The sequence below is a fragment of the Rutilus rutilus genome (assembly GCF_951802725.1).
Source record: "Rutilus rutilus genome assembly, chromosome: 15".
In the NCBI taxonomy this organism is placed as follows: Eukaryota; Metazoa; Chordata; class Actinopteri; order Cypriniformes; family Leuciscidae; genus Rutilus; species Rutilus rutilus.
Window position 1 is genome coordinate 14699563 of NC_140220.1, and position 72089 is coordinate 14771651.

General features: G+C 40.8%; 1 protein-coding gene across 2 annotated transcripts; it reads right to left on the bottom strand.

Annotated features, from left to right (window-relative positions):
• Nucleotides 1-14040: 14040 nt before the first annotated feature.
• On the bottom strand, nucleotides 14041-38934 carry ndufaf7 (NADH:ubiquinone oxidoreductase complex assembly factor 7). 2 transcript variants are annotated; one of them, XM_084432045.1, is made up of 11 exons: nucleotides 38771-38929; nucleotides 35597-35757; nucleotides 32757-32837; nucleotides 31487-31571; nucleotides 31270-31380; nucleotides 30278-30488; nucleotides 30132-30190; nucleotides 29947-30060; nucleotides 27127-27270; nucleotides 16067-16240; nucleotides 14041-15211 (listed from the first exon to the last, which is right to left on the bottom strand). In XM_084432045.1, the coding sequence occupies exons 3-11, from the start codon at nucleotides 32819-32821 to the stop codon at nucleotides 15008-15010; spliced, it is 1167 nt and encodes a 388-aa protein (XP_084288171.1). In that variant the 5' UTR covers nucleotides 32822-32837; nucleotides 35597-35757; nucleotides 38771-38929; the 3' UTR covers nucleotides 14041-15007. The 2 variants fall into 2 exon arrangements, with proteins under 2 accessions (XP_084288171.1, XP_084288170.1); XM_084432044.1 differs by lacking the exon at nucleotides 31487-31571 and having other exon boundaries at nucleotides 38771-38934.
• Nucleotides 38935-72089: the final 33155 nt, after the last annotated feature.

Sequence of the window (72089 nt, forward strand, 5' to 3'; positions counted from 1 at the left end):
CCTACAAATGATGATCAAAACTCGGAAAAACTCCCATTGACTTACAATGGGGAGTTCTAAAAAATTCAAATTTAGATTCAAACTCACCAACCGACAAAAATTTAAATCTAAACACCTTGAAGACTAAACCAAACTGCCGTTCTATATACTATATGAGTCATTGAGGCTCATTTAAACTAATAAACTCTAAACTCATACACTTATAAACTAATTAACTTATAAACTCATGAATTCATAGACTTATGAACTCTTAAACTCATAAATTAATAAACTCTGAACTCTTAAACTCATTTAAACTTATAAACTCTAAACTCATTAAAACTTATACACTCTAAACTCATTTAAAACTTATAAACTCTAAACTCAAAAACTCTTACACTTATAAACTCATCAATTTATACACTTATAAACTCTAAACTCATAAACTCTGAGTGTGTGTGTGTGTGTGTGTGAACACACACACACACACACACACACACACACACACTCTAAACTCATTTAAACTTAAACTCTAAACTCATTTAAACTTGTAAACTCAAAACTCGTAAACTACTTTAAACTACAAACCACTTTAAACTTCTTAAGTTTAAAGCTTCCAGCTCCCAAGCAATTCCATAGCAACCAAACTTGAGTACCCTAGCAACCGTTTTGCAAGACCTATATCTCTGTATCAGAACATCGTATAGAGATGAGGTTTGGCTCTTTTGACTCATGCTAGCAAACAGCAATTCCAACATGCTACACATGCTAGCAGTGAATAGCTACATGCTAATAGCGATTAGTTAAGTGCTATATCATGCCAAGATCATGCTAAGAACTCTATAAAGACTCCATAGTAACCATCTGAGACAACTACCAACCACCTAGTAACACCATAGCAACCACCCAGAACACCCTAGCAACCACCTAGCAACCACCCAGAATACCCTAGCAACACCATAGCAACCACCAAAACACCCTAGCAACCACCTAGCAACATGATAGCAGCCACCCAGAACACCCTAGCAACCGCCTAGCAACCACCCAGAACAACCTAGTAACCGCCTAGCAACATCCTAGCAACCACCAAAACACCCTAGCAACATCCTAGCAACCACCCAGAATACCCTAGCAACCGCCTAGCAACACCATAGCAACCACCAAAACACCCTAGCAACCGCCTAGCAACATCATAGCAATCACCCAGAACACCCTAGCAACCACCCAAAACACCCTAGCAACCGCCTAACAACCACCCAGAATACCCTAGCAACCGCCTAGCAACAGCATAGCAACCACCCAGAACACCCTAGCAACCGCCTAGCAACCACCCAGAATACCCTAGCAACCGCCTAGCAACAGCATAGCAACCACCCAGAACACCCTAGCAACCGCCTAGCAACCACCCAGAATACCCTAGCAACCGCCTAGTAACACCATAGCAACCACCCAGAACACCCTAGCAACCGCCTAGCAACCACCCAGAATACCCTAGAAACCACCTAGCAACACCATAGCAACCACCCAGAACACCCTAGCAACCGCCTAGCAACCACCCAAAACACCCTAGCAACCACCCAGAATACCCTAGCAACCGCCTAGTAACACCATAGCAACCACCTAGTAACACCATAGCAACCACCCAGAACACCCTAGCAACCACCTAGCAACCACCCAGAACACCCTAGCAACCGCCTAGCAACCACGAGAATACCCTAGCAACCAACCAGAATACCCTAGCAACCGCCTAGCAACACCCTAGCAACCACCCAGAACACCCTAGCAACCACCCAGAATACCCTAGCAACCGCCTAGCAACACCATAGCAACCACCCAGAAGACCCTAGCAACCACCCAGAATACCCTAGCAACTGCCTAGCAACACCATAGCAACCACCCAGAACACCCTAGCAACCCACTAGAAAACCCCAACAACTTTTTAACTGTAAACTACTTTAAACTTTAAACTACTTTTAACTTCAAACCGATTTAAACTTTAAACTAAATTAAACCTCAAACTACTTTAAACTTTAAACTAAATTAAACTTCAAACTTCTTTAAACTTTAAACTAAATTAAACTTCAAACTACTTTAATCTTCAAACTACTTTAAACTTTAAACTTTCCAGTCCAAACTTTCTCAAGCCAACTTAAAGTTTGTCTCGACGATCTTTCGCATCTAGTTATTATTATTATTCTTCTGTGAAAAACTGTTGACTCAAACTCGTCCTAGAGCTTTAACTCTACATACTCCAAACTCGGCTCAGACACTCAAACTGATCTGAAGTTAGTTGCTTTATCTTTTCAGACTGATCGGACTTATGGTTTTCCTACAAATGACGATCAAAACTCGGAAAAACTCCCATTGACTTACATTGGGGAGTTCTAAAAAATTCAAATCCAGATTCAAACTCACCAACCGACAAAAATTCAAATCTAAACACCTTGAAGACTAAACCAAACTGCCGTTCTATATATATATTAGCCAATGAAACTCATTTAAACTAATAAACTCTAATCTCATACACTTATAAACTAATTAACTTAAATTTAATAACTAATTAACTAATAAACTCATGAATTCATAGACTTATGAACTCTTAAACTCATAAATTAATAAACTCTGAACTCTAAACTCATTTAAACTTATAAACTCTAAACTCAAAAACTCGTACACTTATAAACTCTAAACTCATAAACTGAGTGTGTGTGTGTGTGTCTGAGTGAGTGTGTGAGCGAGGTAGGGTTGTAACGGTATACCGGTATGGCGATTTATCACGATATTGGCATGTACGATTATCATATCGTAAACATTTGCTAATCCACGGTTTTGAAAAAAAAAAAAATTTAAAAAATTAAACCAGATCTCATCTGCGCATATGCAACTTCTTTTCACTTGACTGCTTAGACTCCACCCAATACATGTGCAGCAGACAGAGGCTGCGAATTCGAATCTCCTTTTCCCCCGCCGAAAACAAACACTTTTGTCATCTGAAAAACGAACGCGGGATTTTCCTCGAAGATGGATATCCAGTTTAGAGTGCTGATCGGGAATTTTTCTGTCCGAGCCCGGCCCGCGTCCGACAGAGCAGTAACCGAACCCGACCCGCGAGTCCGACAGGCATAAAGATATGTCCGAGCTCGACCCGAGACCGACAGTTAAAATCTGTTTTTTTTTTTTTCTCTCATACTAATGAGACATGTACGTTTGTTTGTGTGGGAAGCCCGCTTTTATTAAGCAACTGTAGGAAGGCATTCGGAAACTTCAACAGGTCAGTTGTGTCTAGAAATATGGACGAAGAGTGGTTGCAAAAGGAGGAAATATGTCGAACATATTTAAATTTCTAAATGGTAAATTAATCCAAATCGCTATGAGTGTGTCTATTAATATACAGCGGAAAACAATGCTATACTGTAAAACTATATTCTGCTTGTTCTGTGTGAATGAGCAGCGCCATTTCGCCTAGTATGTGTGACGCTCATGGTGTTTAAAGCGTCTGCCGTCTCACTCATATGAGGACGTGAACACATGAACATATCCAGAGCTGCTCTGCTTTTATTTAAAAGAATTATCATCAAATACACTCTGACTGAAACTCATAGGTGTTTAGTACAACCTGTCAAAATAAAAGTTCGATTTAGCTTAAAGAAATGTTACTATTGTACAATAGAATATAGCTTAGTTATAACAACAACAATAATAAAGTTTATTTAAACATTAAGAAATATATTTTTTTGTCTGTTTTAATTTAGTAAACCTATCCAGACAAACAAAAGTTGTTACATTTCATCTGATTGCATTTTCAATAATATATTTGTATTAAATCATAGAATCCAGACAAATTATATCAGACAAGTTACCCAGAATTTCTGAGGAAATACATTTTATAAGACTCTACTATCTTATAATTATCTGAAATAATAATTAATAAATTAAGAATAAAAATAAGTTAAGGTTTTATGAATTCAATTGATTAGATATGTTTGTTCAATTGGGAATTAATTTTTTCTTTCTTATTTTTTCAAAAGGTAGACTCATACAAAAAAGTTTGTTTTAATAAACCATATGTTCAACCAAAAAACCCTATCTGTTTTCATTCATTTAAGAGCCATTGTAGCAGATGATTAAAATAATAATAATGATTGTTTAATACCGTATATCATGAAACCGTGATATTTTCTGAGACGATTATCATACCGTGAAAATCTCATACCGTTACAACCCTAGAGCGAGGTAGTCTGAGTGAGTGTGTGTGTGTGTGTGTGTGTGTGTGTGTGTGTGTGTGTGTGTGTGTGTGTGTGTGTTTGTGTGTTTGTGTGTATCTATCTAACTTATTTATATATCTATCATAAACTTCAAACTACTTTAAACTACTTTAAACTTCAAACCACTTTAAACTTCTTAAGTTTAATGCTTCCAGCTCCCAAGCAACTCCATAGCAACCAAACTTGAGTACCCTAGCAACCGTTTTGCAAGACCTATATCTCTGTATCAGAACATCGTATAGAGATGAGTTTTGGCTCTTTTGACTCATGCTAGCAAACAGCACTTCCAACATGCTACACATGCTAGCAGTGAATAGCTACATGCTAATAGCAATTAGTTAAGTGTTAAATCATGCCAAGATCATGCTAAGAACTCTATAAAAACTCCATAGTAACCATCTGTGACAACTACCAGCCACCTAGTAACACCATATCAACCGCCCTGAATACCATAGCAACCACCCAGAACACCCTAGCAACCGCCTAGCAACCACCCAGAACACCCTAGCAACCACCCAAAATACCCTAGCAACCACCCAAAATATCCTAGCAACCACCCAAAACACCCTAGCAACCGCCTAGCAACCACCCAAAAGACCCTAGCAACCACCTAGCAACCACCCAAAATATACTAGCAACCACCCAAAACACCCTAGCAACCGCCTAGCAACCACCCAAAAGACCCTAGCAACCACCCAAAATATCCTAGTTTCACCCAGAACACCCTAGCAACCGCCTAGCAACCACCCAGAACACCCTAACAACCACCCAAAATACATTAGCAACACCCTAGCAACCACACAGAATACCTTAGCAACCGCCTAGCAACACCATAGCAACCACCCAGAACACCCTAGCAACCACCTAACAACACCATAGCAACCACCAAGAACACCCTAGCAACCGCCTAGCAACCACCCAGAATACCTTAGCAACTGCCTAGCAACACCATAGCAACCACCCAGGACACCCTAGAAACCACCTAGCAACACAATAGCAACCACCCAGAACACCCTAGCAACCGCCTAGCAACCACCCAGAATACCCTAGCAACACCATAGCAACCGCCTAGCAACCACCCAGAATACCCTAGCAACACCATAGCAACCGCCTAGCAACCAACCAGAATACCCTAGCAACTGCCTAGCAACAACATAGCAACGACCCAGAACACCCTAGCAACAGCCTAGCAACTTTTTTAACTTTAAACTACTTGAAACTGCTTTAAACTTCAAACTAATTTAAATTTTAAACTACTTTGAACTTCAAACTACTTTAAACGTTGAAGTACTTTAAACTTCAAACTACTTACAACTACTTTAAACTTAAAACTACTTTAAACTTTAAACTACTTTAACCTTTAAACTAAATTAAACTTCAAACTACTTTAAACTTTAAACTAAATTAAACTTCAAACTTCTTTAAACTTTAAACTAAATTAAACTTCAAACTACTTTAATCTTCAAACTACTTTAACCTTTAAACTTTCCAGTCCAAACTTTCTCAAGCCAACTTAAAGTTTGTCTCGACGAACTTTTTAATCTAGTTAGATGTGCAAGGCAAGCAGGCAAGTTTTCGGGTTGTTATGGACAAGTAAAAATTACATTATTGTATATTATATGAAATACAATTATAATAAAATTCTAAGTTATGACTACTGTATACTGTAGGCTACTGTTTTTATTTTTAAAAGGATGTGATGCATACCTGTCAACATTTGGATACCAAAATACGGGAAATCTGAACGGGGGGGGGGGGGGGGGGGGGTTCTTTATTTATTTTATTTTTTTTTAATTTATATCATGTTTCTTTATTTATTTTTATCAATTGCAACAATTAACTGCATTAATTAATCACGATTAATTGCCATTAAAAAAAACTTACTTTTTAACATTTTATAATGTAATAATTTCACAATTAATCTCCAAATTAAGGTAGAAAAACATAAAACAGTATATTTTAAATATTTGTCTAACAGGTAGGAAAAATATACAGAAATTGAAGTTATCAAACAGTTTGCACTGCATACAATTTAAATTGTACATAGATTAATCCTTATTAAAGTAAAAAAAAGATCTTTAGTCAAGAGCAGTGAGTGCTTTTCTCTGTTACCTTTGTTCTTTGATTAACTTTACTGACAGAAAGCTTTATTGGCTACTGTCTCTTTAAAAACAGCCGCTGACGGATCTCACTCGCGTCTCATTCTCTCACAACTCTTTGCTTTCATTTACGACTTTTTTTAAACTAATTTAAGACTGCTCAGACTGCTCTTATGAGGATACTCGACAAAACGGACATTTTGACATAATTGCGTGTGTTAATGCCATCTCTCTCATGTTCGTCCATCCTCGGATGCTGCTGTTCTTCTTCGCGCGATTTTTTCCCCCTAACTACTTCAGTGGAAATCCCGCCCTGCAGCCGATTCTAAAGATTTTATTGGTCATGTGAATCACAGTACTGATTGCCTACACCAAACACTGATCCCTAAACCTACCCGTCATTGTAACCTTAACCAATGAAATTAGCTGCAGGGCGGGATTTTCGCTTAACTGGTTTGCGCCCATTGGGATTTAAAAAAAAAAAAATTTATAGAAAGATTAAAAATACGGGAGAAATACGGGAAAATATTTAAACGGGATGATAGCGGGATAGCAATGTAAAATACGGGAGAATCCCGGGAAAAACGGGAGGGTATTGTGATGTTGTTGTGAGATTGTCTTTTGTCCATGTTAACATGACAGATGTGAAAAACATTTTGGCTCGTTTGACTCAGCTCACTGAAAAGAGCCGGTTCTTTTGACTCACGGCTCTTTAGAAAATAAATTCTTATCTCCTTCTTATCAAGCTCGAAACACTCAGTTTCTAAAAAGTTTGAAATCTTCTTTGAATTGTTAAAACAACCAACAACTGCACATGAGGAGCTTGAACTCATTCTCTCGCTGCTAGTACAGGTCAAGCTACGAACCGGAAGTAGGCAACCGGAATCGTCGTCATGGCAGCGCGCATTGTTTAGACTGAGCAGAAAAAGGTGGATACTTTTATAATGGCTAATATTGATAAAAACTGAAATTTAACAAAAAGAGACTGGGTTGAGTTTTGTCATTTTAAATTGTAATAATTGTATGTAAAAAATTTAAAAACTGTAATGTTGTTTACTGCAAAATCTGTTGTTTAGTACAAATGCACATATTGCCTGGACCATATTAAAATGTTTAATGTTTTTATATTATATTTATGTAACCCCTAGGGGGCGCTCACACCGAAATTTGTAAAGGTAGACTAGAAACCCCAAAAACCCACGCTCCCTTCTTAGATATTGAGGAAGGTGGTATCCAATGAAGGAAAGGACATGGGACTGATGTACTCAATTATAAATTTATTAAACAATCAATATAATAATTGGGAGTAAAAATAGACAAATATTCCCTCCAGGTAACAGTAAGCAACTTCACAATAAATAGATCACAGTGAGTTAAAGCATCATAGTGCATGGATACAAGATATAAAGTCTAACAATATCAAATCTACAGTGCATAAAGTCTACTAAATAAGTACTGCTCCCAAAACACTCAAACACTGCAAGAAATACTCCAAACCAATACTACCATACAGACACACACAACACAGCATTTCACACTTCACTAGTGAACATTACATTACAAAATGGATACTGTTTCCAAGTGGAATATTGCACAATGCCCATAGGCCGAATGTTAGAATGGCTTAAGCCCAACTAGATCCAAGTCATCACTGGTAGTAGCCGCTCCTCAGGACGCACACATGCACACACAAAAAAATAAAATAAAACAATGATTAAGCTCAGGAAAAACAGTGGCTAGTGACCAACGTGGGCAATCCTCCTATAAATCACAAGTAAAGATGGTTTATGATGCTATAACAATTTAAAATAACTGATTAGAAAATTAAGGCAAAAAGCTGGATAAAACTTACATTTTTCTTTGCATCAAAGTCGTATGCCCCATAGCAATTTAATTAAACGATGTGGATGACTGAAAGCTGTGCACACTCTCTATTGTTGCTTCTATTCATACATATTAACAAAACAGGAAACAATCAGCACTAACAATTATACATTTTATCTAAAAGTAAAAAAAAAGGTCAGCGTTACTTACGTTGCTGCAACACCTGCGTAAGATCACTACGCTAGTTCTGTAAGCTCTTTACTGCTGGTACCATTTACTGGACACCATAAACACAGACCCCAGACCGAGCTACAAAACAAACAAACAATGAGCTGTGGTAAGCGGCTCAATGACTTTAATATCACGCAACGAACTGGCGTGAACTTCCACAAAGACTTGCGCCACTTACGTTGAGCGCAACACCTGTGTAAGATCACTCCTTACTATGATGACAGCAAGTTTCTGTACGTGCTCTACTGCTGGTACCATTTACTGGACACCATAAATGCAGACACCAGCCCGAGCTACAAAACAAACAAAGAGCTGTGTTAAGCGGCTCAATGAATTAAATATCAACAACAAACCGGCATGAACTTCCAGCAAGACTTGCGTTACTTACATTGCTGCAACACCTGCGTCCAATCACTTGCTATTGTGAAAGCAAGTCTCTATAAGATAGTCACTGCTGGTTCCATTTACTGAACACCATAAAAGCAGCTGTCAGACCGAGCTCCTCCCGTTTGCACAACTGATACACAATAAGACTCACCCTTCAACTCACACCGCATGTTTTTCCTGTTCATATCTCCCCACATTTAAAGGGACACGTCACTTACGCCACCTGATCCCAATAATCAGCAAACCTTAAAGGTACACTTCCCAAACTCACCACCTGACCCACTACATTTAAAACGAAAAGAGGCAGGTTTGTGTTTTATATATATATTTTTTTTTATAAATAGGCAATGTGCAGTGAATATAATCAATACGCGTTGCCTGAACCACATTTGTGTGGCTATCATGTTTAAGATTTCTTTAAATGAAAACGAAAAGAGTTAGTATGGTGTTTTATCACATATTTCGTTGTCTAAAATATACAGAGATAGCCGGAGTAGCAGAGCGAGCTGAGTGACGCGCGCTGCGTCAGAAGGTGGGCGGGGTTAGGATTTTCCAAGATTTTCCATGATGAAAGTGACCAATCATAAGAGGGTCAGTGCCCTCCTGGGTTTCCGCCCCCAAATTGTCAAAAGTCATGTAGACTCGAGCGAGCAGAAATCAGCTGAGCGAGCAGAAATCCACTGCGCGAGCAAAACAGCACTCCGCGAGCAGAAGCCCGCTGCGCGCGAGCAGGATTCCAGTGTACAAGCAGAGTTAACCTATGAGAGTATGCCAGGCGCTCGCTCGCAGCTACTTGTACACCTCTCGGTTGTTGAATTTGTGCGCGAGTACTTTTATCATGCCAGCTGAAGGTTCATTTTTGCGCGTGTGAAATAACATAATGTGCTCGTGAGCATGTCTTACACGCTCATGACATTTGACTAAAAAATAACGCCATAGCCTCAACACTTATTGCCACTCACAAAAACAACTGTATCGTCTGCATACATTTGGAAACCAGCGCCCGGACAGATGTTTGGTAAATCATTTATGTACAATGTGAAAAGCAGAGGCCCAAGAATTGATCCCTGGGGGACACCTGTTTTCAGTGTTGTGAAGGATGATTTTTCATTGTTAATTATTACACATTGTTGTCTATGTTCCAAATATGTCTTGAACCACTGTAAAGTTGTTTTGTCAAAGTTCAACTGGGATAATTTCTGTAAAAGTACATTATGATTAAGTACGTCAAAGGCTTTTTTTATATCCATGAAAACTGCTCCAACTATTTGGCCTTTGTCAATTGCTAGTTTAAGCTGTTCACTAAAATAGCAATTGGCCGTTTCCGTCGAATATTGGGGCCGGAATCCAAATTGTAGAGGATGCAGTATGTCATTGAACTGTAAGAAAGACATTAGCTGATTGGCTACAATCTTTTCCAGTACCTTAGAAAAAATAGGTAAAATGCTAATTGGTCTATAATTGCATGCTAGATCTACCTTTCCGGATTTATATATAGGTATAACCCTAGATTGTTTCCAATCATTTGGAAATTCTCCATTTTTAAAAGAGAGATTTACCAGTTGAGTTAAAGGTTTTACCAGTATTTCTTTATTTCTTTTTAGAAAGGAAGTGTCAATGTTGAAAAGTACGGTGACGCATTGCTGCCACATACATATTATTTTTTCCCATCAATTATGTCGTAATAACGAGATCTTATGTCGTTTTAACGACATCTTTTCTCGTAATAACGAGATCTTATGTCGTTTTAACGACATCTTTTCTCGTAATAACGAGATCTTATGTCGTTAAAACGACATCTTTTTCTCGTAATAACGAGATCTTATGTCGTTAAAACGACATCTTTTTCTCGTAATAACGAGATGTTATGTCGTTAAAACGACATATTTTTTGCCCTTATAAGGACATGTGTAGTCATGTACAAAATATGCCTTTATCCACATAAAATTGACAGCCTATCGCGCCTTTATCACACGTTCAAAAAGCTTAAGCAAATATAGCAGCCCCCAATCATGCAAAATTAATCAATGAGGCCCATTTTGGAAAATATTTTAAATAGGCCTATAAGTTTTTTTTTTATATATATATATAATATATTATATATAAGATTTATTTTTGTTAATAGGCTATATCTTCATTCATTACCTAGAGATATAATTAACCAAAAAGTAGTCAAAACACAAAACAGAAAATTTTACAACATTGTGTTCTTATTTTGTTTAATTAACGAAATGTCGTCTTTATAACAGAAGATACAATACAATAAATACAAAAATCTTCAATATACAGCCTACAATATTCACATGTCATCTTATAAACAGTCCTTTGTGTGGTGGAATAAGCAATGCTATATAGAAATATATGGTTAGTATCTTAATTAAAATTAAAATTTTCTTTTATTATTTTATTAGTTCATTAATTATGCTAGCTCAACTAATTAAATGTGAAGAGCTGGATACTAATTACTAATGAAATAATGTCAAATATTAACTGTAGGCTATTGATTAGAGTTGCCATAGACTAAATGATTTTTCTAGACTAGTAGTCATTCATTTAAGCAATTAGGACTAATCGCACGTTTATAAACGTTAAATAAATATTTTTATATAAATTTTATAATTCCTGCAGGACTGCTGTGCAGTACAAGTGAAAAATCCTGCAGGACTTTATAATTCCTGCAGGACTGATGTGCAGTACAAGTGAAAAATCCTGCAGGATTTTATAATTCCTGCAGGATACCTGCAGAAAAAATGAAAATCCTGCAGGATTCCTGTAGGTTATTTTTGTAAGGGTATATTCAATGCTGGGTGCATGTAGGTTATAGGCTATATTCCGCGCTCAAGCGCAAGCATTAAACTTGCCGCAAAGCGCCGGCAAAAGTAGGCTAATGATATAATAAATGTAACCTATCTGAAAAAAATAACGAAGCATTTTAATTGTTTATTAATGAACTAGTCTTTTCAGTGTAGGCTGCCTGCCATCTCCGCTGTAATGTAGCCTAGATGCGCCTTTCATACAGACAGGATTACATTATCAGATGGTAGGCTACCGTATTTGCTCCAATTCAGAGATCATGAAAGCGCGCCCTGTTTGTTTTATTTTATTTTACAAAAGCACACCGTTTTCTTGTTGTTGTGAGTTTACACAAATAAAAGTAGTTGCGACTGATGTATTATTATTTTCTGTATGACCAGAAATGATGGAGTATTTTAAGTTGTTTCCACTGTTGATAGGAAAATGCGAGTGATGGCACCGGCGCCTCTATCCATGTCATAGTGCGCGCTCCATACTCTGCACAAACACTCGGATATGCGCTTCATAATAGCAAACATTTATCTAGGTTAACGTTAGAGCGAGCGGCCATGCCAGACGGATAATCCTCTTCATGTTTAACTAATCAAATTCTGTTGCATTTTATTGCGGCAGTTTGAAAAGGGCGGCTGAAACTAGCCTATACAGATAAACGCCCAACGCTGGTGTTTTTCTTTAAACAAATTCATTTAGGCTTTAAAATAAATATTGTTTATGGGCTAATTAATGCCACAATAATTTGTTTATTTTATTGGCTACTTGTATTTTTCATTTTTGTTTTGCATTGAATAGCCTACCATTGAATATTTGCATTGAATGCATTGAATATTTGCTATGCACCGCTATGCCATCCTCCCATAGAAAGACACGTTAAGAGCCACCTATTTTCTTTATAATAAAGGGTTTCTATGGAAGGAAAACGCTTAACGTATAATTAAATGCATTGCGTTCATATTCTTTATCACTGAAGCTTTTTCTTTATTATAAGGGTGTATTATTCCATTAAAAAATGACTGTTTATAAGGTGACAATCCGTTATCTTGAAGATTTTTGTATTGTATTGTATCTTCTGTTATAAAGACGAAGATTGACATTTCGTTAATTAAACAAAATAAGAACACAATGTTGTAAAAAATAAACAACTTAGGCTATGTTCTGTTAGATGTGTTTTGACTACTTTTTAATTATATCTCTAGGTAATGAAGATATAGCATATTAACAAAAATAAATCTTATTAGGCCTATATAATATATCATATTAAAAAAAACTTATATATAAAATATAAAACATCCTAGCCTATATAAAATATATTTTCAAAAAAGGGCCTCATTGATTAATTTTGCATGATTGGGGGCTTCTATATTTGCTTAAGCTTTTTGAACGTGTGATAAAGGCGCAATAGGCTGTCAATTTTATGTGGATAAAGGCATATTTTGTACATGACTACACATGTCCTTATAAGGGCAAAAAAAGATGTTGTTTTAACGACATAACATCTCGTTATTACGAGAAAAAGATGTCGTTTTAACGACATAAGATCTCGTTATTACGAGAAAAAGATGTCGTTTTAACGACATAAGATCTCGTTATTACGACATAAGATCTCGTTATTACGAGAAAAAGATGTCGTTTTAACGACATAAGATCTCGTTATTACGAGAAAAGATGTCGTTAAAACGACATAAGATCTCGTTATTACGACATAAGATCTCGTTATTACGACATAATTGGGAGGAAAAAATAATATGTATGTGGCAGCAATGCGTCACCGTAGAAAAGATCTTTGGCATGACTATTTTTTACTTTTTCAATGACAGCTAGCACCTCTTGCTCAGTTGTTTGTTCAAGGAAAAATGCGTCAATTAAATTATTTGGTTGGTGATGCTCTACCCTGTTGTTCAAATCATAGCAATCCGACACTTCCTGAACCGACAAAATAAAGTAATCATTAAGTTCCTGGGCGATACGCTTACTATCATTTACAAACTCGTCCCCGATTTTAAGTTCACACAGGTGGGGTTGCTTTCCTTTAGGTTTCACAATGTTGTTCATTGTTTTCCACATTACTGATGGATTTCCTCTTGCCTCAGTAATTGCTGTGATATAGAAATTGCTTTTAGCAAGTCTCATATCCTTTATCACGCGATTTCTTAGGCTTTTATATAAAACCATGTCAGTGTTAAGCTTGCTTTTAATTGCTTGTTTTAGGATTTGGTCTCGCTGCTTCATAAGTTTTTTTAATAGATTCATTTATCCAGGGTAGGGATCTCTGTTTACCACTTTTCCTCTTTTTTAGGTATTTAGACACAATTCCATCTATTTTATTCATGACTTGCCTACAGCTACTGTCCACCTCATCCCACACCATGTTAGTCCAATTTATTTCTTTTAACTCATTGTCCAATTTGGGAACATCATTTTTAGGAATTATTAGTTAGGCTTTTTGAGTTTTACAAAGCGTTTATTAGATAATTTTCTCACCATCAGGGTCATATTATGATCTGACATTCCAGTCAAAAGGTTATAAGACTTCAGCATGCGTTCTTCTTTGTTTGTAAAAATTAAGTCAATTTGCGTCTTACTAGATTTTGTAATTCTTGTAGCCCCTTTCACATGCTGCGTAAAATCAAATTTGGTCATTAACATTTTTAATTTTCTCTTTTTACTTTTGTTAAACCAGTCAATGTTAAAATCGCCCATGACAATAATTTCGGATTTATGTGATATTACTTTCAACAGTTTCTCTAATTCATTACAAAATTGCTCATCATTAGAACTGGGCATATTTACAGAGGAAAAAAAATGTCAGTGTCACCCTTAATTCTACATTATAGTTGCCCTTATGAAAGTTTACCATAGTTTATGCATGTATCCAGAACTCAAACGTGGTATTAGTAAGATCATGGTATATGATACCATATGCTTTGTTTAGAGTGGTGCAAGTTTCGTCAAACCTTTGGAGTATCAGGCTTTTGGCGTTTCATAATCTCCAGATGTCGCCCACATGTCATTGAAGCTGTCTTTGTTTAGAGAAGCAATTTTATAGAATTGACTGTTATTTCTTGTAAGGCATAAATTACTGTAATTTATTTCGTACTATGGAATAAAATGGTGGCTTATCTGAAATGAGACAGCCTCGATAATGTATGCGACTGGCAAGTCCGAGGATGCAGCCTTTGATTTCGAACTTTGATTTTGCTCATGTTTATTCACTCCTTTAGGTGGACTTTAAGTGGGCTAAAGTAGAGAACAGTAAATGTGGGTTTAGGGGGTGATTTCAGACACAAAGGGAGAAATGTGCTTGATACTATAAAAACGAGTGCAGTCCAATGTACATCTGTAGCCCAAGCTCTACATCTAGTTGTGTAGTTATTCAGAACACGTGGATGTTGCTGTCCTTTTACAGTCTTTTCATTGCGTAGTCAGCTCAGTAAAGCCCGCCACGGGCACCGGCGTCGAGTTCTTCTGACTCCCTTGACTTTGAGCCAACCGACCTCGGCCGAGCACAGAGAAGAACTGAAACCTGTGCCCCATCTTCTCAGGGTTGATCAGCATGTTGTAGCTGTTGATGAGCTGCGCTCTGGTGGACGGGTCATGACAGCTCCTCAGGAGGACCTGAAACACAACATGAAAATACAAAGGTCATGAGACAAAGCAATTCTCCCTGAAAAAGTTTCATTGTTTTGGGTCAGTTATCAAAATACTACACACTTACACTTCTATTAGTGTAAGTCGATAGTTGTATTCAGATAGTTGTAAACACTATATCCTAACCCTAACCCATGCCCTAACAGAAAACTGTTTTTTTGTAACATTGTCTTTACTGTCATTTTTGATCATTCTAAATAAAAGTATTCATTTCTTTAAAAAAAAATCTTGCTGATCCCAAACTTCTGAATGGTACCCGACAGTAATTTAAAATGGTTCTATTAGCCTTTAACTCATGCACTCTCAGGGTCCTATTTTAACGATCTAAGCGTATGGTCTAAAGCGCACGACGCAAGTGCACTTATGGCGTGACCGAATCCACTTTTGATAAAATAACCATGGGAAAAATTGTCGGGGCATCCATCGCATGCTCTAAAAGGGTTGTCCCTATTCTCTTAATGAGTAATGGGTGTGTTTAGAGCATAACGTACAATAAACCAATCAGAGTCTCATCTCCCATTCCCTTTAAAAGGCAGTTGTGCTCATGCTATGGCAGATTCGCTTTTTAAATGAAGGAAAACTGCTTCTCTAGTGAGGAATCTGATCTGCTTGTGCTGGTTAAAACGTGCAGACGATCTACGGGACAAAGTGTACGCGTGTTGTGGACTATAGGCACCTATTACTACCGCAAAAAAAAATTGTGCCATTGACTTTAGACCAAGTTTCAGTTGGTCAATGGCCAAAAAATAATAATAATTGTGTGTCACATTGCTCAGGATGCTTTTGAAAGAAGTATACAGACATTAATTCAGTCATTCTCACCTGCAGGCGTGAGTCAATGCCCATGTTCTTCAGGAAGGATCTTTGTGTGACGGGTCCCAAGCAGGTCACCTGATTCCCTGTCATTCTCCTCAGGTAACTGAAGTCCACGTCTGCTGTCAAGTCTGCCATGCCAGGTGCTTCCAAGACATTGTGGAGGTGATGGCCTTTAAAGCCCTGCCACAAACATAAACTTTAACAACAAATTCATGCAGAAAAAAACATGTAAATAATAAATTATCTTGTAGACAGTTGTAGGCACTTGCTAAATGTAACCAATGACGTACATCCAGATTTGGCGAGGGAGGGACATATACATTAACCCTAATGTCATTACAAATCCATACTTACTCATACCAAGATCAATAAGTACTTGAGGAAATTTGAGAGAAAAAATGTGAGCAAATAATAAGTATGCAGCATAGTGGTGACAAAGTGCATGAAGCACCTTGGTTTCCGGATGAACACCGAACATCCTAAACTTTTATACAGTTGCAATTTACCTCCCCTGTTGTAAGAGCCATGATCTTTATGTTAATAAAGTACAGACACCCCATTGATTTGAGATGGTTCTCACTGTCCCATTCTACAGTTCATTTGCTCATGATTTGATCACACCAAATAGTGCAGAAACAATTAAAGGGTTTACTTAGATCTTCTTCTCAAAGATAAATCAAGTTTATTAGGTTAATTTAAGTATTCTACTGTTTTCCTTTTCCTTTAGTGTGTAATGTATCGGTTTGTGCATGTATAAGATTTGCAAAGTTACACAGCTCATAGTCTCTGTTGTATTACAAATTTATTAAATGTTTAATTTAGGTGTAGCGTCTGAACCAATCAGACACACACAAATTATTCATTTATTTAATGAATAATCCGGCAAGCTCACTCTCCCAACAAATGCCTGTGAAACTTCCCAAAAAACTAACATCCCAAATGAAGCTAACACACTGGCAGAACGCGGTGTCTTGTTACAGGACACACAGAGACTGATTAGAGGATTTTACGATCCAAAAGAATGTCCAGAAAGCTGCGACTCACTGAGAAGGAGAAATTAACCCTGTTAATTCTATATATTCTATATATAACCATTTGAGAAATGTGTAAACATGTATCTAATTTTTCCGATCTCATGATTTTCCTTTAATGTGGTTGTCTTTTGTATTCTTGTAAACTCTATTGGGTTAATATTTCAGACTTTGGATAATATGGTTAACCAAATCAAATGTGTGGCATTTTTGGTATCTATAAACTCCAATCTTCATCCCCGTTTTGTTAATTTACATTACATTCTGCTAACTTTGTGACGCATTAGTATTATAAGCATCTTAAATATTCTTGTGTAACACATTCAATCAAATTGCATGTTCAAAGGGACAATGGGTCGTAAAATTTCCCTCCAAAGGGAAATCTTCTCATTGGCTCACACAGCTCCAGAGGTTGTCCCATCTTCACGCTTTAAAGTCACTGATCAGCTCTTAGCTCTCGCTTAGTCCCTTTCTGAAATGCTGACGTGAAAATGATGCTGAACTAGAAGCCTCGAAGGACCCACCAAGCTTGTGCCAGGCTGCAGCCTTGTCTTTCCATTCACCAAAGATACTCTGAAAACCACTGGTTCTCTCTCACCAAGATCACATCAGCAAAGATAAACTGGAGCCTCAACAGATTGCATCAGGACAGTTTAATTCAAATGGGTGAGACATGCAAGTATCAAACTTAGTCTCATTATTTGATACATTAAGTATCCTTACCCCTTTAAAGAAGGGCGTGTTAGAACTAAACTGATGGTTTGCTCAAGGCTGTTGATCTGCTGAATTTCAAACAATGCTATCATTTCTTGCTTTCCTGTATTCTGCTTCAGATCTCTTTCCCTTGGTAAACTGTATGCATGTATGTGTGTGTATGTTAGAGTAGTTTAAGTGTTTAGACTAGTTAATAAAATCTTGTTCATGTCACACGTAAAGTTGTCCGTGTCTCAAGCTCATAACTGGAGTCACTAATCATTTAAGATTTTTGCTACTGCTCTTAGTAGTACTGTAAATTAAGAAAGACATTTCCCATGCCCCGGAAATGTACATTTCTTAGAGTTAATAAACAATTAATCCTGAGTGTTCACGAGACAAACAGGTTAATTGATTGTAATATTAATTTACGACAGTAAGTTAATTATACTAACTGATCCAAATATTCATAATCAATTATAACCAGTTATTATTGATTATTAATATTTCATAGAGCTAATTTGCTACATAGGTTACTTTGAATTTAGTAGGATAATGACATCAGAGTTTCTAGCAAGAGACTCCGGCCAGTCCTGTTTTCTCTATTGTGAGTTAAATGAGTCAGATCACTGAGACTCTCACCTTTTGTTCTGCAAATGGCTTTCGGAGCCCAAATGGCTTTCGGAGACCCTGGCCCAGACGTTGAATCGTTAGGCTGATTGGATTAGCAATGCAATAGACTGTTATGCTGACTGAATTAGGATTGGCCAGACCCTCAGTCAAGGGTGTGTTACCTAAACCTGTATACTCATTTACATGCTTTATTCAGAGTCTCCACCTCTATGTAATTCCTCCCCTCTTTGAAAAGTATAATTACAATGAATACTATATTATGATCAGACTTGAGTCTGTTTCCAAGTTTCCAACATCTCCCACAAAGTGATTTATTCTAACAGAGAACACTGATCCAGACCTGCCTAAAACACCTCGATCGAAGTCCAGAAATTACTGTCACAATGTGAAATATTAGCATAATACCCACCCAAAGGCATACACAACGAGAGAAGACAAGGTGAACTGTAGTGTTGTCATCATGTTGTGTGTTTGGATGTGAAAGCCCCTTTGTTTGCCATCTGAATTGATGAAATTAGGAATCAGTGGTTAAGATTTAGTTATAATGATGTGCCTCGAAGGATCACCACCTTATCGTGGTGGGGCACTTTGCGTGTCTCCGTGACCCCTAGAGCTATGTCGGCGGGAGTCTTGTACTCCTGGTAGGGCCACCCATGCCGAACAGGTCAAAGGGTAGAGGCCAGACCAAGAGTGATCCCAAATGCCTCAACGATGGAGTCGCCGGAAAATGGTGGGTGTGAGAGAACCACCAAAATGACGGCAAAGTCTGAAGAAGGCAGCCCCACCGCCACGTGGGTAAACCCGGAGGGGTACAGTGGCTAGGGGAGTAAACCCTGACGACAAATCTGCCTTTGGGGACAGGCATAGGCGGAACCCAGCAGACCGGGTTACCGGCAGCCCCCTGCAACTCCTTTCAGACGAAGGTCGTCATGGGTTCTCTCATGCCACCGGAGATCCTTCTGGAAGGAGCCAAGATGGTGGGAGTGTGGAATGCACACCTGCACCTTCACCTTAATCCTTACCTATGTGCAAGCTTCTTGCTTCCCCCCTGATCCCCCCCCCCCAAAAGTCCTGTGGCGATGTGGAATGGTGGCAGGCACAGGCCAAGGATGTGGCTAGAAGTGCCTAGCCAAACCATGCACACAGGCGGCAATGGAGTGATGGTCGTTGCAATTGTGGGATGGAGCAGCACATTGCCTCGGCAGCTTCCATCGCGACTGAGCAGTTCCACGCTGCTCACCCCTGAGATGGGGAAGGACCTGGAAAAGGTGGTTCAATAAATGTCTGCCCCATACACTCTGGGCGGTATACCGCAACCGCCGGAGCATCCCACCATGCGGTCGAAAAACGAAAGAAAGAAATAGACACCTGAGTATTGCTTCATGGAATGTCCGCACCTTGTTGGACCTGGCTGAGACACCTGACAAGCCTCATCGTAGAACAGCACTTGTGGCCCTAGAGCTAGCAAGGTACAACATCGATGTTGCAGCCCTCAGTGAGACCAGACTTCATGGAGAGGACTCCCTGACGGAGGTTGGTGCAGGGTACACTTTCTTCTGGAAAGGGGTCCCCGAAGGCACTCGTCGGACCCATGGAGTTGGTTTTGCAGTGAAGTCCAAACTGCTGCAGCTTATCCCTGAATCCCCTGTCGGCATCAATGAGAGGCTGATGACCTGGCGCATCCCCCTTGCAAAAGGATGCTTTGCCACCCTCATTAGTGCCTATGCACCAACGCTTGCTGCCGAGTCTAACATCAAAGAGGACTTTTACCTTGCCCTCGACTCTGCCATAAGAAAAACACCAGCCACAGACAAACTCATTCTCATGGGAGATTTCAATGCCAGAGTGGGCATAGAGCACCTGGTATGGGATAAGGTAATTGGCCGGCACGGAGTTGGGAAGATGAACGACAACGGCCTCCGGCTCCTTTCTCTCTGTGCAGAACACCAACTGGTCATCACCAACACCATATTTCAGATGAAGAACAGATTCAAAACCACCTGGCAGCACCCACGCTCAAAACATTGGCACCTCCTTGATTACGTAATAGTCCGCCAAAATGACCGGAAAGATGTCCTCTCCACTCGAGTCATGCGCGGAGCAGAGTGTTGGACTGACCACCGCATGGTCAGATCCAAACTCCTCATGAGTATTAGACCCCGTGGTCAGAGGACAGCTCCAAAACAAAAAATCAACTGCTCAGCACTCAGTAGCTCCACTTCACGAGACCTCCTTCGACAGCTCCTCGCTGATAACCTCAAAAAGATCCCGGAGGAATCAGCCGACTGGCCAACGCTGCGCCAAGCCATCCACAGTGCAGCTTCAGAGGCACTGGGCCAGTCGAGGAAACATCACCAGGACTGGTTTGACAGCAATTCGGCTGAGATACAGACACTCCTCAAAATAAAACATGATGCCCATAAAGCTCTCCTGTCCTGCCCTAGATCTCCTACCTTGAAAGCCACCTTTAATGCAGCGAGATCTGCAACCCAACGTGCCCTCCGGATCATGGAGGACACTTGGTGGGTGAAGAAGGCAGAAGAGATACAGCGCATGGCAGAATGCAACAACTCGCAGGGCTTCTATGATGCCATCAAAACTCTCTACGGCCCCAGGAAGAGAGCGATTGCTCCAGTTCGTTCAGCTGATGGCTCGACTCTCCTCAAGGACCGCCATGAGATCCTCACCCGCTGGGCAAACCATTTTGAGACTCTCCTCAACCTCAATAACCCTGTTGACATTTCTATCCTGGATAACATCCCCGACCTACCACTAGTCACACACCTCAACAATCCCCCTCAGTTCCTGGAGACACGCCAAGCCATTGCGAGTCTTAAAAACAATAAAAGTGCTGGACCTGATGGCATTCCGGCAGAGGTCTTCAAGTATGGAGGGTACCTCCTTACACGCCGCCTGCACCTCCTCATCTGTCACATCTGGGAATGTGAGACCCTCCCACAAGACTGGAAGGATGCCGATATTGTGGTCATCTATAAACAAAAAGGGGACAGAGCTGTGTGTGGCAACAGCCGTGGAATCTCCCTCCTCTCCATCGCAGGGAAAGTTTTGGCAAAAATCATGCTCAATAGGCTAGTTAAGTACATCTCAGAAGCTGCACTCCCGGAAACGCAATGTGGTTTCCGGAAGACTAGATCTACCACTGACATGATTTTTGTCTTAAGGCAGTTGCTAGAAAAAAGCAGAGAGCAGCGCACAGACCTCCACATAGCCTTCATTGACCTCAGTAATGCATTTGATACTATCAACCGTGAGATGCTCTGGAAACAACTCTCCAAACTTGGGGTACCACCCAAGTTCCTCACCATTCTACAGCAGCTGCACAATGGGATGCAAGCCAGAGTCACCACAGGAGAACTTCAGTCAGAGTTCTTTAATGTAAATGTTGGGGTGAAGCAGGGCTGTGTCTCGGCTCCAGTCCTTTTCAACCTCCTTCTCTCTGCCGTCACTCACCTTTTTCATTGTGCTTTAGGACACAAGGATGGTGTTCTTCTTGAATACCGCCTTGATGGAAGCCTCTTTAACATCCGGAGGTTGCAGGCCTACACGAAGACCAAATCCTGCTGCATAGCTGAACTACAATATGCTGATGACTGTGCGATTCTAGCACATAGTCCTGAAACCATGCAACACGCCCTCAACACAATGACCAGTCTCTACCAATTCTTTGGTCTTCAGGTTAACATTAAAAAAACTGAAGTTATTTCCCAAATCTTCTCTCAAACCTCTTCACCCCCCAGCTTCCATATAAACGGCATTCCACTTAAAAATGTAGATCAGTTCACCTACCTCGGTTCAACTCTGTCCTCTTGCTGCTCCCTTGATATGGAAATACACACCCGTATCAAAAAAGCCTCTTCATCATTCGGTCACCTTCGTAGTAGGGTTTTTGAAAACCGAAACCTGAGGGTCAGCACCAAGGTTGCTGTTTATAATGCTGTGTGTGTCTCCACCCTGCTTTATGGGGCGGAAACATGGACTCCATACAGCCGACACATCCCACTCTTGCAATCCTTCCACATCCGCTGCCTCCAGAAGATCCTCGGCCTCTCCTGGATGGACCGAGTCCAACATGCGGAAATCCTACAGAGCACCAATTCTATCTGCATGGAAGCTGCTGTGGCTAAGAAACACCTACGATGGATAGGGCATACCATCCGTATGCCGGACCACCGCTTGCCTCGCCAAGTCCTCTATGGCCAACTACAAGGCGCCAAACGAGCAGCTGGTGGACAAAAGAAGCGCTATAAGGACTACACCAAGGGACTTTTAAAGCATTCCAACATCAATCCCATGCAGCTTGAAGCTCTGGCACAGGATAGATCAGCCTGGCAGGTTACCTGTGCCCGAGTAGTTTCACAAATCCACGACAAAGACCAACAGCGGAGAGCCGAGAGACGCAGACAAAGACACCAGAGGCCAGCTGGGGCTCCTCTGTCCTTTGGTTTCCCTTGCTCCACCTGTGGACGAGTGTGCGGCTCAAGGATCGGCCTCAACGCCCACGAGAAGTGGCACCAACGGCAATGTCGTTGATCCCCTCCCTAACCCCGAAGCAAGCGTCATCATCGGAAACGATGGACAGCTTTAAGATACACAAGTCATGCTTGCAATGTCAGTTCCAATTGATTTGCTTGATCGTCCACATTTTCAGAATGTGACTCGGGCTCTAACTAAGATGGTAAATTAGATGACATTATTTAGGGGTGCAATGATACACGTATTCGTACTGAACCGTTCGGTACGAGCAGAGCCATAGAGAGAAAGAGTTGCGACACTCCCATAGACCTCCGTTGTAAAAAATGGCTGCGCTTTTAACCGCCTACTTCCGGGATTTGAAGATCGGATTAGTTCCAAACACTGTCAAACGCATCGAGTTGTTCCAGAGGTAAGTTGCTGAAATATCGACCTCTTTTGAATTGTCAACTGTCTATATTGTATCAGAGGCCCTTTGCGATGCTTATACTGGTCTTCATTTGTATATGCACAGTGTAATTATTTATATTTTATCATGGTTGTTTCAACCAATTTTCTAGCATTGCCTGCTTGCTAGTGAATCGCTACCACCTTCATAGCAACTTTTATTTAATTTAATTTTTGGGATATACTAACTTTTCATTATGTGACGTGTTGGTTAAGTTTGAGTGGTGAATGCTGCGTGTCGAGTTGTTCCAGAGGTAACGTAAGTTTAATACAGCCCAGTTGTGCTAAAATAAATATCATGAGACGTCCATCATCAGATGAATGATATGGAAAAGTTAAGTTAGAGCCGCTAAAGCCAGTGCTACTACCCATGCGAACATGAACACTAAGCTTTTCCCTCCAAAAATATAGCCTAAAACTTATCTAAGTAATATACAGTATTTCGTTGTCACCCTGCCTCTCCAAATGCAAAACTGACATTAACAAAATGCAATAATGCAATAACAGCTGAAAAAGTACTTGGGTGTGTGTTTTATTTTATATTTACCGTTCAATAATGCAATCGCTGCTGTCTGTCCCATAGAAGAACATGACAGCCAGCGTATGTTTTGGAACTATTGGGGCTTACCTGAACCACGTGACAGCCATAGCGGCGACATCAAAGAGTGTCGCAACTCTTTCTCTCTATGGCTCTGGGTACAACGCTTTCGGTTCGGTTTTCGGTACGCATTTTCAAACCGAACGGTTGGACCATTTGTCCTGCCGACCAAAATTTAGTTATTTCAAATGTAGGCGCGTTGCTCGTGGCAAGCGCGCTCATAATGTAAGAGACGCCGGCGCGACCACAACATTGCCCAACATCAAATGGCAAACGTAATGCAAGCGGAACGAAACTGCTCGTTATTGTGCGGTTGAAGGACCGTTTATCAGTTTGGACCAGTGCAGCGCGAGCCGATCGTGATCATGCGACACTGTTACTACACTGTTACTACAAAGCGCTAATAAGAGATCCAGTAAAGAAAGCATTTGAATTCGCCACAGAAGTAATAACATCGCTGCGAGATCTAGTGAGAAACATTCACATTTCTCCGTTATTAACGGATCAAACAGCACTGACGTGGAAACCTGGAAGAAACATTGTGCCATGAATGAACTATCCAGTGTCCACAGATCAGCAACATTCACCATGGATTTACTGTAGTAACACTAACTGCAACCATGGAAGTTTGGCAGGAATAGTAGGCTATAATGCCTTCAAGTAACATTACGTCGGTTTTATTTTGATATTGTGAATACAATTGCTGCCCTCAAATGTTAATCTGAACTAAAATAAACCTTTGTTTATAACTACTACAATATTACATTTCATTTTTTCCAAGGAGCTGTTTTGTTTTATATGCTCCTAAGAAGAGTCAATAGGCTCTATGCACGATCGCTTCCGCGTTTTGTCTCAGCCCGCCCAGTTACATCCAGTGCTGCGTCGGAAGCCGTTTTTGCATTAGGTGGAGATAATGGCAAATTACACTCGCTGTTTACAAGAACTTCCAGCGGTTAACGAGAATGATGTTAACCCTTTCGCACGTACGATCACACCGGTGTGATCAGTCTAGGCTGGTCCCTGGAGCATACGATCACACCGGTGTGATTAGAACGGTCAGTGCATGACGTGATCAACTGCTAAATTCAAATGTGCTTTCACGCGTTGGCTGGCGCTGAGCCAGAGACAGGCGCGCTCAGAGCTGTCATATATCACAACTTTTCAGTGTTTTCAACCACATAATGTTTATTTTAGGTTTCAGACATATAAGTACTAAAAACACAAAACATTTAGAGTTTGTGAAATACACACTGATGTCAAAGGAAGAGGCAATAATAATCCTTTCCATTATAATTAGACACGTTTTATTCATATCAGATACACATTGTGTAAGTAACTTTAAAGTTTACTCTATTCCTCTCCCAGTTCACCAGCCACTTACTTTTATGTATTTCGGGAGAAGTGGATGAATTCACGTGTTGTAAATCCAACAGATCCGATTCTCTGAACTGCGTCTGCGGCACAAACTAAGATGGCGGGGCCCATCGCGCATACAGCTCAACTAACGCGATCGTTATAAAGGTGTTTAAAAAACAAAACACTTCCACTTGCATATATTTGACAATCGGAATATCAGATATTTCATGCCATATCTAACAAATTTGTGAATACTTTTAATAAAAGAGGAAAAATGACACAAAAGCAGATCATCATTCATTCAGCTCTGTTGTTGTTGCGGTGTGTCACGTGACAAGCAATGACTCGTCACCATGGAAACCATAAAGTGACACATTCTAAATAACGATCGCCTTGAAAAACTCACGCTGGGGGGTCAGCCAGAATATTTTAAACTTACGTGTGAAAGGGTTAACAATATTGTGAGGCAGTTAACTGTCACACATAAGAGTAAGAAAGAGAAGTTCTTTAAATTATAAATTTCGAGCTACATCGAAAACTTTGAGGGTGAGTATTCTCTCATATCGCGCGAAATCCGACTAGCGAATCAGTTTCTAAAATCGTTGTCTCCGTTTCTGAGAAAAAGAATTTTATTAAAGTTTTGCCGCTATACACTTCGCTATAGAACGCGCTATGCGGAAGTAAAGACGCCGGCTGAGATCCTACCGGAAATACGTCAGCAGCGTTCGTGCATAGAGCCTATTATAGCTCCAGAATTGCTCAAAGTAAAAAAAAATATCATACTTCATGATGTAAAAAAAAATTAATCAAGGAAATTTCTCTGGCATTTCTTTCTTTTTACTGTATTGAAAACGTACCGAACCGTGACACAAGTGTATCGTATCGAACCGAACCGTGAATTTTGTGAACCGTTACACCCCTAACATTATTAATTGTTTGTGTTTATAATTGCTTTAAAGAATCTGAAACTCATTATGGTAAGGGGTGTTACATTTTCAACACACGCTTGGTGTTTGGCCAATCACAACACACTGGGACAGCTGGCCAATTGAGCACTCTGGGCTTTTCGGGAGGAGAGGGGCTTTGTAGAAATCAGCGCGTTTCAGACAGACTGGGTATAGAGTGGTGCAGATGTAACGTCACTTTGTAGGCCAACCGGCATTTCGCATCACAATGGTTCCCTCAACAAAAACCTAATAGGATTTTCCCATAGGCAGATGAACAACTTTTATTAATTTTGAAGCCTAAATGCAGTCACCAGAATTAAAAAGCTAAAGGTAGGCTATTAATTAACTACACCATGGTCACATGACTTCTACGTCACCATCACTAAGCTTCCAACAACTCTTTCAGTTTTTATTTAAAAACATTTTTCCAGAAAGTCTGAGTTAGAATAGTTTGTAAGAACACAATTATAAGCATAACGATGCTGTAAAAGCGGACTAAGTTTACCTTTTAGTCCCATTTAGCCACTTGTTAGCAACCTTTTTCAAGACATGTAACAGTTTTTAAAAAATCACAAGTGGGGTGAGACTGATGTATTTGTGTACAGTGCTAAAATGCAACTGAAAAATCATGTTTTTTGAACATTAAAGCACGTTAACCTATTCTATTACACCCAATGAACAAAACAAGGAACTATTAAAATAGCACCAATATGACTGCTTAAAAAAGTCCATGTTAGTCCAAATGAATACATTTCACAGCCCTGCAAATGATCATGTTCACAAGCTTCCACAAGATAAGAACACTACAACTATTCAGCACTGACCACATCAGAGAAAGCCTGAGAGAGATGACCATCACATGGCACTTACTCTGAAAGTATCAGTTTTTGTTCCATCATGCCCATAGTCTACAATCAATGCTGCGCCTCCGTCATCTGCAATCCGATTGGCCAGTTTCTGGACAATGACTGCACCTTCTGGACACACTTCCACATGCTGTCTGTTTTCATCTTTCTGAAAATAACAATTGACAGGGTTCACTGACAAACAAAATGTATAAAAGGATGAAACATAGAAATCTTTTCAAAACACAAATGCCAAGTATTTTTTTAATAAATTTTTGAATCATGAATATTGTCATTTTTTTATGGTTTTACCTCTTGACAACTTGAACTAACCATTCCATTTCATAAAAAGTTAAATTGATCTGATATTATTTAGAGACACAGGCATTAATGTTGGATTACCATTAAAATGGTGTAAATATGCAAAAAGGATGTTTCCCTCTTATGTCAACATTATTTATATATTGCCAGACTTTGGACAAGCACATAGAGGGATAATATCACCCTCTTGCCCAGGCTGGAAGTATTTAAGTCTTGCTCAAAGACGCATCTTTTTAGTCTGGCGTTTGAGGCAGAGCAAAGTTAATTGTTGTTAAAGTGTTGTGGGAATGTACATATTTGCTCTTTTTTATTATATATTTAGGGCCCAAGCCCTGAAAGGGCAAAGGCCCTATTGTTTCCGGAAGGATTATTTTTTTTCTTCATTATTAGGGCCCAAGCTCAAAGGGCGAAGGCCCTATTGTTTCCGGAAGGATTATTAGGGCCCAAGCCCTGAAAGGGCGAAGGCCCTATTGTTTTCGTTAGGATTATTAGGGCCCGAGCTCCGATGGTGTGAGGACCCTCTTGGAATTGCTCTGTTTATTATTAGGGCCCAAGCCCTGAAAGGGCGAAGGCCCTATTGTTTTCGGTAGGATTATTTATTAGGGCCCAAGCCCTGAAAGGATTATTCCTAAGGATTATTATTATTATTTGAAGGATTTTTTTTTTTTTTGCCTTTTTGCCACTTTTGGGGCCCTTAACATGCTCAAAAACTCTTGAAATTTTGCACACACGTCAGAACCTGCGGCCATCAGGGCCGGACTCAAGCTGGTATCCGGGCGTGGCAGGGGGGTTCGACAGCGCCCCCCTGGAATGGTGTCCGAAAACTTGGTCCATAAATCAAACACGCTTGAATGTAATAATATGAAACTCAGTACACATATAGATCTCATCGTGCCGAACAACTTTCGTGCTCTAAGTTTTACACCAGCCCAACAGGAAGTCGGTTATTATACGTTGTTTGGAAAACGCATACAATGGAATGTGAAATACTCCTCCTAGGGAATTCATCCGATCGCCAACAAACTCGGTGTGAATGAAGTCAAGACATTGAGGATGAATTCTTGCGAACAGATTTTTGATATCTCGAACGGTTTGGCCGTGGCGAGGAAACGAATTTATGGCGAATAATGGGACACAGGAAGTGTGTTATAACTTCTGCATACATTAACTGATCTTGATGAAACTTCCGCAGTGTGTTCGTTGTAAGAGGCCGATCACATGGATGTGAATATTGTGAGTCAAAGTTATAGCGCCACCAACTGGCAGCAGGAAGTTTGTCACTTTCAAAATGCTTTGAAATCACTCTCTTATTTTTACCCGATTTGCTTCAAACTTTATGTGTATCATGTAAAAACACGGCAGATGTAGACCTGTGAAAGGATTATTGATATCTTAGATACTGTTGCCATGGCAACGCATCAAACTTTAATATTCGTTTTTGATGCTTTTGAGACTCATAGCATGCTTGAAATTGGATGAAACTCGACAGACACATCACATTTATTAGCCAGTAGACATGTGCAAAGTTTCAGAAATGGGCGTGGTGGAATGGCTCAGTAGCGCCACCTTTTGACCAAAGTGGGGGGTTAGATTCATCTACAGCAACAAAACTTGGTATGTATATTGTTCTCATCAAGCCAGACAACTTTCTGATTTACAGTCATTAGCTCTGACCAACAGGAAGTCAGATATTTTGGTTTGAATGTGGATTTTTCTGGATAATTTTCTCTCTCTCTCTCTCTCTGTCTCTGCATGTGTAAGGGGTGGGGGGATTTTTCACCCTTGAACGGGGTCTGAAAACTTGGTCCATAGATCAAACACGCATGCATGAATTAATATGAAACTCAGTACACGTATACAGTACCAGTCAAAAGTTTGGAAACACTACTATTTTTAATGCTTTTGAAAGAAGTCTCTTATGCTAGAGACCTAGAGATTGGCATGGGGTACTTTCCATAAGATCATCTCTCAATGCAAATCAAACTAGCTTTTAGGCTAACTGAAATAAAACCATGCCAATCTCTAGGTATGGTGAAGGCTATGTGATGATGTGGGGCTATTTTAATTCCAAAGGCCAAGGGAACTTTATCAGGATGCATAGTATCCTAAACATTTTTTTTTTTTAAATACTTAAAAATAAAAATCTGCCTGCCTCTATGGGAATTTAACATAGGGGTGTACTCACGTATGCACCATGTATTTTAAGGAAGAACATTTATTTATTTACGATACATTATTCATTCACAAAGAAAATTGGTGTCCTTAAAGGTTGGATTTTTCCTAATTTTTTAAATTAAGGCATTAAGTTCAATTTCCAAAATATAATTTTTTATTCCTCTTTTTAGTCAACTTTAGCATGGGTGTATTCACTTATGCATTACACTGTATATATATATATATATATATAAATATAGCTGTGAGCAGCGATGGAGGGCCCAAGCCGGTGGCACCGCATTTCAATTAACTGATGTTGCTTTTACACGGCCACATGACAAATGTTCTCAGTGAAGGAGGGAGAACTCACCTGTATAAGCATGCTGGAGGCCAGTGTGGGTCTGTGAGAAACCACAAATCTCAGTTTTTCTGGACTTTCAGGGTCAATATCAACCATCACCTCCCGCCAGCCATTCTCTGTTCTCTAAAAGAAAAAAATCCTTTTATGTAATGCTAATGTTTAAATTAAAAAAATAACTTATGCTAAGATTGTACCTGAAACTTGTGAATGGGTAAAGCATCAAAAAACTCATGGGCAAGGAAGACACTAAAACCTGGCAAAAAGAAAACAGACTTTGATTACAAGAAAGCATCATTACCTTATCAAGGAGAGAGTCTGAGTCAGTTTGATGTGTCCGTACCCCTAGGGACATCCTCTATCCTGTGGTACCAGTTTATAGGCAGGCCAGTAAATGTGGTGCCACTTCGGTAAACAAGCTGATCATCATTACATGTCCACGTCTGATCTCCAGTTAGACATTTGGCCTGAAGTTGACTTAACTTTGGGCTGACCTCCACAAGATGAACAGAGATATCAGTCTCTCCCAGGACAGCTTTTAACTGACTGAAAACCTGGCAAATAAGAACACAACACTTGCTCATAACACTTGTAACACAAGAATGAACCTCATTGGTTCTTGATGAAGGTCAAATATGCTGCGTAACACGAGAATGAACCTCATTGGTTCCTGCAGAAGCTCAAGCATGCTGCGTAACACGAGAATGAACTTCATTGGTTCGCATATTTTTTTTTTATATATTTTTTTTTTATATTGAATGCTTAATGAGGAACACTTACTGCCAGACGTTACTGGAGCTTTCAGTGGGACTGTGCTCTACGGTCAGATGAGCTGCTACTAGTGCACTAAACTGCATGGTTGACAAAAGGTTTACAGAACTCAATGGATCAATTTCAAGTCTGAAAGACGAACTTTTAACACATGTGTAGTGATAGCTAAGAAATCACAAAAGATGACCTGAAAAAACTAAAAACTAAATCAAACCTGTGGGCTAAACTGAAGAGGAGAGTCCACAGGTTTCTTATGGAGTTTTGATTTAGTTTATTATTTAGATTAGTTTTTGAATCTTAAGAACCTGGAGAGATTCTGTAAGGAGGAATGTTTTCAGATCCCTTGCTATGTGTTCTTCAACATCATTAAGCATTATAGGAGAAGTAATCATTGTGGCACACAATTTTACTTGGATTTAAAAGTTAGAGTTTTGTGAAGGTTTTGAATGAAAGACCAAGAAGCAATTTTACACATCCTGTTTTGCTCATATTTACCAAAAGTGCCAGTATTAATGCATTTTATGGTGCCTTTCCCTACCAGACAATATCCATTGGAGTATTTACCCTCAGGATGTCACTGGCCAATGAACCTCTACCTGGTCCGAGCTCCACTAACTGGAACACACTGGATTTCCCCGCAGCCATCCACTCACTGACACACCAGACACCCAACAGCTGTGGAAGAAAGACCATATTATAAAAAATAAAAAAATAAAAAAAATAAAAAATTATATATTATATATATATATATATACAGTGAGGAAAATAAGTATTTGAACACCCTGCTATTTTGCAAGTTCTCCCACTTGGAAATCTGGGGTCTGAAACTGTCATCGTAGGTGCATGTCCACTGTGAGAGACATGATCTAAAAAAATAAATCCAGAAATCACAATGTATGATTTTTTAACTATTTATTTGTATGATACAGCTGCAAATAAGTATTTGAACACCTGTCTATCAGCTAGAATTCTGACCCTCAAAGACCTGTTAGTCTGCCTTTAAAATGTCCACCTCCACTCCATTTATTATCCTAAATTAGATGCACCTGTTTGAGGTCGTTAGCTGCATAAAGACACCTGTCCACCCCCTACAATCAGTAAGAATCCAACTACTAACATGGCCAAGACCAAAGAGCTGACCAAAGACACTAGAGACAAAATTGTACACATCCACAAGGCTGGAAAGGGCTACGGGGAAATTGCCAAGCAGCTTGGTGAAAAAAGGTCCACTGTTGGAGCAATCATTAGAAAATGGAAGAAGCTAAACATGACTGTCAATCTCCCTTGGACTGGGGTTCCATGCAAGATCTCACCTCGTGGGGTCTCAATGATACTAAGAAAGGTGAGAAATCAGCCCAGAACTACACGGGAGGAGCTGGTCAATGACCTGAAAAGAGCTGGGACCACCGTTTCCAAGGTTACTGTTGGTAATACACTAAGACGTCATGGTTTGAAATCATGCATGATGGCACGGAAGGTTCCCCTGCTTAAACCAGCACATGTCAAGGCCTGTCTTAAGTTTGCCAATGACCATTTGGATGATCCAGAGGAGTCATGGGAGAAAGTCATGTGGTCAGATGAGACCAAAATAGAACTTTTTGGTCATAATTCCACTAAATGTGTTTGGAGGAAGAAGAATGATGAGTACCATCCCAAGAACACCATCCCTACTGTGAAGCATGGGGGTGGTAGCATCATGCTTTGGGGGTGTTTTTCTGCACATGGGACAGGGCGACTGCACTGTATTAAGGAGAGGATGACCGAGGCCATGTATTGTTTAAAATAGTTTAAAAATCATACATTGTGATTTCTGGATTTTTTTTTTTTTTGATTATGTCTCTCACAGTGGACATGCACCTACGATGACAATTTCAGACCCCTCCATGATTTCTAAGTGGGAGAACTTGCAAAATAGCAGGGTGTTCAAATACTTATTTTCCTCACTGTATATATATATATATATATATATAAAACACACATATACACACACCTTTTTTTTTTTATATAAATGTTTGGTTTTATATTCAATTAATATTAAAAACAATGCTTACCTCACCAAAAATCTGACTGAGCTCTGGTGATGTAATAAAATCACCACCTGCTCCAAGCATGTCATTTTTCACATAATATCCCTGAAAACACAGAAAACAGAATTTAGATTTTTGGCGAAAGAGCAATTACTATCTAATTAGCTCTTGTAATGTCTAAAATTGGGTGGGTAGATTCAAATTAATGCATAAATGCTTATTGTTTTAGACCGACATTTATATAATCCATTAAGAGGGGGGGAAAAAGCGCAAAAAAATTAAAGTGGATACAGAATGACCAGCTTCTGACCAGATTTATTAATGTTTTCTAAACTACAGATAATAAATTCTTATATGTTGTATATACAACCTGTTACTGAGCTACTAAATAGCGTAATGCTAATTCTGATATTCTTGCAGGCAGTACAATTCACACATGGGGGGAGCCCAGATTCTCATCCAAACGTCCGTATTAGGATTGTGTGAAGTTTGTTTTATCCAAATAATCAGATTTTCCTGGCTCTATAATGTGAAAATGAATGAATGAATGAAAATGAATGAATGAATGAATGAAGGTATTAATATAGCGCATTTCCTATACTGATGTATACCCAAAGTGCTATACACTCATGTCAGGTGTCTCTCCTCAACCACCACCAGTGTGCAGCAAAACATTTACTGTCAAGCATTTTGCATTTGTGTCAGACACTGTTGCTCTCATTCAGTGGACTTATGCAGAAGAGAAAGGAGGTTGAACCCGCAACAAATCTTTCTTGGTGTGTTTACAATGACTTGTGTACTGTTAGAACTCTGAACAAGATGGGATAGATACAGTGGTACAGACCACATCATCTTTGCTTCTGAAGATGGTGGCTATGAACCGTTTGGTCCATATATAGATGAGTTTACTGATGAAGTTGGGGATGAGATCATGTTATAGAGTTTTATTTCACACTACACAACTGAAAAAAAATGTACAAAAATGTAGTGTATGACAAATGTGTGCTGCTGTTTAATACACGAGAAGCGCATTCAAGACCCACCTGTTACTGCCTTCTCCCCCCTCAGAAACATCACTGACATTCATGACCTCTAGACTAGATTACTGTAATGCATTACTAGCTGGTTGTCCTTCATCCTCAATAAACAAGCTATAATTAGTCCAAAATGCATGATCATATAACACCGATTTATCATCTCTACACTGTTACACACTCTACACTGGTTTAGCTCCTGTGTATTTAACTGATCTTCGATCGTCTTAGAATCCATCACGCTCTTTAAGATCACAAAGCTCTGGGCTTTTGGTTGTACCTATCATAATTAAGTCGGAAGTCCACTAAAGGACGGAGAGCGTTTTCACATTTGCCTCTGGAATAGCCTTCCTGATAATGTTTGGGGCTCAGACTCACTTTCCCAGTTTAAATCTACACCTGTGAAGAGACTCGAACTCCTGCGAAGACTTCAGATGATGCTAACTCTGAATCAACATGCACCAATGCTACATTTGTCTATATATCCTAATCATTTGTTAATAAACAAGTATTCATTACTTCAATGAGCCCATTGTTTCTGCCTTAAAGGTACACTGTGTCATTTTAGCGGCATCTAGTGGTGAGGTCGCGAATTGCAACCAACAGTAGTTACGGTGGCTGACAGGAAAAGATGTCATCATCTGAGACAGCAGAGAGTAGCAGGTTAACCAATGAGGTTTCTTTACAAAGATTAATTAAGAAATAAGGTTTACTTAATAATTCAATAATATATGTTATTGCGAATATTATTGTTACTTGTTCATCATTGTGTCAGTGTTTTATTCAGTGACTTCCTTGCACGAAGAACAACATAGTGACGAAACGCATTTGTTCGTTTAGGGCCACTGTAGAAACATGTCGGCGCAATTCAATGTAAGGGGACCCGTGGTGTATGTAGATAGAAATGGCTCATTCTGAGGTAATAAAAACATAACGGTTCATAAAGAAAGGTCTTTATACACCACTGAAAACATAGTTATTTATATGATATTGCATTTCTGTCAACAGATCCTCCTAAATATTACACAATGCACCTTTAAATGAATACATTGTTTAAAATAATACATTGTTAGCTAAATCCATGATTTGTATATGTACATTTCTGAAATACATAACTTTGACAGTTAGGCTACATCTGATAACAGATCACTCTAAATTGTAATGTGGACTTGTGCATTTTCTGTAAAGCTTCTTTGAAACGATGTGTATTGTGAAAAGCGCTATACAAATATGTGAATGCGAATTGAATAATTTAATTCGCATTTATTTGTATAATGCTTTTCACAATACATATTGGGAGATGAATGAATAAATTCACAATACATATTCAGGGAAGTCAATTAGACTATCAACTAGACTACATTTTATTTGATGGGGGAGGGTAAGGGACCTAGATAATGATCTTTTCCAACTAAATGTATAAATTTCATAAAATTACCCAAGATTGCACCCAAGATTTTTTCTAGAATTACTTTTGCTGCTTTACATTAACCACTAGCCAAGTTTATATTTTACATAAAATTTGTGTGTGTGTTTTTTTTTTCTCAATAATTAAGTAGTGTGTATTTAGTGGATAGTGTTTAACACATGAAAAATAGTGATCATCAGTTCTACACACACAAAGGTAGATATTCTACAATGATCAGGAAAAAAACAGCACAGATATCATATCATTATCGGACCAATACTCCGAACTGAATCGGTTATGAAAAAGGGTATCGTGCACCCTAATTTAATCGTTCAAATAAGGACTGCAAAGTTACATTTTTACCCAGCCCTAATTGTAATGAGACAACACAGTATAAAAAGTGATTGTGATATGATACATACCGACACTGGATTAGTGAGTGACTCCCTCATATACTCAGCTACTGAGATTGGACCTGTGGCAATGATCTTGGAAATAAGATGTTTAAGGATGGATGTGTTTGACTCTAGTCTCCGGATGGAAGAGTTTGAGCAGGATCGGTTTCCACACATGGTCCACAGCACTACAACAGACAGAACTGTATCATTACTATGCAGCTCTTTTGTTCTATGCAGAACAAAAAAAATTTAACAAGCACATCTTGTAAGAAAGGCTTACTGGATTGTACAAAAAAAAAATCAACATCAGCATCTTAGAAATTATTTCTGAAGGATCATGTGACATTGAAGACTGGAGTAATGGATTGTGAAAATGCAGTTTTGCCATCACATGAATACATAATATTTTAAATATTAAAAAATAAAACTTTAACTGTAATAATATTTCACAGTATTACTGTTTCACTGTATTTTTGATCAAATAAATGCAGCCTTGGTGAGCAGAAGAGACTTCTTTCAAATATCTAAAATATTCCCAATATACAGCATGCTTCGAGTACCTTATTGCTTTTATAAAATGGTTACCACACAATACAAATATTAAAGCTGAAAATATATGGACTAATATGGGTGCGCAACGTTATTATTTCTTGTTGAGGTGAAAAGCTGTCTCATGATATCAGTATTTTACACCATTTAAAATCATTATAGCATAGTGCTATTGTGAAATCACAAACGCTGTGATCCAATTAAATAAATATACACGCTGCAGGTTTTAGAGTGAAGCAAGATGATGTAATTATTAACGTGTGCAGGTTACGTGTTTCTGTTCAAAGTAAATGCTGCTCCACACAAGCTCAGCCTCTGCATGTGCTGCTTTTTTGGGTTTCCAATAGCATGCATTTGGGAACGCATATAAAGTCTGACGTGCTTTGTGTTTCATAGCAAAGTGTTGCACTGTTATCATTAACATATTTATAGCATGTTTCAGCAGCTCGGTTAACAAACTCCATATCTGCATATGCTGTGAGTCTGGGTTGCTTATAATGTTCATCTGGGAACGCAACGTATTTCACTAGATTTATCAACCTACGCCAACACAGGAGAATACATCAATATATTACATCAATGTATATTTGATCATGCTGTAAGCTGTAACAACAACAATCACCAGGCTGTTGGCACCTTCTGCGGGCATTTGTTATAATACTTCATGTACACAAGTTGATCATGTTTAAATTATTACATTATGTATTTTAAAGGTGTTGTCCAATAAAATCATGATTATTACTTGCTTTTGATACTTTATTTTAATCCATTATTATTACCTCATTGTTGTTATATATTGCTCCACCTGACATTTTGGGGGTTTAAGATACCAAATCATAAATTCATATGTATTATATTTAAATGTACTGAAAATGAATTTAAACTAAATATGTTCTATAGAATAAAGTGACATGTCATACATTTATCTAATTATTTTAAAAGGAAATAATGCACTTGGAAATGTATATATATATATATATACAGTGCTATGCATAAGTGAATACACCCATGCTAAAGTTGACTAAAAAATCATATTTTGGAAATTGAACTTAATGCCTTAATTTAAAAAATTAGGAAAAATCCAACCTTTAAGGACACCAATTTTCTTTGTGAATGAATAATGTATCGTAAGTAAATAAATGTTCTTCCTTAAAATACATGGTGCATAAGTGTGTACACCCCTATGTTAAATTCCCATAGAGGCAGGCAGATTTTTATTTTTAAGTATTTAAAAAAAAAATTTTTTAGGATACTATGCATCCTGATAAAGTTCCCTTGGCCTTTGGAATTAAAATAGCCTCACATCATCACATAGCATTCACCATACCTAGAGATTGGCATGGTTTTATTTCAGTTAGCCTAATAGCTAGTTTGATTTGCATTGAGAGATGATCTTATGGAAAGTACCCCATGCCACTCTCTAGGTATGGTGAATGCTATGTGATGATGTGGGGCTATTTTAATTCCAAAGGCCAAGGGAACTTTATCAGGATGCATAGTATCCTAAAAATTTAAAAAAAAAAAATACTTAAAAAAAAAATCTGCCTGCCTCTATGGGAATTTAACATAGGGGTGTACACACTTATGCACCATGTATTTTAAGGAAGAACATTTATTTATTTACGATACATTATTCATTCACAAAGAAAATTGGTGTCCTTAAAGGTTGGATTTTTCCTAATTTTTTAAATTAAGGCATTAAGTTCAATTTCCAAAATATGATTTTTTTATTCCTCTTTTTAGTCAACTTTAGCATGGGTGTATTCACTTATGCATAGCACTGTATATATATATATATTTCAATATACATATATACATTATATATATGGGTCATTCCAGAATTGCAGGTACATTTCAAGTAGAGAAAGAAAACAAAAAATAGGATTTCTTTTTTTCTGTTAAACTTTTTTATTTTCATAGAATGACCTTTAAATTCAACATTTTCAATATTTGCTGATCTTAAACTTGTAAGATTTAAAATATTAATACTGAACATCAATGTACTAACAGAAAAATCTGTCAGAACGTTAGGGACAGACACAAAATCTATTTTTTTTATTAATTAAATTACAAGTAATACAGAAAATATATATTCTATGCAATTGTTTATATAACTTAATAGAGTAAACACAAAAAATATTTGAAAATTAGACTTAATTATTAGTGATAATTCAAGTTGAATGTATGAATCAGGAGGCAGAGACAGTCAATAATATGTGGTGCAGGAGTCATTTAATTAATATTTCCCATAAAAAAAACAAATCCTAAATATACATAAAGCACTATTTTTGTGATAGTGTAATATAATTTGTGTTATTATTGAAAACTGATTCAGTTTTCAATTATATATTTTTTAAATAAAAGAAGGTTTATCTTGGAGACTCGAAATGTACCCCCAATTCTAGAATGACTATATAGCCCTGTTTCGGATTAGCAGTATTGTTTACACTATTACATGTTTTTACACTATTTGACCTCAAGTATTATTTTGAGTGACACTCGAAGAGCAAAGCACGCGACGTAGTGAGATCATATGAAAACATTGCAGCACACTACAGTATGAAACGTTTATCACTATAGATATTTTGGTGTTCAACACGTTAATTTATAGTGTAGCCTATCACTTTGAACAAAATAATCTCATCTCACCTTCTGGCATTAGCCGCTTCAGCCTCAGCACAGTCTTCATGCTTCTCTCATTAACACCTTATTTCATGCCCCGAAATCATAAACATTAATGAGTGAACATTGACGTGCAACACACACACACCGCTGTCACAAGACCTTCTTTTCCGAGTCGTCTTCTTCTGTTTATTGGCAGATCGCACTTCAGATCAGTGTATTACTGCCATCTCCTGGTAGCTTACAATAGTGCCCTTCAACCCTCCCTGACCAGAGCTGAAAGCTCAACAAACCAGGGGTGTTTCTCAAACAGAAGGCTGCATCCTGCTGAGGCTGTGTCCTTCCTAGTCCAGTCCTTCAGAGGCTTGTAGGCTAGAGTCCTCCTCATTATTAAACGCTATGAGACGGAATAAATGTTTCCGCCCCGCGTTCACGGCACTAAAATACAATTTAAACTTATTTTGGAAAAATACTTTGTATTACAAATCTTTATATTAACTGGCTTTCTATCAAAGGTCCCATTGCATAAAAAAATCACTTTATGAGGTGTTTTAACCTTAAAGGTGCAATGTGTAATATTTCTGAGGATCTATTGACAGAAATGCAATATAAGATCCATAACTATGTTTTCAGTGGTGTATAAAGACCTTACTTAATGAACCATTATGTTTTTATTACCTTAGAATGAGTCATTTATGTCTACATAACCGCGGGCATCCCCCTTCTATGAAGGTCGACATATTGTGACGTCATGTTTCTACCGTAGCCGACAGCGAACAAACAGCGCTACAAGAGCGCGTTTCGTCACTAACTTGAATGAGAAGCAGCAGAAAAAGACGCAGCAGAATACTCAGGTTGTCCCTGACTCCGCAAACGTGGAGAAAAACATGCTGTCTGAACGACGCCTCGGACATCGTAACGTTAGCTATTTCCCCTTACCTAGCTGCTTTGATGCTCTTATCCATAGCTCTTATCTTATACTAACTAGCATGGAAACAAGCTATGGTAAAGTCAGTGAATAAAAGACTAACACAATGATGAACAAGTAAAAATAACAATCGCAATAACATGTGGTTTTACTGAATAATTAAGTAAATATAATATAATTAAATATAAAATATAATATAAAGAAACCTCATTGCTTGACTTGCTACTCTCTGCTGACTCAGACTCAGATGACGACATCTTCCGATCCTACGTCAGCCACTGTAGCTTCTCCTTCGAGTTTGCAATTTGAGGGATAGGCCGTGAGTGACTGACTGTTTGCTATTCGCAAACCTCACCACTAGATGCCGCTAAAAATTACACACTGCACCTTTAATATGAGTTCCCCTAGCCTGCCTATGGTCCCCCAGTGGCTAGACGTTTTGATGGGTGTAAACCAAGCCCTGGGTATTTTTGTGAAAATGAAAGCTCAAACGGGCGAATCTAGAATCTTCCCCTTATGTCGTCATAAGGGGAAAGGTTACCTCCCCTTTCTCTGCTGGCCCGCCCATGAGAAAATGAGCTGGGCGAACACGATATTATTTTTTCCTCGAGAGACATCATGGCTTGCAAACGAGCGAAGCATGGCAGTTGCTCAGTGTTGGATGTACAAATGAACACAAAGGTATTGTTTTAGTTCCTTCATCCGAGCCTCTGAAGAACCAGTGGGTTATGTGAATTTCTGATGTGTAATTGTTCAAGTTCAGACAGATAATCTTTCTCTCAAAGTCATGTATCAGTAAATCAAGCCAGTGACTAAACGATCAACTTCACGTCATTTCTCTTAGAAGGATGAAAATAATCTTACTTAAACGGTGATTAATATACAGAAAGCGATCTAAGAACAATCCCTTTCCAATCGCCCAAGCTGTCAATCACACAGCGCGAGTTTATCTGGACACTTGCCAAAACTCATTATGAAATCAATGATGCTGTTACGCTGCACAACAAAGCTCTTACTGTACTTACCTCATGTTTGCATTGGTGAAATCATTAGTGAGTGAGAGTTCAGAAACTGCGTTGCAATGATAAGATCTTCATTCACGCGATCAACAGGCTGTCATCTGCTCAATGCTCATCACTGCAACCTTTTATGTGATGGGAACAGATCTAAATACTTAAAAAACTTCTCACGATTCGTTAATCCCTATAGCTGTAATAGTAAAAACGTATAATAGCTGTAATAGTAAAAGTTTTCGAGAGAGTTGCACATGCAATGCTAAATATTTCATATGCAAGCATGTCAGCCAATCACAGCAGTGGGCGTTTACACTGAAGTCTCACAGCAGACACGCCCCTTCAAACAGAGCATTCATATCAGAGGCTAAAATCAGGCTAGGAAATATGCCTTTTATTTCTAAATTATAACAACTTTTGATCTAAAAACATGCTAACATTATAAGGGCACCCCAGGTAACATTCTAAAATAATAAAATAATCCATAGAATGGGACCTTTAATACAGTACAGTGAATGACAACCAGCTGCGGTTTCCCAGTGGCGTACAATACTGGCAGATTAGTGTTAAGTGATAACAGCAAAACAAAAGATAACATATATGATTTCATGTCCAAAAACATTATTTTTGTCTCACATTTTATAATGAACTCAGACGAGCTCAGTACCGACTCATTTTCCGTCAGTTTATTTTCGTGAATTTGAATATGTGCAAAGGATTGTGGGTGATTTAATACAGTAAAGGATTCATCCCATGCATCCTTCAAAACAGGCCAAAAGAAAAGAAGGAAGAGAAACGAAGGCTGCTGTTGTGTCATGTACTGTAATTCATAATGCTACCTCTAGGGACGTTGTGTTGTGAGAGGAAGAAGAAGTGGGTGAAACAAAGGGAGAGAAGAAGAAGTGTGCTTAGTGCTAAACATGTGAAGTTACTGTTTGGAATAAAATGAGAGGTCTTGAAGATATACGGTGTCGTGCTTACTACTAATACAAGATCTAACAAATTGGCGACGAGGATACTACATTTTGCATAACGTTACTGACTGTCAACCATGTCTGTGCATGTCTCTGTCAGTGTTCCTGGCTTGCCCGGGAGAGCCCATAGACAGTATATAAACTGGACACAGCGACCCCATTGGATTCAACGGAGGCAAGTGAAGTCAATTAGAAGCACTAACTTCCTGATGGTCGAGCGTACTGCGCAGACTCACACTGAGCTTGACGATGTAGATGTGACGTGAGCAACCTGTCTGTCTTCGAGTAGCTGTGCCAAGCGAAATCTGAATCATTCCCTTCCGAAACTTGCAGAGACGGAGAGTGTGAGTAGGAGCTGTCCATGAGCTAGGAGCAGGAGAAACTTTTGCTAAGTATTCTGATTAATTACTTTGCCATTTTGCCTCCACGTCCCCCCGATTGCGCGCGAGCTTCTCCTCCTGTCCATACGGTAATTCTCTACTGTGCGACAGAGAGTCGCGTTGGTATGACGCAATCGTTAGCCTATTTTTACAAAAACTGCTTCTACGGGGCCATAACGTAAGATACAAGGTAATGGAGCCTTTTATACATTTTCGTGTTTCTTTAGAAATAAATAATGGACAAATGGAGTCTTTAAACGCCTCAGATGTAAAGTTATTCGCTGTCAAAGTGACGCCAAAATGAATGGGAGTCAATGGGATGCTAACAGCAGGTGATGGTCTGATAGCCAATGGCGGCGCCCGGGGAAGCTTCAACATAATATGAAACGCTGCCCCCCTGGGAGAGCCTACCATGCCATTCGACATGTGGTTGCGCATGTTCAGTAACTATCTAATGGTAATCAACGCAGTGGGCAATGCATGGCCTGAAGCTCGGAGGAGGGCTACATTACTTCACTGTTTAGGCGCAGAGGGTCAACGGATCTTTTATGCACTGCCAGACACCGGTGAGACATACAATTCCGCTGTTGATGCTTTAAAAAAACACTTCATGCCCAAAGTTAATGTTGTCGTGGAGCGGCATACATTAAGAAAAAGAGTACAAGCTTCACACGAAAACATACAACAGTACGTTGCTGCTTTACATGCACTCGCCGTTAACTGTGACTTTGGTGATAAAGTGGATGATATGATTCGCGATCTGCACAGTGATGATATTAGACAGAGACTGTTACTCGAGCCGGACCTGACATTACAGAAAGCAACTACCCTTGCAACACAATTAGAAGCAGCGGCTGAGCATGCAAAGAGAATGACGACCGACAGAGACGCTCAAGTCAAGCCACATTATGCGAGAGGGAAACACCGTTCACGTCCAACTGCTGCCCCCGCTTCTTCGACCCGTAAGCCATGTTTCAGATGCGGTTCAGACAAACACCTAGCTAACTCAGCACAGTGCCCAGCTGCAAAGGTGTTTTGTAAATTATGCAACAAGAAGGGACATTTTGCTCGTGTGTGCCGTTCAGCCCCAACGAGTGATGTGCGCGAGGTGCAATTGCATGACGTCACAGTGCTGTATCTAGAGAACTCTGCCGAAGTATCAAAGAAACTACATTGCGAAGTGACTGTCAATACTCCTGCTTCACCTGGTACCACAGTATATAACCTTTATTTAAACAGGAAAAGTCCCATTGAGACACAGTCTCTTTTACAAGGGAGTCCTGTATAGCACGTTCAATCATAGGTTGCAAGACAATAAATTACAATATAAAATACAAAGCAGATTTACACAAAATATACAAAATATTTGCATGTGAAGATCTAATGAGGTTATAATATATAAACAAACGAAATAAGGGCTAGAAGTCAATATCCACCCACCATTAATTAAAACAATTGCACATGTCCGTCCGCATATCAGAATTTTTTTTTTTTAAAGCAGCTAAGGAAATTAGCGCACCAATCTTAAGTCTAGACTGGAGTTCATTCCAGGACTAAGGACCATAGTAAGACAGACCCCTCTTTCCTGCTTCTGTCCTCATTCTTGGTACCTTAAAAAGTAGTATATCACTAGATCTTAATTGATATGTACTTTGAGTACGAACAAATTTTGAACAAATATAAGACGGCAAGATACCTAAAATCGCTTTATAAATAAATATATGCCAATGTCGCCTCCTGCGCGATTTAAGTGACGGCCAATTTACCATATTGTATAAGATGCAGTGATGTGTCTGATAGCCAGCATTTGTAATGAACCTGAGAGCCGCATGATAAAGAGGGTCTAGTATTGACAGAGTAGATGGACAAGCAAATTGATAGATGATATCCCCATAATCTATCTGAGACAGGAATAGTCCTGCAACCAGTCTTTTTCTTATAGTCCTAAAAAAGCAAGATTTTAATCTATATACAGTGAGGAAAATAAGTATTTGAACACCCTGCTATTTTGCAAGTTCTCCCACTTAGAAATCATGGAGGGGTCTGAAATTGTCATCGTAGGTGCATGTCCACTGTGAGAGACATAATCTAAAAAAAAAAATCCAGAAATCACAATGTATGATTTTTTAACTATTTATTTGTATGATACAGCTGCAAATAAGTATTTGAACACCTGAGAAAATCAATGTTAATATTTGGTACAGTAGCCTTTGTTTGCAATTACAGAGGTCAAACGTTTCCTGTAGTTTTTCACCAGGTTTGCACACACTGCAGGAGGGATTTTGGCCCACTCCTCCACACAGATCTTCTCTAGATCAGTCAGGTTTCTGGGCTGTCGCTGAGAAACACGGAGTTTGAGCTCCCTCCAAAGATTCTCTATTGGGTTTAGGTCTGGAGACTGGCTAGGCCACGCCAGAACCTTGATATGCTTCTTACAGAGCCACTCCTTGGTTATCCTGGCTGTGTGCTTCGGGTCATTGTCATGTTGGAAGACCCAGCCTCGACCCATCTTCAATGCTCTAACTGAGGGAAGGAGGTTGTTCCCCAAAATCTCGCAATACATGGCCCCGGTCATCCTCTCCTTAATACAGTGCAGTCGCCCTGTCCCATGTGCAGAAAAACACCCCCAAAGCATGATGCTACCACCCCCATGCTTCACAGTAGGGATGGTGTTCTTGGGATGGTACTCATCATTCTTCTTCCTCCAAACACGTTTAGTGGAATTATGACCAAAAAGTTCTATTTTGGTCTCATCTGACCACATGACTTTCTCCCATGACTCCTCTGGATCATCCAAATGGTCATTGGCAAACTTTAGACGGGCCTTGACATGTGCTGGTTTAAGCAGGGGAACCTTCCGTGCCATGCATGATTTCAAACCATGACGTCTTAGTGTATTACCAACAGTAACCTTGGAAACGGTGGTCCCAGCTCTTTTCAGGTCATTGACCAGCTCCTCCCGTGTAGTTCTGGGCTGATTTCTCACCTTTCTTAGGATCATTGAGACCCCACGAGGTGAGATCTTGCATGGAGCCCCAGTCCGAGGGAGATTGACAGTCATGTTTAGCTTCTTCCATTTTCTAATGATTGCTCCAACAGTGGACCTTTTTTCACCAAGCTGCATGGCAATTTCCCCGTAGCCCTTTCCAGCCTTGTGGAGGTGTACAATTTTGTCTCTAGTGTCTTTGGACAGCTCTTTGGTCTTGACCATGTTAGTAGTTGGATTCTTACTGATTGTATGGGGTGGACAGGTGTCTTTATGCAGATAACGACCTCAAACAGGTGCATCTAATTTAGGATAATAAATGGAGTGGAGGTGGACATTTTAAAGGCAGACTAACAGGTCTTTGAGGGTCAGAATTCTAGCTGATAGACAGGTGTTCAAATACTTATTTGCAGCTGTATCATACAAATAAATAGTTACAAAATCATATATTGTGATTTCTGGATTTTTTTTTTTAGATTATGTCTCTCACAGTGGACATGCACCTACGATGACAATTTCAGACCCCTCCATGATTTCCAAGTGGGAGAACTTGCAAAATAGCAGGGTGTTCAAATACTTATTTTCCTCACTGTAAGAATGCCAGAGTGAATTTAAGTTTCATAGCGAGAGCTTCAAGGTGTTTTTTAAAGGTAAAACCTTTATCAAGCCAGATACCCAAATACTTGTAAGTATCAACAAGTTCAATAGCTTCATCTTGGAGTGTCTTAATAGCAAGAACTGGGACTTTAGTACCTATGGGGGCAAATATCATTGCCTTCGTCTTTTTTGCATTTAAAAGTAGCTTCAAATCAAACAAGGCGAATTGTAATAAGGCAAAATCTGACTGCAAATTCGCACAGGCAGTCTCAGGTGTAGAGGCACAACAATACATAATTGTGTCATCGGCATACAAATGATACCGTGAGTAATTAAATTTACTAAACATTATTTATATTAGGGATGGGACGATACACTTAAACTCACGATACGATGCACCTCGATATGCCAGGGTCACGATACGATACGTCACGATACGATATCAAAAAAGAAAAAAAAAAGAAAAAAATATTACTGTACAACAACTTATTTATTTTTGTTTCAGCTGCACACAGGGAAACACAAGGCCTAACTGGCCAAACACAAACAAGAACACTCCCTACTCGACTCGGCTCTGTTTGGTTTTCCACTGTGTAAAAGTTGTACCTGTACCTGCTTCCAGGTACTTTTTTTCGTACCACCTCCGGCGAGGTAAGCGGGCTGAGGCGAGCTGAGGCGATACTAAAATGTGACGTGAAAACACGGCAGACTGCTGATTGGTCAGAGAGAATCGTCACTATTCACTGCGTCATCATTGCACGCGCCAGACGGAGTATCCTGAATAAAAAACAGCAAAAACAAAAACATCCAAAAACAGCATACACTCGATTTCCTCCTTTGCCATGTGTGTGTGTGGGTAGCGGGTGTGTCTCGCGCGTCTCGCGTAAAAGATTAAGTCACGGCAGTTTCCTGTGGCGTCGCTATGACGTCCAGGTACTATTGTGGAGGTAACGTTACTAGCAGCTATCTGCAATGGAAAACGGAGCGAAAAGCGAGCCGAGCCGAGCTGAGTCGAGGCGAGTCGAGTAGAATCGAGTCGAGCTGGTACTGGTAATGGAAAAGCGCTAATTGGTAATGGAAAAGTTAGTGCTGCTCTAATCCTAGGTTAAGTTATCTCAGGACTGGTTCTTCTTCAAAAAAACTACATATGACTTGTATCCAGGCGGAGCGTCCTCAATTTCGACCTCATTTGACTCCATGGTCGGCTGTTTGGGGGCAAGGCAGTTGGTGCTAATGCTTATATTTGTTAGCTCGCTGTAAGTAGACTGCAGTGTTGTTGTTGCAACATGCGCTGTCTTGACGTGACGACGCACCGCACCGTTCCCCGGATATAATTTTTTTTTTTTTTTTAGTTTTACCCTGCTTGATCAGCAGATGGTGCTGCCAGCCTGCCACCATAGACTGTATGTCTGCCCCATATACATACACACACATATAATACACTAAATTATTTATATACTACGCAAATCATGCAGCAGTGCCATCTATCTTTATTTCGCGATCCATTTTTTTGACCTCGATGCGTTTCGTCACGTTTTGTATCGCGATATTTTGTCAAACGATATTTCGTCCCATCCCTAATTTATATAGATGATAAAAGCAAAGGACCTAAAACTGATCCTTGTGGGACACCCTTTTTTAGGACGACAGGGTCAGATGTTACATTCCCATGTCTTACAATTTGCATCCATTCAGAGAGATAGCTGTGAAACCAATTTACAGCTCTATGACCAACACCAATATTCAACAGGGTTTTGATTAACATGAAGTGGTCCACTGTGTCAAATGCCTTTGTAAGGTCAATGAACACAGCCATACAGAACAACTTTTTATCAATTGCCGCTTTTATATCATCGATAACTTTTAAGCAGGCAGAAACTGTGCTGTGGCCAGATCTAAAACCAGATTGCATGTTGTTAAGAATATTTTGTGAAACCAGAAAAGTTTTTAATTGATCAGACACTAAAATCTCCAAAACCTTAGCTAAAGCCGAAAGATTTGAGATAGGTCTATAATTATTTGCATCACATGGATCCCCAGATTTTAGTAATGGTGTGACGTAAGCCTGCTTCCACGAAATAGGCACTGTATCTGTGCAAATGGACAGGTTAAAGATATAAGTGAGTGGTTTCACTATAATTTCTGCTGCCATTTTTAACAAACCAGGATCAAGTCCATCTGGCCCAGCTGCCTTCCTGGAATCAATGCTCAGCAAAACATGTAAAACTTTTGATTCCAAGAATGGCGTAAACTCAAGGATCGAAGAAGAAACAATATCAGCAACCACTTCCCCTGGTAGTGACTGGGATCTAGGTTCCACCAGGAATAGATTTTTCCAAGATTCCTGCATGTTGGTTTCGCCATGGGGAATTTCACCTGTTTCTACCTGGGAACTATGTTGAACAATAGAGGTTTCACCCAATGTTTTCTCAAAGATATGTCCTGCCTTTTCAAAGTGCTCATTAAAAGCATTTAGCATATCCCTCTGCTCTGTTATCACATCATTTCCTATTTTCAACTGGTGAGGGAAGCCGTTCACTTTCTTATTTTGTAATGCTCTAATAGTTTTCCAGAATTTAGAATGGTCATGCAAACTAATTGACGTTTGTGCCAAATAATATTCAGCTTTAGATTTTCTAATGAGCGCTGTACACTGATTTCTAAGAGTTCTAAAAAGACGCCAATCATTAGCACTCTGTGTTTTTCTAGCTATTGACCATTGATTATTTCTGGCATGGATTAGGTCAGCTATATCTTTAGAAAACCAAGGGTTGTCTCTGTTTTTTATCCTAAACTTCCTAATAGGGGCATGTTTATTTGCAAGCTTTAAGAAATGTTGCTGAAAAAAAGCTACAGCATCCTCAATAGTAGGAATCAATTCTATTTGAAGCCATTTCACTCTGGATAAATCTTGAAGGAAAGCTTGCTCCGAGAAATGCCTGAAACAACGTCTGAGAACAGTCCGACCTTCGGATTTGGGTAATTTTGTACTCCTAACACATGCAATAGCACAATGATCACTCATATCGTTTGGAAAAACACCAACAGCAACATATTTATGTGCTGAATTTGATAAAATAACATCAATGAGTGTATCTTTACCTGGCTGTAAAGGATTTATCCTGGTAGCACAATTTATAAGTTGTTTTAGATTTAAAGAATCACAAACCCGCTTTAGGTTCTCAGACTTCTCGGTCATCCAATCCCAGTTCAAGTCACCTAACAAGATTAATTCAGATGAATGAAAATTTGATATCACCTCTGACAGACTAGTGATACTATCATTAATGGCAGTGGGGGGCCTATAACAACCGATGACAATAAGTGGAATATTCGCAATTTTTATTTCCACAGCTATAAGTTCAAATTGCTTAGGAATTGATTTAGAAAGCCGAACGGAGCACTGAAATTTGTCCGAAATATAAACTGCAACACCTCCAGCCTTACCTTTATGATCAGATCTAAAAATTCTATAACCGTCAATAAATAAAACATTATCAGAGACAGAAGGTTTTAACCAAGTTTCAGACACTACTACAACATCAGGTTTAGAGATCATGAACCAAGTTTTAAATATATCCAATTTGGGTACAAGACTTCTAGCATTTATATGAAGAAAGCCAAGCCCATGTCTGTTACTAAATTCTAAGGGGGTTGGAAGCTGATGTAGACTTTCAGGAAGCAAATCCGGACCTGGATTGGTGCTCACATTTCCAGAAACCAGAAGGAGTAGGCTAATAAGATTAAAATTTTAGAGAAAGATTTCGAAGCACTAGATACCTTGCTATGATGTACAGCGGGCCAATAAGTGTACAGACAAACGCATCCAGAAGCAATAATTCAAAAGCAACAGTACATTTTATACCATCTAAAATGAGCACATTATAAAGTGAAGCAGTGGTCAGATCAGCATTTAACTGCTCATTTGACACAGTAAAGAAATCATTGCGACTAAAAACACATACATCTTCAACTTGTGGCCCACTCAGGAAAGTATAAAAAAGAGCAAACAACAAGGTGTACTTTAACAACATCGTAACAAGTTTTTTGCTTTTCTCCTATTTCTCTAAATCTTTCCCTTAAAGTAAACTTTGGTATATCAATTTGTATGCTTATAAGACAATTAAAACAGTCACCTTGGCAGATGCTTACTCCGAAACATCAACAACACGGGAGAAAACAATGCACCTTAATCAGCGAACCTTCACCAACAGGCAGTCAAATGTAGCTTAGCAACAGCAGCGCCTGACCTCGGCCGGCCAGTCAAACGATCCCTCAGTCCGGTAACACCACTCAGGCCTGTCCAGCGATCTTCCGACCCGGCTTACCTCAGCAACGAGAGAAGGTAACGTTAGCGCCACCCACGCCGGCCCAGTGAACACTTGGCCCAGCAGCTGGCCCAGCAACGGCAAGAGGTAGCGTTAGCGACACCCACGCCGATTCAGCGATGCTCTGCCCAGCTTCGCTCAGCAACGGCAGGAGGCCACTCACGGCGATTCAGCGATCCCTCGGCCAACCCAGACCAGCAGCAGCAGGAGGTATAGCGACACCCACGCCGATTCAGCGATCCCTCGGCCAGCGCAGATTCAGTGATCCCTCGGCCAGCCCAGACCAGCAGCAGCAGGAGGTATAGCGACACCCACGCCGATTTACATCCCTCGGCCCAGCTTAGCTCAGCTACGGCAGGAGGTAACGCCACTCACGCAGATTCAGTGATCCCTCGGGCCAGCCTCTCTCGATGTAAAATCAACAGTCTATTCTTTTGATGAATCAGACCAAACAGAGGTCGAACTTTCAAGGGGAGAAAAATTTCAGCACAACACCAGAACAGACTGTTCCTGCTGTAAAGGTGTGTGTGTCTGTGTTACTCTGAACCAGCGTTAAACACGAAGCCAAAGATGTGAGATTCACTACAGGAAGAACGTAACTAAGTCGGCTGAGCTTCAAAATAAATTCTTAAAGTGACTGTGCCAAGCAGTACAATTCGTTGTGGATACAGGTTCTTCTGTGTCTATATTGCCTCTTCACATTTATAAACACCACTTTAGTGCCACACAATTATCAACACCTGCCATCCGTCTGGTGACTTACACACAGGAATACATACCTGTACTCGGATGCCTGCAAGCACAAGCGTGTGTATCAAATGCGTCAGCTGCTGCCACATTCTTCGTTGTGGATAAAGGGACTGCTTTGTTAGGCATGGACTTGATTTCTGCCCTAAAACTTCAAATAAAGGGTGATAATGTCTGCTCCTCGGTCATGGCCACCAATATCACACCCCTGACAGATACTGAAATAGGATGTGTAAAAAACTATGTCCACAAGGCAAAAATTGACCCTACAGTAAAACCTGTGCATCAGAAATTGCGACGCTTACCTTTTGCAGTCCGAGCGTCTGTTTCAGCTGAATTAGATCGGCTGCTGAGAGCAGGCGTCATCGAACGTGTGGATGCTTCAGCCTGGGTGTCCCCCATCGTTGTTACCGGGAAGAAAACAGGTGGGAAACGAATGTGTGCCGACTTGAGAGAAGTTAACAAAGCCGTCATTACTGATTGCTATCCATTACCACACATTGATGAAATGCTTACCAGCCTTAGGGGTGCTACAGTATTTTCCACTATTGATCTGGCTAATGCATACTATCAGCTTCCCCTGCATGAGGAGTGTAGAGATATTACAGCTTTTATCACTCATGATGGCCTGGGCAGATTTTGCAGGGTTCCCTATGGCCTGGCGTCGGCACCCTCCGCTTTCCAAAAGATGATGACCACCATCCTGGAGGGTGTACCAGGTGTCAAAAATTACCTGGATGATGTTATCGTGTATGGAGAAACATCTGAGGAGCATGACTTGAACCTCAGTACTGTGTTGCAGAAATTGAAAGAGTCAGGGCTGGTGTTAAATGATAAAAAATGCAATTTCAAACGGACTTCACTGCGGTTTCTGGGTCATGTAATCAACGCTCATGGAATCCTACCTGATCGAGAGCATCTAGATGCTGTCCGTGAAGCTCCGCCTCCATCTGATGCAGCATCTCTGCAATCCTTCCTAGGCTTAGTGTCCTGGTACTCAAAATTCCTTCCTGGGTTTGCGACAGTTGTTGCCCCAATGCGTGAGTGCACTAAAGAAAAAGGACAATTTTCTTGGACGCCAGCTGCTCAAAGCAGTTTTGAGAACATTAAACAGATGCTTGTGTCCAGTCCGGCCCTTGCCATTTATGACCCCACACTTCATTCAGTCATTTCAACAGATGCCAGTGACTACGGGTTGGGTGCAGTGTTTGCCCAAATGCAATCAGACGGAACAGAAAAAACAGTGGCTTTTGCTTCCCGCACACTCACTGATGCTGAAAAAAAAAATTCTATAGTGGAGAAGGAGGCTCTGGTATGTGTGGGCTACTGAAAAATGGCGAACGTACGTGTGGGGCCTAGTGTTGTAGTACTCAAGACCGGTCTCGAAACCACTTTTTGATGGTCTCGGTCTCGTCTCGGACATTGAGGACTCGATATTTTTTTTCAAGACCAGTCAAGACCATAACTGTGGAAATATCACTAAATTGCCAGTATGTGTTGTCTTGTCTAATTTTTTGTAAACATCCTTGCTTTTATTGGATGTAAAACGTACTGATTCAAATCCAAGCAATAACGTGACTCATTGGTCATTGCTAATTATGTATTTTTGTTACGCTGTCACCCATCCCCGCCCCCTTTCACTCGCACTCCCAAGAAAGTGAGCTGTGGTTGTCAGGGAGCGGGAGAAGATGTCTGCAAAATCTTCAGTAATAAAATTCGGCTACAAAAATCATAAAGAATATATTTGTAAAACAACATCCAGAAGAAAGCATACAGCTTCTTGTAAATTCTGCAGTGCTTCGCTTTCAGAGACGGTGGGGACTATGTCAAACTTTTATGGTCACTTGGAAAGGAAGCACAAAGAAAGGTAAGCTTATGTGTAAGTGATGTTAGCAAAGCTGGCTAGCTAACGTTAGCAATCTGCCTCGTACCAAAATGTTTTACCCCTCACACAAAGAGGTTTAAAACCTCAATATTAGCTATACATATTAATAGGGATGGGAATTGATACCGGTTCCACTCGAGAACCGGTTCTTATTTTTATGAACCATCGATATTGTATGCCCTCGACGTTAACGAGTCCTCTTATCGATGCTCCTGCTCCAAAGCGAATTTTTGTCCCGCCATAGTCTTATTTGATCGGTGAGTAATGTAGATGAACTGCTGTGCTTGTGGGCGCAACTGAAGAACGAGCAGAGAGAGAGCCCCGGTCGCGCGCGCGCGCTCTCTCTCTCTCTTCGGAGCCAGGCGAAATTATAAACAAGGATAAACGCTGTCTTGCTCTCTCTCCCTGGCACATATTAATCAAAATAAATCGACACGATGGTTAAAGGTCGGAAGACCATAGTTTCATGTGGAGCATTCGGATATTTTTTTTTCCTGAATTACCGTTGGGTGAATTGTGCTAAAATACCTTATCTTCTCTGAAAAGCGTTCCGCACATTCAGCTGACATAAACCACACTTTAAATAAACGAAAAAACCTATCCAATTAAATGTTTTCTGTGTTGACACAAATCGTGTGGGATGTCACGAGACAGGCCACATAAAGCTGTGTAGCTAAGTTACATCGACCTTAGCTAATGTCAGCTCAGCTGCATACAGCTCCCGACATTAAAGCTACGCGCCGAGGTTATGCTCCCTCGTTTGGGTGAGAGAGCTAACCTAGAGATATGAGCAGAGAGTGGAGACTGAGTAATGCGCCTCAACTTATATGAGAAATGATTCAATTAAATAGGTTATGGCACATGGCACGTTACTTTCAGAGAGCTAATTTTTAAGTTCCAATTTACAGTTGCAGATCAAATATATAACTTTTTACCAGCACGCTCTCTCTGGCTCATACCATATCAATCATTTAACTTCCTTGTTTACCTATTTGAAAAATGTGATGGCCAAAATACCATTGATTTATATTGTGTTTACCCACACATGTGTTCTTATGCAGTAACATTACACAGATTTTACATACATTTATGAAGTTGCTACTTATTTTGAAGATTGTTCTTTTTATGTAATTTATATTCATATGAAGATATTTTACTGATGATATTTTACTGATTCCTCTTCCCTAAATATTTAGGTTCTTGGAGTACAAGGCAGGGCAACAGACAGATGTCACACAGCCAACTATATCATTCTTTACACAGAAAGTGCAGCTCTACAGTCTACAATCGCCAAGGCAACAAGACATCAGTGAAGCCATTGTTCAAGATTTAATAATTGGGTGTTGTCTGCCTCTGTCACTTGTGGAAAATTGACATTTTAAACACTTTCTTGGGATTATGGATAGTAAATACACACCAATCTCTAGAAAAAAACTATTTTTGAGAGACGGATACCAGAGTTGGTAAGGAAGGTCAAGGAAACTGTTTTGAAGAAACTTGAGACCCAGTCATCTGTGTCATTAACAACTGACATCTGGTCTGATCGCAGGCTACGCTCCTTCCTGGGAGTGACTGCCCATGTGTGCTATAAATCAAAGGATTCCTATGCACTTGAATCCTACCTGCTGGACTGTAGGCGTTTTGTAGGCAGACATACTGGAGAGCATATTGCTTCTGCCTTTGAGGAGATCACAGAAGAATATGGTATCTGTCAGAAAATAAGCTATATCATAACAGACAATGCCGCCAATATGAAATGCGCTTTCAAAGTAAACATGCCCCAACAGCAATCTGACGACAGTGAGAGTGAGGAGGATAATCTAGATGTCTGATGAACACTTGTGGGAGGACATTACTTCAGTGGAAGACACAGAATTATCCTGGTCATCAGGTGAACGTCTTTCCTGCTTTGCACACTCTCTGCAGTTAGTTGTGAATGACGGCATGAAGGAGGTTAGGGCCATTTCCCGCACCATAGCCAAAACATCACGGTTCACAACTCTATTACATAGCAGCTCACAATTCAAAGACAAGTTTGAGGCTATGTTTGGCACTAATAGGACTGTTCCAGCTGCAAACACTACTCGCTGGAACAGTACATTCAAACAAGTACAGGCCCTCACAGCTCTGGACCACAAAGCCCTGAACAAAATGTGCAGCAAAGATTACGGGGATGTGGTGTTTAGTGTCCGTGAGTGGAACCAGCTGAAGGAACTGAGTGCAGTTCTTGCTCCATTTTCCGAGGCAACAGACCTGACAGAAGGAGAGAAATCAGTTACCTTTAGCATGGTGGTTCCAACTGTCCTGGACTTGAATACACACCTCCTCAAGATGGAGGAGACCCGAATGCAGTGCCGGCCATTGGTCAGAGCCCTCCAGCAGTCTCTGGTGAAAAGATTCTCTGGAATCTTTGCAAAAACAAACATGGGCAAAGACAGCGGAAAAGAGGAACCTTTTAACCACAATGTGTACTTTTTTGCTACCATGCTGGATCCACAGTTTGGCTTAAGCTGGGTGGACTTAGATGTTACCAATGGGGGAAATGCAACATCAGTGACGAAGTTCAGAGATGAACTTAAGAAGACACTGATAGGTTAGTATGCATTTTTATCCAGTGAAAATAAATGTCTTATTTGCAAAACTATGAATCCTAAATGTTTTAAATTAGTAGCCTATAAAAGCCTTACCTAGTCTTACAGTGGAATTCATAGAGTCTTCCTTTCATCTGTTTATTTTTGTCATTAAAAATATTTTGTAATACTCTGGGCCAACTGAACCTGTTACTCTTTATATTTAGGCTGGTAACATGCCTATTGTACATAAACCAAACTCACTTTATACTAGCCCATCATACTCACCTGTAGAGAGAAATCAAAGTACAGAGTGTTCCAAGTACTATTAAAAACAGTAGGCCTATGGTTAGATTTAGTACAGTAGCACCTTGTAACCTAAATAAATAACTATTCATAAAATAATTTCATTACTGACCTCTGCACTGAATGAAATAACCAGCATTTACATTAACTTGCTATGTTTATTTGAATAACAAAAAGATAATGTAATTGATCATTTAAAAAATGTGTCTTATAAAAGGTCCTAAAAGTATTTCATTTAACTCTGATATGTGCATATCCTTTTAAATCTAACTCTTTGTGTTTGTGTTTTTCAGACACATTGATCTTAGAGGTGGAGAACATGATGGTCAGTAAAGATGATCATGAAACTGCCTCAGAAGCCATGAATGTGGATCCAGCCAGTGATTCGCCACCACCCAAATGCCCCTCGCCTTCTGTCCCGCTACAAGGCACACAAGAAGCACGGCTCAGTCCAGGATTCAAGTATTGTAACACAGATAAGCAAATACTTTGATGCCATCCGTGACTCTGATACTGACAATGCACTTGTCTTCTGGGCCAAAAACCATGCTAGATTCCCACAACTCCACAATTTAGCATTGAAGGTGCTGTCAGTCCCTGCCTCCTCTGCACCAGTGGAGAGGGTTTTCAGTGGAGGAGGCATTATAATGAGACCTCATCGTGCACGTTTAGGTCACAGAATGTTGCAATCTCTCATGTTTCTAAAATGCAACCAAACTTTACTTTAAACTGATTTCCATTGATGTAACTTTTGAGGTGTCCATCTACTCCTCTATTGCAACTACCGTGCAACTATGTGGTTATCCTTGGCCTTGAGCTTGAATTTATGAAGAGTGTTTTGCCACTGCAGTTTTTTTTAGGTTTGGCATATGATGAAACTGCTCCCAATTAAACAGTTGTGTATTTTTATGTAGCTTTGAAAACGTATAAAAGCTGACACATTCATTCAAAAGCAAACTTAAATCTGTAAAAGAGAGAAACTTGTGTCTTTAGTTTTTACCGTCGATGATTGTTTCTGAGCATCTACATTTTACATAGACTTACTGTATTCATATTCAGCTTTACTTTTAATGCAGCGGAAAACCCTGGGTGAATGTTTAGATGTTGCTGTATAGATTGACTTTAAAATTAATGTTTTGAAGTAAGTAATAACTCAAAACAACCATTGAATATGTATCTTGGGCATTTTTGCACACTGTAAAAGATGCTGGATATAATTGACTGTTTTTATAGTTTTTGTGGTGTTGTGCAACTACTCATCTATGCGTTTATCCATTGCAGTGAGCTTAAATTTATGAAGATGGTTTTGCCACTGCAGTTTGTTAAGGTTTGGCATATGATGAAACTACTCCCAATTAAATCAACTTTGTACTTTTATAAATCACATGCAGTTAGGCCACTGACTTTCTGACCTCTTTGTATTAAATATCTTTTGTTGCTTTGATTACACAAAAGCTATAAAAGACTCTTACTTACAATAGTTGTTCCTAAACATCAACATTTCACATAGAATTACTGTGTTCATTACAGTGCGCAGCTTTTTTTTTTCTTTTTTTTTACACATTTAGCTATGTGGTTTAAAAAAAAAAAAAGGTTTGTTGTTGGTTTAAAAACAACATAACTTTATGTATTGTTTATAAAAGGCGGAGAAAAGTGAAGACTTTAGTGATGAACAATGAATAATTGTTTTACATTCTGTACTAAATGATGGAAGTCACCCAGGAGTATTGAATAAAGATGGTTAAGTTTATTTCAGCTTTGAGTGTTTAATATCTAGGTGTTTTTTTGGGAATGTGGATCTTTCAGATCAATTTGAGAAGCTCTTTTGATCATGTTTCACATTTTATTGTGTCATGTAGTGTGGGGCGCTGGTCTTGGACTTGACTCGGTCTCGCCCTCCCTCGGTCTTGGTCTCAGCCCCTAAAAGTCTTGGTCTTGTCTCGGTCTCGATATACTCTGGTCTTGGTCTTGTCTTGGTCTCGGGTTAGGTGGTCTTGACTACAACACTAGTGGGGCCATCGCTTTACACTTCGCACAGATCACCAGGTACTCACCACCTTACTGACTACAAAAGGCATGGGGAGAGCCAGAATGCGGATATCTCGTTGGGCAGCACGTCTGCTTTGTTTTGACTATGACGTTGTTTATCGGCCGGGTTCCCAGAACCACACAGCAGACTGCTTGTCTCGTCTTCCTATACCGGCACCTGCTGACTCCTCTGCTGATTTAGAGCCTGAAACAGTTACATTAATTTCCTCAACATTATGTTCTCTTTCAGTGACTGATTTTGAAACTGCCTGTGCTGCTTGTCTTGAACTGGAAAAGCTGCGAAAGCAAATTACACATGGCTGGCCACCCTCCATCAAAGCGGTGAGTCAGGACATGATTCCATACTTCAGAGTGAGAGATGAACTCGCAGTGAAAGATGCTTTCATTTTCAGAGGAACAAGGTTGTTAGTTCCTGTAGCCCTGCGACACACTCTGATTTTCTTGGCACATGAGTCTCACCAGGGAGTAGTCCGCACAAAGCAGAGGTTGCGGGATCTTTACTGGTGGCCGCAGATGGACTCTCAGGTCCAGCCAACTATCGCTACATGCATTCCCTGCCAGTCCAATGACAAATCTGCTCTGATGCATCCAGCACCTCTGCAGCCAGTTCAGTTTCCTGAGGGTCCGTGGAAAAAACTGGGCCTGGATATAGTCGGACCATTTGAAACAGCCACCCCTGGTTGCAGATATGCTATAACGCTCACAGACTATCATTCCAAGTGGCCTGAGCTTGCATTTGCTAGCAGTGCAACTACTGAGGATGTTGTCAAATTTCTGAGTACGGTTTTTAGTCGTCATGGCAACCCAGAGTGTATCGTTACGGACAATGGTACACAGTTCACCTCAACTGTCTTTGCTGAGTTTGTGAAGGAACGAGATATAAAACACATCCGTACATCTGTGTACTATCCGGCATCTAACGGTGCTGTTGAAAGATTTCATCGTGCACTGAAAGGTTGCACCCAGACAGCCATTCAAGACTCACAACCATGGAACAGAGCTGTTACAGAGTGGCTCCAGGTGTATCGGGCAACCCCTCACGCTACGACGGGTGTGTCACCATACGAGCTCTTTTATGGGAGGAAGATGCGAACCAAGCTTAACATCCTGCCTTTACATGGGGAGGGCAGTGTGATCTTGCTGCTGTCCGTGAACATGTGAAAAAGAAACAGGACAAAATGAAATTATACACTGATCACAAACGCAGTGCTCGCAATCCTCTCTTTGGCGTGGGAGGGAAAGTGAGAATAAGGTGTCCTCGTGCAACCCCAAAAGGTCATCCTAGATTTTCTGCTCCTGTAAGAGTAGAGAAGAGAGTGGGACCCAACACATTCCTCCTCAGTGATGGGAAAAAAGTGGAATGCTGCTCACCTGGCATACTCTCCTGGATTGACTGACTGTGCCAGTAACACATTACAGCAAACACCCAACACTACACACAGTTCTGTGAAAGTCTCACGTATGAGACGGAAGCCTGTTTGGCACAAGGACTATGAGGTACACTAAACAGGACTGTTTTACATCCAAGTTGCACAGGTGTAGCTCTCAGTGAGAAAAAAAAAAAAAAAAAAAACGGTTCTGAATGAGTTAATCGCTCTTTGGTTTACAAAAGTGTTTGAAGTAACAGTAAAGGAATGTTATTAAATATGTTCAAATGTCAACTGACTGCTTTTGCTGACCATTCATGTATTGATGTTATGAGTTACTAGTTAACAGAGATGTCACTGTTTTACATGCATTGAATATAATGTACGGACTGTTACTGAATAGTTGTCTAGGTCAGTGGTTCCCAAACCTGTCCTGAAGGCACCCCAACACTGCACGTTTTCTTTGTCTCCCTAATCAAACACACCTGATTCAACTCATCAGCTCATTATCAGATGGGTTAATGAGCTGATGAGTTGAATCAGGTGTGTTTGATTAGGGAGACAAAGAAAATGTGCAGTGTTGGGGTGCCTTCAGGACAGGTTTGGGAACCACTGGTCTAGGTTGTCACAACTACTTTATTCAGAGTACAGAGTTAAGAAGAATGTTTTTACAAAGAGGGGAAATGTTGTGTCATGTGCTGTAATTCATAATGCAACCTCTAGGGACGTTGTGTTGTGAGAGGAAGAAGAAGTGGGTGAAACAAAGGGAGAGAAGAAGTGTGCCTAGTGCTAAACATGTGAAGTTACTGTTTGGAATAAAATGAGAGGTCTTGAAGATATACGGTGTCGTGCTTACTACTAATACAAGATCTAACAGCTGCCTTCCAAGGATCCTTCAAACTGAGATGGCCTTCTGCAAAGTTTGATGACGTGGCAGCCGAGATTTGCAGCCTCCGTAGGATGCAGCTTTGTGTTTGAGAAGCACCCCACCTGTCATGTTGAGCTCCTCTGGCTTTACTTCCGGCTCTGCACATTTCAGAGAAGGAAGAAGGAACACCAATTATATTAATTACTTATACTACGGGTCTGTTGCACGCTTGATTCTAGTTGACGAAAAGGTGTGCAATTGTTTTTCAGGAAATCTAAAAGTCGTTTCAGGCAGGTCTTGATTGCATTACAGTTCCATCCCACATAGCAACATTGTGAGGAAGGGGCAAAAGGGACTGCCCGGTGGGGAAGAAAAGAGAGAGGAAAGAGGGGGGAAAGAGAGAAAAAGAAAAGGAGACAAAAGGAACAAAACGTACACTATATCAATTTTTATCTACTCTCTTATCTTCTCAACATTGTTTACACACACATTGCAGGTGTAGTTGTACTTTTCCTTTGTCAGCCTCTTCCGTGGCAGTTCCCCCCTTGACACTAGCTCCTCATCCTCCTGGGCAGCTTTTTTCAGCTATTGGAACATGTCTCAATAAACGTAAACTATTAGAAATTGCTATGAATCTATCAAATATGGCTTAAAAACAGATACAAATAGGATTGGTATGAATAATAATGCTTTGTTAATAATAAATTGTTATGATAATAATTATGACCGCCGGTACATCTAGTAATAATAATGAGAAAAGAAGGAGGAAATGCAGATTAAATGATGTCATGAATTATTTTTTAATTAAATACTGATTGGGCCAACAAATTGCACACTCTTGACAGGATTTGCACCTGGAGTCTCCCACCCAAAGGATGGACGTGTTACTATTACACCACAAGAGTTGTGTTTTTTTTGTGTGTTTTTTGGAAATAGTTGCATCAGCAACTATCCTATGTTTTTTGTTTTTTGAAAATAGTTGCAATAGCAACTAATTATTTGTTTCTATTTGCAACAGCAAATATACTTTTTTCTACTTTATTTTCTTTGTTTTTTTTGCTTGTTTTTTCTTTGCAAATGATTTGAACAGTGAATGTGAACATATTTTCTTAAAAGAAATAAAAAATATTATTATTAAAAATATTAATAAAAAAGAATGTATTTGGTGTATTTACAAAGAGCTTCTCCACTCCTCAAGGGTCTGTCCAGATGCAGGGCAGTACCATTTGCCACGTACCTGTGAGTGTCCAGTTTGCTTTGATTTAGGTTGACCACACAGCTTACACTCATAGTGGTAGCTCTCTTTTGCCTTTCTCATCTTTGGGGCTCACCTTTCCTCACTCGCTCCTGGTTCTCAAGGGCTGCCTTGCGTAATCGCCATTCACACTGGCGATTAAAGGGATCTAGTGCTTGGTGAGGTTGGTCAGGACAGTAGGAGGTGGATGACCAGCCCTGGGTGGATGCTGAGGGCTGAGGGCTGAGGGCTGAGGGCTGAGGGCTGAGGGTGGGGGGTGGAGGGTGGTGGGTGGTGGGTGGTGGGTGGGGGACAGACCAGCCCTGGGTAGATGCTGAGGGTGGTGGTTGGGTGGCAGGCCAGCCCTGGGAGGATGCTGTGGGTGGTGGTTGGGTGGCAGGCCAGCCCTGGGAGGATGCTGAGGGTGGTGGTTGGGTGGCAGGCCAGCCCTGGGAGGATGCTGAGGGTGGTGGGTGGGTGGATGCTGAGGGTGGTGGGTGGGGGGCAGACCAGCCCTGGGTGGATGCTGAGGGTGGTGGTTGGGGGGCAGACCAGCCTTGGGTAGATGCTGAGGGTGGTGGGTGGGGGGCAGGCCAGCCCTGGGTGGATGCTGAGGGTGGTGGTTGGGTGGCAGGCCAGCCCTGAGAGGATGCTGAGGGTGGTGGGTGGATGCTGAGGGTGGTGGGTGGGGGGCAGACCAGCCCTGGGTGGATGCTGAGGGTGGTGGTTGGGGGGCAGACCAGCCTTGGGTGGATGCTGAGGGTGGTGGGTGGGGGGCAGGCCAGCCCTGGGTGGATGCTGAGGGTGGTGGTTGGGTGGCAGGCCAGCCCTGAGAGGATGCTGAGGGTGGTGGGTGGGTTGCAGACCAGCCCTGGGTGGATACTGAGGGTTGTGGGTGGGTGGCAGACCAGCCCTGGGAGGATGCTGAGGGTGGTGGTTGGGTGGCAGGCCAGCCCTGAGAGGATGCTGAGGGTGGTGGTTGGGTGGCAGGCCAGCCCTGGGAGGATGCTGAGGGTGGTGGTTGGGTGGCAGGCCAGCCCTGGGAGGATGCTGAGGTTGGTGGGTGGGTTGCAAACCAGCCCTGGGTGGATGCTGAGGGTTGTGGGTGGGTGGAGGACCAAACATGAGAGTGTGCCAGGGGTGCCTGGTAAGAAGACCAGCTCTGGTAGTGTGTTGGGGATGGCTGGTAGGCAGAAGACCAGCCCTCCATACTGCTGTTTCGAGAGGAAGCAGCATCGTGTTTGGCAATAGCTGCATCTCCTCCACTTGTGTGTGGAATAGCAGGTGTTCTGGAACTGTGTCGCTGGTGGATTTTTGCCTTACCCTCACGGTTCTCAGGCTCCTGGAACTCCAAAAGAGTGTGTCCATGATGAACTGGCTGTGATGGTAGGTCACGAACCTCCAGGAGGGATTTTTTAGCCACGGCAATCTGCTGTGGAAGCTGCACGCCCTGAAGTAAAGAATCCCGTTCAGTTCTTTTTTGGGGATCATGCAGCCTGCAGAGACAGAAAACAAAACACACAAGAGTACATTTTTCAGTGTGTTAATTGTTAAAAAATTTGTTCAAATATGCAATTCAATCAATTTATGAAGATATTAAAGATAAAATTCACCAGGAGGACACTGTGGTGTTGTTAATGTTTACCAGTACCAGGTCACTCCTGTCCATGATCTCTCTGCAGTCCTCAACTAGCTGCTTGATGTGAGAGTATGCCATGACAATGGACTGGGGTATGGCAAATGTCCTCCCTTTATTGTCCTTTGGCCTATGTCTGGCTTCCTTGTACTCTTTGTACAGCTTGAGCGCAACACACTCTGAAATTCTGTTGTGGTCTGGTCTGTGAGCAGCCTGACCATGGACCATGAACAATCTGCAAATAGATGACCAGATCACATAGTGCTCATTATATATGCATGTTCACATATTGACATAAATATATTGATATAAATACTAAAGAATACAGCTATATGAGATGTAGATACCTCTCAGCTGCTTGCTGGCCTGGAGCAGAGCCACTGCGCTTTCTTGAAGCCCTCCAAGGTCCTGGCAAAGTTGTTTTTTTGCTCTTGAGGGTGTATCTGGTGGGGGTCTGGTCAAAGACACTTAGATGTGAGTATAACCTCAAAATCTCTGCCACTTCAGCATTGGAGAGTGCTGTTATAGTTCGGTTAAGCCCAACCAGGTAACCTGCCAAGGCATCAACTGCCTCCCATCCAGGAATCCCTCTGGCATCACACCTAGTGTCCTGTTACAAGAATTGAACCAATAAACCCGATTTTAAACATCTGGTACAAGAGCAAATATAAAGAAGCCCACATTTCTAATGGTGAAACATTATCCACTTTACCGGAGCTGGAGTGACTCACTCTCCTCAAATGGGGTGAGGACAGGCCTGGTAGAGGTATCACTCTCAATTGGGGAGTGGACGGAACTTGCAGAGGCATCTCTCTCGTCAAATGGGGAGTAGACGGGCCCAGCAGAGGCATCACTCTCCTCTAATGGGGAGTAGACGGGCCCAGCAGAGGCATTACTCTCCTCCAATGGGGAGTAGACGGGCCCAGCAGAGGCATCACTCTCCTCCAATGGGGAGTAGACGGGCCCAGCAGAGGCATCACTCTCCTCCAATGGGGACCTGGGATCTGGCCCGGGCCTAGGGCCACCGCTTCCAAATTGCTGAGGTGATTAATAAAAGAATACACAGAATAAAGAATGTAGCGTAAATGCCTCTGGGTTAATGTGAATTAGCTCAAGGATATAGGGAATTTTAGAAATATTAATAATCATAACTCATGGTCATAATTCATAAATCGCATATGCATTTACTTTATCAATTATAGGAAATGCCTCGTTCTGTAACTGGTTTCGTCATCCGTTATTCGTCCCGCGAATAAATGTAAGACTATCACAGTTAAGAAGAAGTATTCCTGTTTACAAAACTCCAAGAAAGTTTATCTTCTGGCCACGAAGATAAAACCTCTTTGGGTTTATAAATTAAAACTACTCAAAGTAGTTTTATAATATAGAGCCTGTAGCTTTATAGATCTTTTGTTTCATTGACTTTATAAAAAGTGGGTTTTCAAACACAGAGACAGTTAAAAGTATAAATGGGTTTATTAATAAAATGGCACACGCTAGAGATTATAAGCTACGAATATAAACGTACGTAAAATGCAAACAATAAAACAAACAAACATTTAAACAAACATGACGTGATCGGAATGAATGACATGAAAGAAAGAAAGCAAGAAAGAAATAAAGAGATAAGAGATAGAGGGTAACTTAATTCACAGACCTACGAGCTAGACACCAGGAATCAACTGTTAGAGAGAGATCAAAAGATACTTGCAAGTCTGTTCTCTGTTCGGGTGAGGCTGAGACAGGAAGGAAGCACGGACAGTGTCCTGTTTCTGTTGCGTCTTCTGGTGTCGCGGGAAGCTTGAAAGGCTCACTTGAATTTAACGTTACCGAGAAAGTTCAGATCGTTTCCCTTTTGGAGGGGAAAGGCACGTATGAGCTTAGTTGCAAAGAACGGCAGCTACGACTCGAACATGTGTTGGTCCGAGGAGAAGGCCTGAGCCTTTCAGATGTTTCTTGAAGCCGGGGAGAAGAGGAGGAGTTCAGGGATGAGAGACGCCGGAGAAGAGAAGAGAGAGAGAGAAGTGGGGGTCTCTTCCTTTTAACAGACATCTGTTTACGCCCTGTTTTGTGACAGAGCGAATCAGCTCTCCTGATATGAAGCGGGAAAAAGTTCTTTGTGTGAAGAAGAAGACGCCTACTTTGACTTTGTCATGTGAGAGATAGAATTCGTATTTCCTCTTTCAGACAAGATACTACCCGTAAGAATACATTTCATTGTAATCTCATACATATATGTAATTCCGTGAGATCACTACGATTAGAATGATACCAGACATGGTGTACAGAACATGGGAATACAGATATGCATTTCTAATGTAGGATTCTGAGCATTTTAAGAGTCAATTGATTTCTTATGATAGAACATAGAAAATCTCAATCTACCATGGAAATTATACACACATAAAAATACATATCAAAAACATGGTTCTTGGATTGCCTGTGTGGAAGTGTATGGAATGTGGGCTTGCAGGAAAAGGATGAGCTGCAGCTTTGGAGCCATAAAAGTTTATGACCAGGTCGAGGTCGTGTTACAAGACACTATTGAGTGATTTTCTTTCAATGAACCTTCAGAATTAAAGATTTTACTCTTAGCAACCCACACCTCTATTATAAATTTGTAATGAATGGTAAAATGAAATTTTACTATGTGGAAGTCCATATATGGCAATGTGCCTCAGTTGCATCTCGTGGTGGGTTTCTGGTTGGAAGTCCACGAGTGTGTGTGTGTGTGTGTGTGTGTGTGTAATGTCACGAGGTTGTAAAGTCGGGGAGAAGGTCACATGGGTGCTAGTAAATTGGTCCTCGTGGGGCAATTATTAACCAGCGCTGTCTTCCCGAGGACAAAGACGATGTGTTCGCCATCACATGATTCACTTAATCTGAAAAGCAGATGCCATTGTTGTTACAAGAATAAATAAAGAATAAATAATCTTTTAAAGTTTTTTTGTGTCTGTTCTACATTAAAAATGAACTGTTTATTAGTTTTCCAATATTTTTTTGATGTCTGATATAGTATTGACATAATATTACCTGCAATGTGAGGTCATGAGCCTGTGGTACGGTCACATGAGGACATTCGTCCTCGAGGTCTTCATCCAAGATCTCAGGCAGGATGTCAACAATACCAATCTGCTGGCTCAGAAGATCTCCTTTGTTGGACTGTGCCAGAAGATATTCTACAGCAATACGCTCTCCTGCAATAAGTATTCACCAAGGGAAAAATGATTGTTTACTTGCCTACCATGTCACAGTATAGGTCTGATCATCATCAACAGCAGACTTTTCTTACCGGTAGGTTTCCCAGGGGGGATAAACTCTGGAAGAAGAGGTTTTCCCAACACTTTGTTGCTGAGCGCATTCACATTGGACATCAAACGAATGTTATACAGCTTTGTCCTGGATGTCTCAGTCATAGAAAGTACTTGTGCTGACCGGTTTAAATTCCACCTTGACACACCCTCAAGCATGTACATCTGAGTGTGCAATGCATTGCATCTCCACCCTGATGAGACAAAAAACAGGATCACTGATTACAACAAATTACAACAATATTATGTCAACATTCAATAGCAAAATATACAATATGTGTGTGAGGTTTTAGCATGCCTGGAATGAAAGCACACTGGTGCTTATGAAAGCTTTCCAGAGAGGAGGACCCTCTGCCGCATCTTAGCACATCCAGTGTCTTCTCTCCTTTCTCCAGCCCTGACCCAATGTTTGTGTAAAGCTGCACTCCTGGTGGATCCTGGATGCAGGCAAGGTGCTTTTGCTGTACCTCCCACACTTGAGACATGCGTTCGTGGTTAATAAGGTGCAGCCCAGTGCCGTCCACAAGGTGCCACATGGAGTCAAGAAGACTTTTGATGAGGGCACGGGTCTCCTCCACTCCCCGGGTTTTCCTGCAGCAGTGCTTGGCTAGCTCTTTAGAGCTGATGCTCGCCAACACCTGGGTATCTGTTGGCTCGTGGCCCTGATGCTTTTGCCTCAGCTCTGACCGCTTCGCCTCTTTCAGATGAAAGATGTCCTGGTAATCCCACTCAAAAATGCAACTCGACAATTTGGATCAGAACTTACCGTACAGTGGATGGTGTTCCGTGATGAGACCGTTGGTGAATCGCCTCATAAAGTGGAACACATCCAACCGCACAGTGGACGTCCATGGCCGAAACCAATGGAGAACTGGGCTCACTCCTGTGTAAATTCACAAGATCATGAATAATTTTTTTTTTTGGTTTGTATTGTCACCAACTGCCTTAATTTGGCAAAAAAAACATCAACACAAATTACAGGTAACCCACCTCTGTCACTGCGACAGTCTCTATCCACATAGATGGCGGCTGGCTGTGGCTCACCAGCATCCCTGTACCTTGGCACAGGTCATCCAGCCCAGCCCCCTCACCGGTTGTGAGGACAGAGTTGAGGACCTGACCATACTCGTTCCCCACATCGGACATCCATGTTGCCGTGTTCTCAATCCCCCAGCCAGTTTTTTGGTCACCTGTTATAACAAAAATATATACATTATTAGCACATTCTTATCAAACCCTAAAAGAACAAATGATCTCAAGCTTATATAGGTTTACATTTACCTTCTTAGTGGAATCGAGCTTCAGAATTCTGCCAAACGTTGAAGTGATGACACCTTTGAGTTCATCAAGGTGACCGACAACATCGTTGGCATGCACTGTCTCGAACCACTGGGCCAGGGGCAAGGGAGAGAAGGGTGGTGGCGGAGGATAAACAGCCTGGGACTGCTTCAGGCAGGATCTCTTGTGAATTTCACAATCTGTGAAATAGTCACAGGATCTCCTAGCCCACTCCTCACTGTGTGCCTCTTGAAAGGCCTGCTGCAGGTAACTGGAGCTATTCCCTGCTGTTCTAGGACGCAAAAGTGTCACACATTTTCTGTCCAGTGCCAAATGTGTAGTCAACACAGCAGGGAATTTGTTGCGGTTAGAGGGGTCAAGTTGCTTTAAAATGTCACTACTCCAAGGACAGACAGGTTGTTTGCACTGGCTGCACCTTGGGTAATCTCCCCCTATTAAATAGTACTTGCTATCCACATCAATGACCTCTTTGACCTTGGTGTAAATGCCAGAGTGGTGCATCTTTCGGTTGCACAGAGTGCATTTCAGAGGGATGCCCCACATGCGCATTGGTGCCCACAGGAACTTCCTCTGTCGAAAGTAATCATGTGGGTTTGGAGGTGCCACAGATCTGATTGGGCTTGGGGGGTGGTGCCAATTCTCCCTGACATTCTGTCTCAGCTGCCCACTTGCATCATAGAGGATGTGGGCAATCCACTCCCGATCACCTGGCTTGATGACCCGGAGGAACGGCTTTGGCAAAAACCTGGCCCGGCTTACCTCTGGAAAGCGCAGAGGGACTGGGAGCCCTGGTGTTGCTGGAGGAGGAGCAGAAGCAGGAGAAAGAAGAAGTGGTGTGCCACTCTGAGTCGCCGGTGCCATCTCAGATAGTGTGGAAGGGGTAGGAGCAGGAGCAACTTGGAGACGGATGGTTGGTGTCGTCTCCTGGGCTGTGAGGCAGACTGGAGCTGGAGCATCTCGGGGAGAGACGATTGGTGTCGGTGTCATCTCTTGGGCTGGGGTAGTGGAGGGACGGGCTGAAGGGGAATGTTTGGGAGGTCTGTGGGAGATTTTAAGACATGACACTTCTCAAGGTGCTCTGATAACCTGACAGCACCCTTGGCCTTTGTGCCACAGTGCTCACACTGCTCCTGGACATGGAAGTCTGACAGGTGCTGAGTAAACTGGTCAGAGAGCACTTCCTGAGCACAAAGGGAGCATGTCATAGTATTACCACCGCTCCCTGTCTGCTGTGGACCTGCTGCGCTCCCTGTCTGCTGTGAACCTGCTGCGCTCCCTGTCTGCTGTGGACCTGCTGCGCTCCCTGTCTGCTGTGGACCTGCTGCGGTCCCTGTCTGCTGTGGACCTGCTGCGGTCCCTGTCTGCTGTGGACCTGCTGCGGTCCCTGTCTGCGAAAGTCGACCTGTTTGCGTCAAAAGACAACGCTCATTGCCCACGGTTCTTTTCAAAGAACAAGGACGTGCTGGCCCAAGCGTGGCCCAGCTGCCCGCTGTACGCTTTTCCCCCGATCTCGCTGCTACCGCAGGTAATCAGGAGAGTCAGGGAGGCGGGCCATGCGGTGCTCCTCGTGGCCCCACGATGGGAGAACCAAGTCTGGTTCCCAGAGCTGATGCAGCTGACCGATCTAGCCCCTTGGCCAATCCCGGTGAGAAGGGATCTCCTCTCTCAAGCCGGCGGTTCAATTTGACATCCTCATCCAGAGCGCTGGTCTCTGCATGCATGGACACTCAATGGGTACCCGTTGTCCTGCCAGAAGGGGTGGTGAACACGATCACGCAGTCTAGAGCTCCCTCCACGAGAAGGCTCTACGCGTCAAAATGGTCTGTGTTTACTAACTGGTGCGCGGGGAAAGACCTGGACCCACAAACCTGTGGGGTCCCTGAGGTGCTTGTTTTCCTTCAAGAGCTGCTGGAAAAGGGCAGGTCCCCTTCCACGCTCAAAGTTTACGTTGCGGCCATTGCGGCGTTCGCTGAGTCGACGCGCAGCCAGGCAATAGGAAGGAACGTCATCTGCTTCCTTAGAGGAGCCAGGAGGATGAATCCCCCGCGCCCCCCGTCGGTTCCTATTTGGGATCTTTCTGTGGTCCTGGAGGCCATGAAAGCACATCCCTTTGAACCGTTACAGACTGTGGATCTGAAATACCTTTCGCTCAAAACCGTTTTTCTGATAGCCCTGTCATCAGTTAAGCGCGTGGGTGACTTGCACACGTTATCTGTTAACGCCGCGTGTCTCGAGTTTGGGCCCAATGACTCTATAGTCATCCTCAAGCCGAGACATGGGTATGTCCCCAAAGTGTTCGGCACTCCTTTCAGAGCGCAGGTTATTACGTTATCGGCCCTGCCAGGGTCCGGTAGCGAAGTCGATGTTAACCTCCTCTGCCCTGTCAGAGCACTGAGGATTTACATCACTCGCTCCGCCGCCTTCAGGCGCTCGGAGCAGTTATTCATTTCGTTCGGTGGACGCACTAAGGGTCTCGCCACCTCGAAACAGAGTCTGTCCAGGTGGATTGTTGACGCTATCGCGGCAGCATATGCGTCTAAAGACCTGCAGTGCCCTTTGGGTGTTAGGGCTCATTCCACTAGAGGCATGGCCTCTTCGTGGGCTTGGTCCAGCGGGATTTCTATTCACGGCATTTGTACGCAGGCATGAAAACTGCTCACCTTTCGGCGAAATTCGCCGTTTTAAAACCAAAATGGGTCACCTACGTGATTTGTGCAGATCCGATGAGAAAATATTTATGGGGGGGGGTCGTGGTCGTGGCCAGCATTTCCCCGCTATATCTCTATAGTTACCACAAACTTCGCAGCTTTATAAAAAAAAAAATCATCATTCCTAATGCCGAAACCTGACAGCCAATCCGAGTTGGAGTAGGGCAGAATTGTTTTCAAATGGCTCGTTTCCACTGAGCGGTACGGTACGGTACAGGACGGTACGGAACGGTACGCATTTATTTGCGTTTCCACTATCAAAAGTTGTGAATGGTACCAGAATACCGAACCGTACCGTACCACTTTTTAGGTACCCTTCCATTGGGGTACCTAGCACAGTGGAACGGTACTAAAAGGTGGAGCTAGACTCACTGCAGGACGTTGATTGGTTGACAGGGAACTTGCGCGTGCTACAAGGGGAATGACAACATAAGAAGCGCCATTTTTTAATATAGGCCTACAGTTTAATATAATACTACTGTTACTGTATCACGAAATGTAATTTTAAGAGTTTTCAGGCGAGAATGTAGTTGTTTAAAGCTCAAATCTGTGGTTTATTTATAAATATGATTTTTTTTCCCCCGGTTGTGAGATCCATATGCGGTCAGCGGGCGCTCGGCGCTCATGTTTCCCGGCTGGATGAGCCTTTCCTCGGCTAGGCTAGTTCTTCTGACGTTCGCCGCTGACGGTAGTGGTTAAACATGAGATATAATTCGTCTTGTGTAGACCTAACGGGCGATCTTTGGTCTGGTGAATATATAATTCGTTCCCTGTCAATCGTTTTGGCTGAGGGCTAAGTTTAGTTTCATATTAACGTTAGGCTATTTGTATTTAACTTTACTGTTGTAATGTTAGACTAGAGCGCTGCATTTGACTGAATTGTTTGCTTTATGTCTTATTGTAGCTTCTTGTACCTTTTACTTAAACTTTTATATTGGCTATTATTGATAAAACTGAAATTTTACAAAAAGAAATATGGTTTCTTGTCATTTTTTTATTACAAGATTATCACTGATGTTTATTGCAACATTTGTACAAATGCATATATTGCCTGAAATATGTTTGAAAATTTTTTTATTTAAACGAAAAGAGGTAACGTTATGGGTTGTGTTTTAAATTTCGTTTTGTTATAAATAGAATAACGAATAACGTGCAGTGAATAATGCGTTGCGCATGAACCACATTGTGTCCCTATAATGTTTAATTTATTTAAATGAAAACGAAAAGAGGCAGAGTGGTGTTTTATAACATATTTCGTTTTATTGTTGCTTAAAATGTACATACAGAGTAACAGAGATAACCGGAGTAGCAGAGCGAGCTGAGTGACGCTCATAAGAACGCGCTGTACCATTTGCATGTAGGAGTCGCACATGGCAAGTACAAACTCTGCGTACTTGATATTGAGAAAAGCCTAATGTCGGCGCTTGTCTTCTTGTGACAGACAGGGCCGGCTCTAGCCCTTTGGTTGCCCTAGGCAAGATTGAGTCCCCCCCCCCCCCGCTCTTTATAAGAAAAAAAGAAAATTGATAAGTGTCAAGCCTTTATTTGTTATAATTTTGATGCTTATGGCTTACAGCTTATGAAAACCCCAAATCAATATCACAGAAAATTAGAATTGATATGAATTGTTATGTCATAAGCTGTAAGCCATAACAAAGTCTTGAAATATCTCACTTTGCATGTAATGAGTCTATATAATATATTAGTTTCACCTTATAAATTGAATAATTGAAATAAATGAACTTTTGCACGATATTCTAATTTTTCGAGTTTCACCTGTAGTCACTCCAACACTTCAACAAGCAAAATATTACTTAAATGATACACTCTAATAAATTGCACATACAAAAATGCTACAAAGAATGTTCATTGATGAACAAACAAAAATGCTCTAATAGTCATTCCAACACTTCAACAAGCAAATTATGACTTGAAGAATCAACTGTAAATTGTTTATACACAAATTCTACAAAGAATGTTCAAGGATATTTACCAAATTGGATTAATTTAAGCAAATTATGACCATTAAACTGGTTTAACTATACCTTCTACAAACAAATGTGCTATTATGGATAATGTATGTACCACTACAAAATTAAAATATTTAAGTTCTTTTAGTTCTATCTCAAATAATAAAATATTAACAGTTGTTTCTGCCAT

Excerpts from the sequence above, each read along its gene's own strand:
- ndufaf7 (XM_084432044.1), bottom strand. The coding sequence starts at position 38,810 with ATGAAGACTGTGCTGAGGCTGAAGCGGCTAATGCCAGAAG. Across the intron at positions 30,489-31,269 it reads TGGCCAGTGACATCCTGAGG|GTTTTCAGTCAGTTAAAAGC; the intron begins GTAAATACTCCA and ends CTTATTTGCCAG. Across the intron at positions 30,191-30,277 it reads GATAGAGGATGTCCCTAGGG|GTTTTAGTGTCTTCCTTGCC; the intron begins GTACGGACACAT and ends TCTTTTTGCCAG.